The 72,089-nt window shown below is 31.8% G+C and overlaps 4 protein-coding genes and 1 long non-coding RNA gene across 7 annotated transcripts; 4 read left to right on the forward strand and 1 right to left on the reverse strand.

The window, feature by feature from the left end:
* Positions 1-1,352: 1,352 nt before the first annotated feature.
* Positions 1,353-4,612, forward strand: LOC123882922. 2 transcript variants are annotated; one of them, XM_045931576.1, is made up of 4 exons: positions 1,353-2,954; positions 3,040-3,243; positions 4,035-4,098; positions 4,208-4,612. In XM_045931576.1, the coding sequence occupies exons 1-3, from the start codon at positions 2,286-2,288 to the stop codon at positions 4,050-4,052; spliced, it is 891 nt and encodes a 296-aa protein (XP_045787532.1). In that variant the 5' UTR covers positions 1,353-2,285; the 3' UTR covers positions 4,053-4,098; positions 4,208-4,612. The 2 variants fall into 2 exon arrangements, with proteins under 2 accessions (XP_045787532.1, XP_045787531.1); XM_045931575.1 differs by lacking the exons at positions 4,035-4,098; positions 4,208-4,612 and adding an exon at positions 3,376-3,594.
* On the forward strand, positions 4,307-6,002 carry LOC123884333 (probable xyloglucan endotransglucosylase/hydrolase protein 26). The gene is made up of 3 exons (XM_045933417.1): positions 4,307-4,485; positions 4,843-4,975; positions 5,646-6,002. Exons 1-3 carry the CDS (start codon positions 4,307-4,309, stop codon positions 6,000-6,002), a joined length of 669 nt encoding a protein of 222 aa, XP_045789373.1.
* A 9,506-nt stretch (positions 6,003-15,508) lies between these two features.
* LOC123887159 lies at positions 15,509-18,811 on the reverse strand. 2 transcript variants are annotated; one of them, XR_006801378.1, is made up of 5 exons: positions 18,659-18,811; positions 18,363-18,455; positions 17,968-18,012; positions 16,889-17,001; positions 15,509-15,593 (listed from the first exon to the last, which is right to left on the reverse strand). It is a non-coding gene; the product is annotated as an uncharacterized LOC123887159 (long non-coding RNA). The 2 variants fall into 2 exon arrangements; XR_006801377.1 differs by having other exon boundaries at positions 17,968-18,025.
* Positions 18,812-19,124: 313 nt separating this feature from the next.
* Positions 19,125-19,454, forward strand: LOC123884334 (probable xyloglucan endotransglucosylase/hydrolase protein 26). The gene has a single exon (XM_045933418.1). It carries the CDS (start codon positions 19,125-19,127, stop codon positions 19,452-19,454), a length of 330 nt encoding a protein of 109 aa, XP_045789374.1.
* Positions 19,455-38,887: 19,433 nt separating this feature from the next.
* LOC123885098 (protein FAR1-RELATED SEQUENCE 5-like) lies at positions 38,888-42,411 on the forward strand. The gene is made up of 6 exons (XM_045934331.1): positions 38,888-38,967; positions 39,072-39,234; positions 39,399-39,466; positions 39,552-41,864; positions 41,959-42,022; positions 42,111-42,411. The coding sequence occupies exons 3-5, from the start codon at positions 39,410-39,412 to the stop codon at positions 41,977-41,979; spliced, it is 2,391 nt and encodes a 796-aa protein (XP_045790287.1). The 5' UTR covers positions 38,888-38,967; positions 39,072-39,234; positions 39,399-39,409; the 3' UTR covers positions 41,980-42,022; positions 42,111-42,411.
* The last annotated feature ends 29,678 nt before the right edge of the window (positions 42,412-72,089 follow it).

A 72,089-nucleotide genomic window follows, 5' to 3' on the forward strand; every position in this document is an offset into this window, starting at 1 on the left:
AGTATTTATTAATTATTTCGTCAAATTTACATAGGCATAGATACAACAAAACAAACAAACATATATATGTTTTTAATTTTTTAGTATACTTTAAAAATTATATAAATAAGTGGATATTCTTCTTTCTTTGCATTAACATACTTCCAATTTTTTAGTATATTTCCAATTTATTTTTATAATTAGTATACTTCCAATTTTAATTCACAAAGAATCTAATAATCATCTTCACATACTTTAATGTTGCATGAATTTTATTATAAAAGGAATCAAGCTGCAGATGAAAGCGACACATCACGTTGCTTCCGCACTATAATTTACCCCAAAAAGGTAATATTTAATTCTAAATCATTGAATTTAATTCATGTTTGATAATCTTATGATTGACAACTATGCATATATGTTATAATGTTTATATATTTTACTTTAATGAACTCAACCCAATGAATATTGAACGGATTGGGTAACCGATTAGGCCAAATCCGGTCCAACCCAACCCAACCCGCATACACCCTTAATCAATCATGCCTACTTCAATACTCTGAGTTTATGTTTTATTAAAATATAATTTTTTACACAATTTAATAAAATATAAAAACGGATCACAAAATATATGACTTGAATCTAATATTTCAAACTAAATAAAAAACTGAAAGACGGACACAGGAGTAGACCTCGTGTATTAAATAATACTACTAGTAAATGAATTATTAAAAGAGGGAAATTTTATTTTTTAATTTTAATGGGTTAGAGGGAGAAGTTTGGTTTTGAAATATTGTAAACCGTGAGTATCGTTCCCTTACTTTCCCCTTTCGCTCTTCTTCTTCTTCATCGATTCCTCTTCTTCTTCTTTCACCATTTTTTACAATAGCAACCTGACCGCCGCCGCTACCGCGTACCTGAATCGCGACCTGACCGCCGCTGCCGCGTACCGCACAGACACGGTCACTCACCTCCCTAAGGTAAACTTGTCGTTTGTTGATTTTTGATGATGAATGATGAGTGATTGTTTGTAGTTTGTACATTGGCTGATGATTGGGTAGGGTTTTTCTAAATCTATAAAAAAAATTTAGGTTTTTAGACATTTTTTATTTGGGAAATTTTGATTTGTTTCTTTGATTGATTGAATAAATATACTCAATCCTTCTTATACATAATAGAAAATTTTGATTGATGATGTTGTCATGTTGAGTTAAAAAAACAAAATAATACAATTGTTAGTTTTTATTAGTTTTGTTAAATTGGTTAAACTCTAATCTGTTTGCTAAGGGTTTGTTTCTAAATTCTAATTTTATTGTTGTTTCTATTTTTTGATTGTTACTTTGTTATTGTTTCTATCATAATACTTATTGTTATTGTTTGTTGATTTGCATCAGAAAATTGAAATGAAATTTGGTAAAATTGACTTTTTTAACTTCAATTTGATTTCGGATGTTGCTCTGTACTGTTGGCCTTTCGATACTTTCCGAGGCTCTTTCTAAGACTAAACTGTCTTCCGTATCTTTGAAATCAAAAACCTGTTGATTCCTAGCCTGCCAAATTTCACAAGTTACTGCAGCAACATAACTCATATCCTCTGCATTAAGGTGGGCTAGGCTGTGAACCAACCAACCTATGAAATCCCACTGATAGCTTCCAAAATTGACTCCTAATTTCGAACCAAACCAAATTTTAGATGTGTGGTGGCAGTCCATAAAAACGTGATTAATAGTCTCTTCCTTTTGGAGACACCTAGGACAGAGAATTAGACATTGAACTCCACGCTTACTAAGTGCGCTTCTAACGGGGATAGCTTGTTGGATGATTCTCCAAATCAGTGCTTTGTGTCTAGGGATAGTGGCCATGCTCCAAAGTTTCTTCCACTCATTGTGGTAGGGGTCAGAATGCGCAGAACTAGGTAGGACAGTGTTCTTCAAAATCATTCCTTTCATTCTGAAACAAACACAGCATGGTAAAAGGACGAACCCTTCTTCGTTTTGTTATGTTGAATATGTTTTGAGTTTATTGAACTAAATGTTAGGTTATTAATTTTTTGTTGTGGGGTTTATTGATTTGTGAGATTTTTTATCTCAATTTAAGATTTAAGATTGAACTATACTATAGAAGGTGTTGTATAGTTGAATTGGTGTGCTTGTGTGTGTGTTTCATAGGATCAAATTGCTTCATTTGCCACTAAATCTTCCAAGAGAAATGCTATGTGCAAACGCTATCTACAGACTAGTGCATGATCTTTGCAGTCCCCCATGGTTTTAACATTGTTGCTTCGTCTTTAATAGTATTTTTCCCTTATGCAGGAAATGATAAAAGGGTGTAATAAATTACCGACATTGTCCAACCTCTTGAAGAAGCTAGACCAAGAATTTAAAGAAAAACTTTGGACTATAATTAGGGATAATGGTAGGGGTAGCTCATTACTTAGGCTACTAAAACTTGTCCCAGACGACAACGTGGAGTTTCCAACTCCTTTGTTGATGCAGTTCATGAGATTTTATAGTGTAGACCACGAATCCAACCCCACATATTATAGTTTTAACGTTTGTGGTGGTCAACGAATGAATGTCACCTTGCAAGACGTTTTATATTTGACCAGCTTACCGATCATTGGCCGGGCGGTTGTCCCCAATGATAGTAGGGACAACAATGCTTTTCACCGAGTTTTCTCGGCTCATGAAGATCGGAAGCTAATTACCCTAGTCGAGTTACAATCATTATGTACCGATTTGAGTAGAAATGAGGAGGAGAGGATCAAAGTTGTACTACTAATGATTGTAACATGTTTAATAACCCCTGATGGCAATGGCCATAATTGCAATACTTCATACGTGAAGTTTATTGAAAATTTAGATGAGGTGGATTCATTTGCTTGGGGTGCAGCATTGTTGGCATACTTATACCAAGGCATGAAGAAACATATTTTGAAGCAGAAGAACTTAGATGGCTTCCTATGGCTTATACTTGTAAGTTCAATTTTTTTCTCTTTTATCTTTTTTTCTTCTTATTTTTTGCTTTTGATAACTTTTTAACCAATTGTTTTTTTTGTAGGGATTCTTCTTTTATCATTTTAAAGAACTATTTGACATTTTCGATATAGATGGGGACCAAGTGATGACGCCTGCGGTGGGTGTGCCAATGATTTTTCCTTTGATAGAGAAATTGTCTCCAATCGGAAAAAACCACCACTCGAAGATTGATAACGCCCTAGATGTAAAAATTGACCGTGTACGTGTACTGCTGGAAAACGTGGAGGTACTGTTTTTTATCTTGTTATAAAATACTTGTTATATGCTTGCACATTTCATAACTAACCAGAATTCTACAATGTACATGTTATTTAGCAAGACTGTTCGATTGTAATTCTATTGTAATTTTTTGTTACAGGTCGAAGGTATCACATGGGACCCATACACCTGAGAAATGCTGCCTGATCACTTGCATGATCAGATCCAATTCTGTACAATTGTTGCCCCGGTTTTTTGCTACAATAATGTGGAATATCATCTTTCACATCGTGTAGCAAAACAATTTCCGGTTCTTAATGAAATTGATTTGACAGATATTGGATCTGATCTGACTGTGATTAATTTCAAGGTAAATGTCGGCCGACACTCGATCAATTTCCAAGACCACTACAAAAAGGAGATCCAACAATGGAATAAGCGTTAGTTAGCACAAAGCTACCAACTTGGGGAATCATCCACTGATCAGCGGACAACCTCTCCCTAGCTGGCAGACCCTTCCCTGCCACACACCGCTCCCGAGGGATCGGAGACTACTAGGGAAGACACAACCTCTCCCCAGCTGGCAGAACCTTCCTCGCCACACACTGCTCCCGAGGGATCGGAGACTACTATGGAAGACACAACCTCTCCCTAGCTGGCAGAACCTTCCCCGCTAGAAACTAGCTTTGAGACTCAAACTAACACTGCTAATAGATTTGTTCATTCCGAAAGTCACACGAAAGCTATGTTACCAAAAAAGACAAGAATCTAATAATCATCATCACATACTTTAATGTTGCATGAATTTTATTATAAAAGGAATCAAGCTGCAGATGAAAACGACATATCACGTTGCTTCCGCACTAAAATTTACCCCAAAAAGGTAATATTTAATTCTAAACCATTGAATTTAATTCATGTTTGATAATTTTATGATTGACAACTATGCATATATGTTATATGTTATAATGTTTATATATTTTACTTAATAGGATGAAATAGATGTGTGTTCAAAGTTTCTGAAGCAACATGAAAACAATATCGACTTTCATATCCCTGCATGGATTACAACTGTTGGCAAAAGAGGTACTATGGTTACTTTTAAGTTGGACAATGGTAGATGGCTATTGTGTGGAGGCATGTCAGTAGCAAAGGCTAATAATTTTAGGAAACCAACCGATGTTTACCTTGTATATGAGGAAGATAACAAGTTTCAAATGTGGCTCAATGAAAGATTTGAAACTAAATCAGAGCCCAATAAGCACAAACTGTACTTATAGTTTATTGAATTTTTTTACCATTTTTTTTTTAAATTTCAGAATTAACTCAACACTTATTATGATTAGAAATCTATAGCTTAAATACTTAATAAAACAAATTCAATATAATTAAATTCAACTACAATATAAGTGGCAGAACTGACTGTTATCAAAATAAAATAATTCTCAAGTTAATGATATTACATTGATGCATATAATATATAGACATATAGATCACCACCTCCTTTGATAATTTTGTGTCAACTAAAACTATAAAGAGAAGCAGCTAGATAATGCACTTTGAGCAGAAGCAATAAAGAAGCTAGATACTTTTTGTTATGTTAACCGAACTGATAAATTTTTTGCAGGATGAAACCATTTTTAATGGTTATCCATTCCATGCTACTTATATTAAAACCATATAGTACGTATCTTTGTATTGTAGCTTCAAAATCTCCAGCTGGAAGCTATGCCTATGCCAGAGTCATTTCACTTCAATCGGTCAGACCAAAAGAAATTGTTCAATCACATTGTGTTAAAAAAGAAATTGTATTTTTTTCTTATATTTTTGTTTTCGTAAATTGGAATCTCTTCTTAATTATAAAGATCAATCTCTTAAAATTTATTGGACTCAAATGGGGTTGGTTAACTTGATCTTTTTAAAAGTTTGAATGTTACAGTATACCAAGTTAGAGATTTCTCATGCCTTTAAAGAAATTGTGTGTAAATTTTCTTTGAAAATGTTAACGAGTATCCACAAGATATTCTTTAAATATTCACAAATTTTTTTAAGAATTAATATTAATATGTTTAACTAGTGCTACTTTCTAAAAATACTGTTTAGCATTTTTCACATTTTAATACCGTGGGAGTAATTTGCATGGTCATTTATCTTATAAGTGATTCATCGTGTACAAGTGTTCTACCGAATATGAATATTACGAAATTCATTGTTGAATTGAAAGTTTATATCGTATAGATCATCCATAAATTTTTATTAAATTTTTTTAAAAATCATTTGATATGTTATTGAGACTCATCAAGATTTACGTTATTTGAAATGATCCATATTAGAATTTACTGTCTATTGATTTTTTATGTTATCAAAGCAATTTCTGACACTCTCATTCACAAGTCTCATCATTCTTTCACTTTTTTTTTTCTCTATGAGGGAATTGCATACCCAAACAAGCAAGGAATGAGGGTTTATACAAGTTTATGGAATGCTGATGATTGGGCCACAAGAGGTGGACTTATTAAGACAAATTGGACTAATGCACCATTTATTGCCAAATTTAATCATTTTAGGGCAAGAGCATGCAAATGGCATGGAGCAGTGAGTATTGACCAATGTGCTTCCAATATAGCTTCAAATTGGTGGACTTCTCCAATATACAAACAATTGAGTTATGCTCAATTGGGTCAGATGAATTGGGTTAGAGATAATTATATGATCTATAATTATTGTAGTGATACCAAAAGATTTAATGGACAATTGCCTCCTGAATGTTTTAAGGCACAATACTAAGAATGAGAAGATTAATGTATGTTTGAATTTACGGTGAAAATAGCACAATCACAATAAGTCAGCCGCTACGATTTTTATGGAAGTTATACTATGGAGCTTTAAAAAATTACGATGTTATCGTAATTTTGTGAAACTTATTGTTCATTCAAACATAATGGAATGGCAAGCTAGCCCTGAAATTGTATGTGTTTTTGTCTTTTTGGTTTTTTGTCCCATTTATTTGATGTTACAAAATTTGTGATTTAATTTTATTCTTGTTCTTCAAGAAGTTAATAATAAGATATGTTTGTTTGTCTATTGCAATAATATTCATATATTTTATTGTTGTCCCTAGTGTGTTGATGTGATCTTATTTGATGGAGAGAATTAGCTTATGCTTATGGCATTATAGCTGTAAATTGGTGGACTTCTTCAATATACAAACAATTGAGTTATGCTCAATTGGGTTAGATTAGATGAGTTGGGTTAAAAAAGAAATCTTATTTTTTTCTTAGAGTTTTTTCGTAAATATAGGAATCCACATATTGTAATTACAGAGATTAATTTAAAATTTTATGGAACTCAAATGGATCAACTTGATACAAAGTTTTAATGTTAGTATTAATATTTTTCACTTTCGCGAGGATTTGAACCGACATTTACTTCTTAATTTTTTTTTGTTTATAATGAGCTGGTAATCGAACTTATAATCTATAACATACTATCAAATTCTCTCACTACTAGACCAAACCTAGTAGCTTACTCCTTAACTCTTTTCACTATTAGCTCAAACCATTCGATATTTATTTTGTCCCAAAATAAATTACATATATTTAATACAATATGTGTCAAAAAAAAATTTAATCCAATACTTATTTTATCCTAAAATAAATTACCTATTTCTTTTATGCGCACTATTCAAATAATCAACTTTAACGATATATTCTTAAAAAAAAATATTAACTTTAACCATTTATTCTTTTACTAATATATAAATACAAATATTATTATATAAGACGTTGTTGGATTTATCTCGATGAGTAATTTTAAAATATATAATTTTTGGGGTTTGCTAATTTTCCATACTAATATATGTTAATTCTATTTAAAAATAATTTAAATAAATAGATTTGAGTGTAATAGTACCCTTCAAACAAATTTTTATTTCACTAAATTTACTTATGTAACTAATTTTTATTAGTTTTTTTTTTACAATTAATTTTTATTAGTCATTACATAAACTATCCACTATATCTAAATAAATCGAAGATGTAGACGATCATAATTGGATTCAAATTAAGATGCTGTGATTTTTATTGATTTGCCGATTTTTAACCCGAATACGACGGATGCTCGGCTCTAATTTTTAGTAACCAATTTTTCCCAGTTTGTTGGCTTGATTGGTAAAAGATTTTTTATGGTTGCGGCCATTAAGTCTTGTGTGGTGAGAGATCACACTTTATTCTCTTGAGTGTCGATTACACTTAAGATGATCAATTCCCTCTATCAATCTTGTCGTGTCAGGTACTAGTAATTAGAGTAGTAGTATGTATCTTTGTATTGTAGCTTCAAAATCTGCGGTTGGAAGTTATGCCTATGCCAGAGTCATTTCACTTCAATCGGTCAGACCAAAAGAAATTGTCCAATCACATTGTGTTAAAAAAAGAAATTGTATTTTTTTCTTATATTTTTGTTTTCCTAAATTGGAATCTCTTCTTATAATTATAAAGATGAATCTCTTAAATTTTATTGGACTCAAATGGGGTTGGTTAACTTGATCTTTTTAAAAGTTTGAATGTTACAGTATACCAAGTTAGAGATTTCTCATACCATTAAAGAAATTGTGTGTAATTTTTCTTTGAAAATGTTAACTGAGTATCCATAAGATATTCTTTAAGTATTCACAATTTTTTTAAAAAAATTAATATTAATATATTTAATTACTGTCACTTCCCAAAAACACGGTATAGCATTTTTCACATTTTAATACTGTGGGAGTAATTTGCATTGTCATTTATTTGGCAGCATAAAAATTTGCTTTGTCTATTGCATTTTTTATGTTATCAAAGCAATTTCTGACACTCTCATTCACAAGTCTCATCCTTCTTTCACTTTTTTTTCCCCTCTAAAATACAACTAGTCTAGTCTAGTAGTCTATAATGGTGAATTGGTGACCTAGTGAAGTTTCAGTATTCACGGTTGATACCTACACCATATCAAAGCTATTTTAAATTATATTATATTAAAATTATAAAAATTATATATTTTGAAAATACTTATGAGACAAATCAAATATCTCATATGCTAATATTTGCATTTATATATTAATAGAAAAATATGGTCAAAAAGATAATATAAATAGTACACAGTGTTAAAAATAGGTCATTTATTTTTGAACGGAGGGAGTAATTCTTTGGGTTAAATAAGTTTTTGGACAGTATAGTTTTTCAGAATTTTGTTTTTAGTTCCTGAAGATTTTTTTCGCACTTTTTAATCTCTAAAGTTTTTTTCGTCAGTGTTTTTAATCCCTACTTTTCATTCAACTCGTGCATATCATTCGAAATTTAATTTTTTTTTCATGCGGTCGTGTTTAGTACATTATATGAATCTCTCTTACAAAAGTTTAAAATTTTTTTTAACAAGTGATGAATTAAATATGAATTTTTTAGTTTTTTGGGTTAAATATATTTTTGGTCCGTATAATTTTCCAGAATTTTGTTTTTAGTCCCTGAAGATTTTTTTTGCACTTTTTAGTACCTAAATTTTTTTCCGTCTGTGGTTTTAATCCCAACTTTTCATTCAACTCGTGCATATCATTCTAAATTTTAAATTTTTTTTTGCGGTCGTGTTTAGTACATTATATGAATCTCTCTTACAAAAGTTAATTTTTTTTACCAAGAGATGAATTAAATATGGATTTTTTAGTTTGTTTTACATAAAAATTCATAAATAGTTAATCTTACGTTAAAAATTCTAAATTTTTATCGGAGATATTTTTATAATATTATAAATATGAATACAAAAAATTATTAAAAATGTGAAAATATACGAGAGTTTGATTAAAAGTAATTAGAAATTTAATCCTTAGACTCATATTTTGTTTCTTTAGTTAAACAGTTTATCTTAAATTTGAGGTGAGTTACCAGCAATATATGTTAAATTTTTTTTTTACTAATCTACTCTCTTTGTCCCTAATTATAAGCACTCTTTCAAAGAAAAAAATTGTCCCTAAATATAAGTCTCTTTTCAATTCCCTAGATATATTTATCATTACTTTTCCAAACATAACTTTACTTTGCATTGAAATACGTAAAGCTAACTAAAAATACATCTTTTCACAAAGGACAATATAATAATTGTAATACTCAAAAAGTAAATATTTATTAGACTACAAACTTTTCTTAATAATCTTGAAAAATTACAAAGGAGACTTATATTAAGGGATGTATGGAGTATAAATTAGTAAACTAGTATAGGGTCTGTTTGGTAGGAGAGAAAAATATAAGAGAGAAATAAAAACACTAAAACGTCCAAGTGCATACATTAGTTTTCGTGTTTTTATTTCTCTCTCCTATCAAACAGAGCCTTAATATTAAAAATTAGGCTAAATTGTAGTTTTGATCCTCTATGTTTTAGAAAGTTGTGATTTTGGCCCCCTATGTTTCAAAATAATAGTTTTGGCCCTTTATATTTACCCCATTTTGCAAAACGTCAATTTTGACCAAGTCAATGCTGATGTGGCAAGTCACTTAAGTGACCCAACTGCCACATCAGCATTTTTGTCAATTATAATTTTAAGAAGAAAAAAAAAAGGAAAGGGAGAGTCACGTCTTTATGGTGATTTACTTCGAGTGTTCCATGGTGATTTCATATTCATTGAAAAGGAGGGAGATTCATCTGGCATGTATTAGTTATATTCATTGTGATAAACTAATTGAGTGGTGGATTTTATTAATTCCAGATCTCCTGTATTTTAAATTTCAAAAACAATACTAATTTTTCCCTCTTTTAGTAGACCCAACTGAAGAGGGAGAATGTATCTATTAGTTGGTTGAAATAGTTAAGTTGGTTTGATAGTTGGAGTTAAAGACAAAAAGGTGAGACATTAGTGACAAGGTGTAAATAACCGGATGCATAACATAATAAAGAGAGGACATGGTCTTTGGTTTTGGTCTTTTTGAACTTGAATTTGGGAGGAAGATCCAAAGTTTTAGCACCAGGAGGAGATGGTATTCATTCACAATATGTTTGGATTGGCAGTGAATTTTACATGGAGAAGTAGAACATGTGACTCTTCTTTTTTTTTTTCAAATTACAAGTGACAAAAATAAAAAGACGGCAGTTGAGTCACTTAATGACTTGTCACATTAGCATTTATTTAGTTAAAATTGACCTTTTGTAAAATGAGGTAAATATAGAGGACCAAAACTGCTATCTTGAAACATATGAGACCAAAATCACAACTTTCTTAAACATATGGGGTCAAAAGTGCAATTTAATTAAACAAAAAAAATTATATTAAGCTACTAGTATAAAAATTATATTAATGCTTGTTATAATTATAATTAATAATGCTTGTAACGTTGTACCGAGATTCAATCTTAGTTGGTCTTGTCCTCTTGTATTTACAATTTATTTATATGAATGCTTTGAAAAAGTTGAAAGAAATATGAGAAGTGACACATCCTTCAAAAGTTCACAAAATATTAGGGTGCATCATCTGATTTTACACTATACTCCCTATTCCCTCTCTCTTCTCTACTTTCTTCTACACCCCTCTAACCCGAAAACTTGTCCATAAAACCCCCAAACCTCAGTCTTTATTACCATCACCTATCTCTACACCTTTATTCATCTCTTCCTCTCTTTTTTCCTTCTTCTTCCTAGTTCCTACTACCATGCCACCATATTCTTTGCCGGAGATCTTGTTAATGGAGTTGAAGCTACTGCTTTATAGAACCATGATTTATTTTTATGTTCATCATCGGCTGTAATTTCTTTGATTAATTTTAGGTAACAAATTTCTATCTTAAACTTTCATTATTATTTTTAATTTAATATATATGTCAGTTATCAAGTAGTAATTGTTTTCAAATACTCTTTTTGTTCCCAAAATAATTGTCACAATTTAATGATGTGCATTATTCTTATAAGTTATTTTGATCATATTTTTTTACTAATGTATAAAGATGTTGTGGCAAGTGTGAGTGATCAAGTTTCATATTGCATAGAAAAGTGGAGGTTGAACACTTTATAAGTGAAGTGAGAGAACCCATAAACCTAACACCTTAAGGTTTTGGGTAAGAGTATGGTGTCCAACTCACTTATAGAGTTGTTCTTGAACCCAATATGGATAATCTCCGACTGCCCGCTCGTGATGACCCAACAAAAGATAACTTATACATTTGAAATCTAACTTTATTATATATGTATAAGACATTCCAAACATCTAAGTTTATTTATAACATTACTGCATTTTATTCACTTTTTGGTTGTTACAGTATTTAAGTTTCAAATTAATAGCTTATTTATGAAATTTATGGATTCAATGACTAAATTTGAGGTGAAACTCTTTTATAGATATAAATTATTGTTTTTACTTTCATATATTTCTGTAACGAATTTTTTCCTTTCAATTTAGATAAAAAAGAACAGAAATGCATGCAAAAGAAGAGATGTTTCATATAGTGGTATAAAAAGATGAAAAAATATGATCATGCATGGCTGGTACACCCAGATGGAGAAACAACTTTGGTTCATTTGAATCTCTACAAGTTTGACTCATATCTGTCTTCAGGAATAATCGTATCAAAGAATTTGAACATTGAAAAACCAACTGAAGTCATTATGGAATATGTAGAAACTGATAACAGATTTAAAATAACAATTATAAAAAATGAAAAAGATGATATCTTGAAGACAATACTAATTGCTGCTGTTGCAGAAAATTCCAAAACTCAAGCAAGAACACAATTAACCTTTAACTCTGCTATAAGTGATTCACATTTGTTGGATTTCAATTTTGATGGTGCTTACAAATGAGACAAGAAAGTTACAAAAGCAAATGCAAGCAGAAATTAGTGCAGGTAGAGTTCAATATGTCAACTACCAAACCACTAATAACATTTGGTTGGCCAAGAATTAGAAATTATTATAAATGGAATGGAAATCAAAGTCTTACATTTCACTACTATGGTCAAGATACTTTTCTTATGATCGTTTGTGAGTTTGAACAAAATGAGTCTCCATCTTCTTTTCCTCAATATCATAGTTTGAGTACAAATCTTGATTATTATCATTCTTTCCTACTTGTGATAAAGGAATCCCATCTGAATTCCTCTAAATTGGTTAGTTCATAAATTTTATTCTTTTAAGTACTTTTTGCATTTAATAGTCATGGTTTGTCAGTACATATATACTAACAATTCAATTTTGTCAATCTTTAGGTTCTACCTCATGATTTTGGATATCACTTATCATTATCAGTTTATAGAGAATTCATCCTATGCGGTGCTCATCATGAAAATGTCACATGCAAATTCACAAACAATGGTGAAAATGGTGTTGAGTTTACCTTTACAAAAGGATGGAACAAATGGTGTAAACTCAATAACATTGTTGAAGGAAATATATTAGATTTTAACTGTGATGCATTTATGTATACAAATATTATTATCGTCAATAATATGTAATTTATTATGGCATATATATATATATATATATTTTCGGAATTTCTAAGATGTTATGAATATATTTATGAAAAATATTTAGTATTTATTAATACCATTATTGTTGAGTTAATTAATTTTCTAATATGTTAGTACATTTAGATATATAAAACTCTCTAAACCTTAACTACTACTTTAAATTTTTATAGGGTTAAGGACTAATTTAATAAAAAAATTATATAATAAATAAACCAAAAAATAAACCAATTTTTGTGTGCTACTTTTAAGCTAATTCGACTTTTTTCATTTAGTTAAAATGATAAAATAAATATTACAATGTAAAATATATCCTTAAAAATTTATTAATTATATGTTTAATTAAAATTTAACTAATATATATTATCGGTGTAAAATTATTTTATAAAAAGTTCAATAAAATGGCGGTACATCATATGTAGTAATTAAAAAAAATGTGTCTGACAATTATATGTACTACATAAATTTTAAGAAATACCAACACTACAAAACAAGTAAAGAATCTTAAAATATTATTTTATATTATTAATCTTAAAAGCCTTAGCATATAGAAAAACATTCACAAATATCTTAAATTTGACATCTTTATTATGTAACGAAAATATGATTCCCATATTCGTGGGACTAATAAACATTTTGGGAACTACATCTCCATGTCTTTTCAAGAAGGATTTAATTTAAATGCACCGACGGTCTAAAATAATTTTACACCGTCGATAAATATCAACCATGTTTTCCACCACATCACCCCACTTTCTTGATATGACGTGGCAAAATTTCTGTCATGAAAGATTTATTAGTATGTTTCAATATTTTTCCAATTAATATTGATAAAAGGTTTTTTTTTTTGGCAACCATCATATTAGTGTGAAGTTTCTATCGAAATTTGCCAATAGCTAATTTCTGTCATGAAACTTGAGTGACTATCTTATTAGTGACCTTATTTTACAACCATCATATTATTGTGAAATATCTACCGGATTTGCCAAAAAAAAATTCATCCACGATTCAAAACTTCGTGTATGAAAAAATGTAGTTGTGAGGGAAGATCCCATTAAAGGTTGCAACTAAGTTTTTTAACAAAGATTAATCATCAAAAAAATCATTGAATATTTTGCACCGATAAAATAATTACCTAAAAAAATTTACTTTCGTTTGTAAAAAAAAATAAAATTACTTTCGAGTATAAATACCACAAACAAAATAAGTTAATCATTCCTTCAAAAAAATTAAATTAATCATTGATCTGTTTATGTAGTACATTTAGACAAGAATACAAATTTGGAGTGGCCGGGATTCGAACTCCGAATTCAACAATTCTCCACATTTAAATGTGCGAGACTCTAGCCACTAGACTACTTAACCAAAAAAATATAACAAATCTAAACAACATACAATCTATAGTTGGTCAATAATAAAAGTTTGACCATATAATTTTAAGAGACGAGATTCTTCCTTTAAAAGCAGTTGTAAAATAATCATTTACACCACTTTGATTAAAAATATTTTTTTCTCTTCCCCATTTTTTGTTTAAAAAATATATTCATTCATCTTGGTGTCATCTTAATTAACAAGTAATATATGGTTTTGCACTTAAATTTCAAGATCTGCAGCTCAAACAAAGAAACCGTTCCTTTTTGGAACCATTGAATCGCACATCAAATTCGTGCCAGGTGATTATGCAGGAACAGTTACAGCCTACTATGTAAGTTCAACTACAAAGGAAATCCAATTAACTCATTTTTTTTTTCTTTCTTCCAATAAAATTGTAAATTTCCATTAGAAAAATGGCTCGCTTGTTTTACCTTTTTTTTAAAAAAAAAAAAAAAAAGATTTTTATAGTGGGTTATATTTTTTGCCAACAAACTCCTTAGTATATCCTATGTGTAACGACATAGGATGTACATTCCCTGATCTATTTTTGTTTCTCTAAAAAAATATTGGTTACATTCATCATTCTAATTTTGTATATATTATTTATCTCAGGTGGTATATTGATAGCATACCAATTAGGGTGTTTAGAAACTATGAAAACTAGTAACCAACGCACGGGTTTGGCGGAACACCAAATATATTTCAAGCATGGATGCTGTTAATCAAATGGGTTAAGCATCGCCATATATATGTCAATTATGGATGTTGTTAATCAAGCGGGTTAAGCATAAGCACAACGAAATTAGGATAAAGTATTCAAAAGACAATAGAAATCAAGTTGGATACAAACATAAACAACATAGAACTAAAAACAAACACATTTCATCGTAAAAAGGATAGTTTGAACTCGAAACAGAGAATAGCCCACAACATAAAATGGTCACCATAATAAACCTAATCAAGTGAAGCATCACACTGAATTTTATAGCGGAGTCTTCAAAACCCGTGACATGTATAAAATTTAATTTTTGCATAAGAGCACACTCAATTTAATTTTCTCATGGGGAAACAAACTTAAAAACCAAATCATAGTAAATATAAAAGTGAACCACCATATAATGGACAAATATCAATGTAGTTGACAATTTTTCCAATATTATAAACCTTATATTAAGATTTATAATTTTGCTCATTATTTCAAGTGTTGGGTGTTATCACTATGTATTATACAAAGCTGAAAAAACTAATATGACATGTTATATTGGATTGATATGCACCACCACCCAATTATATTCACACCAAGCATGCTCCATTTTTCTCCTTTAAATGGCCATGAAATAACCAAATCAACAAATGTAATTTCTGATAGTCATTCTTTCTTTGTGACATTTCTAAATAAGACATCATTCACAATGCTTCATCACAAAAGACTATGAGATAATTTCTACTTACAATTCAATCAAATTGTGATGATCCAAAAGACTATGGTACAGTTGAAGTTGTTCGAAATCCTTAGCATATAAGCTTTGATAACCTTTATAACAAAGAAAATGGATAATCATGATGATTTAGATATAGTGATACAACTTAGCGTTATTAACAAATCCAAATTAGAGTTTACCTTTGTAAAATGCATCATGTGATTACTATCAAGGTACTTATTATGGACACATGAATTGTTAGATTTAAAACCAAAAAATGAAATGATTAGGGAATTTAGATTCAGGAAAAAAAAAACCTTTAATATATAGGAAGAAGGTTATTATTTGAGAATATATAGGTTACTAAGTACTATATGTTACTATTTGAAAGAAGGTTACTATTTGTAATTTGGGACAAATGAGTGCTATTTGGGAAGGACATGATAGCAAGTTCCAAGAATACACGCAATCAATAGAATTGATAAAGAAGTCATGCCAATAGAATTCATAACAATGAAATCATTGCATCATGTGAATGACACATAAACATCTAACATATGAAAGTTGAGAAAGTAAAGGAACAAAAGACAACATGTTGTCTACAAATTTTAGGGAATGAACATAGTGAAAAAAAATTAGTATAAATTGCTAAACATAAATTCAAATTAAAAAATGCTACATAAAAAAAATAGACTAATTACTTAAAAGAAAATGTGAAATATAATTTATTAATCATAAGTTACAATGATGGTAAAATTAGTGTGTGAATGTAGTTTTAGGAGGAGTTGGTTTACATAGGGTTGATGAATTCATCTATGAAGACACTTATTCATTGACATACATGCATGATGCCACTTGTCTCTTCACTTCTTTACACATGTCACATGAAGCAAGAAATAGAGATAATAGGTATAATCATGATATGATAGCTAGTAATAGGGATAATCATGATAGGAATAGCTAGTAATAAATATAATGATGATAGAGAAGCAATGATGGCATCATGTGATCATGAAAGGAAGGTTGCATGTGATGTTAGAAAGATGTGGTAGATTAGTCATAAGTTATTAATTTATTAATGATAAGTTACAATGATGGTAAAATTAGTGTGTGAATGTAGTTTTAGGAGGAGCTGATTTACATAGGGTTAATGAATTCATCTATGAAGACACTTATTCATTGGCATACATGCATGATGCCACTTGTCTCTTCACTTCTTTACACATGTCACATGAAGCAAGAAATAGAGATAATAAGTATAATCATTATATGATAGCTAGTAATAGGGATAATCATGATAGGAATAGCTAGTAATAGATATAATGATGATAGAGAAGCAATGATGGCATCATATGATCATGAAAGGAAGGTTGCATGTGATGTTAGAAAGATGTGGTAGATTAGTCACCTAATTATTGAATGAAGGATATCAAGATGAGATATTGAGAACATGTAAACTTGCTCACATTATTTGCAGCTTCTCAACTCCAAAGAAGCCTAAAGTAGCTAGTGTTTGGTTCACTTCATATTCATTATTTCAAAATTCATTAGTAAAACATACAAATGAAAATATGATTGGTACATTGATTAGGTTAATATATATATGATTATAAACAAATTATTTCATCTTGCCATTTAAGAAAGTAAATAAAAAATTGGAATCAACACAATGAAGCTAAGTGAAAATATCAAAGTAAATTAAAACATTTCATATAATTGAAAACACTTTTGACAATAGGAATCAAGATTATTCTTTTAAAATCAGTTTTTATGCACAAACATAGCAACAACACCTTAACTTTCGCAGTTTAATTAAAATACCAAACGATATCCGTTTTGAGTAAATAACCACTCGTTGGAAAGATTAGGATGTCAAGATTACAGATATAATTTTTGTTTTAAGTGTTAACCATCCAATTGGTACAGTTTAACAAAAGATTGGGTATTGGTACAGAAACAGATTTTTCTGCACAAACATAGCTACAACACCTTAACTTTCGCAACTTAATTAAAATACCAAACGATATCCGTTTTGAGTAAACGATCACTCGTTTGAAAGCTTAGGATGTCAAGATTACAAATATAATTTTTGTTTTGAGGTTTAACCATCCAATTGGTCCAGTTTAACAAAAGATTGGGTATTGGTACAAAAATAGGACTGAAACTATACTCAAACTTGTATGTAGCTTTTCTCCTACTATACTTATGGGAATTTAACATTTCCGGTGACTAAATTGTAGGAAAGTTTGTCTTCTTTGTAGTGGATTAAAAATATTTAGCATATGACATATATTCAGAGAGTTATACTAAATTTACCACATGTATGTCTACACAAATTTCACATAAATATTTCTTCTTTTACATGAACTTGCAACCTAAACATATATTGTCCATTTTAACTTATAAAATCTCTTTTGTCCATCTTCTAGGTTCTTAGGGTTTGGTATAAAAGAGAAAGAATAAAAAGAGAAGGTTGGTTTCTATTACCTTAGTTTTTCCAACACCCAAAAACTTGAATCTATTGAGAATTTCCTACATGCAAGAACTGAAGTTGAACAATATAAATTTGAGAGATTGAAATTGGTTCATAAAACAAACACCAAACATACTTGATTCCAGAAAAGGAAATTAGCACATTCTCAATCAAATTGATTTCTTTTACCTTAGTTTTTCCAACATCCAAAAACTTGAATCTAGGAGAATTTCATACATTTCATATATGCAAAACTGAAGTTGAAAAATAAAAATTTGAGAGACTGAAATTTGTTCATAAATCAGATTGATCAAATGAACTTAAACAAATCAATCAAGAAAAACATATCAATCAATAAGAAATTGCATACCCAAAAAATTTATAAAAAAAAAAAAGAATAAAAATTGACCTTGTTGACTATGATCCATCAATCTTTCTTGTGATTGTGTTTAGCCAGATCCTCAAAGGTTAAAGTCTTTGATGTTGAACCCATCTTCTTTTACTGCAAAATCATAATAATCATTATTGTTATTATTAAAATTAATCAAACAACCCATTCCCAAACCAAAACACAATCTTCAATCAATAGAACAAACACCAAACATAACAACTAAAATAAAACAAACAAAACAGAAAATTGATAGGGGAAGAACAGACAACAAAAAAAACGAAAAAAAATAAAGAAAGAAGCAAAACAGATCGAACCAGATGAAAGAAGCTCCGGCGGCGACGGTGGCCGGCGATGGCTCGCCGGAATCTGGGGATGGGTGGTGGTGTTCTTGTTGTTCTTCATGATGTTCATGAAGATGGTGAGAAAATAGAGAGAGATCGTAGGGAGAAAAGAGAGAAGAGAGAGAAAGAAATATGAGAAATAAAGAAAGTATGAGAAAATGAAATATATATTAGTGATTTGCCAAATATATATGTGTCAAGAAGTGATTGGCTAGAAAATAGGATTAGGTGTCAATGTGAAGATTGAACCCTAAAATGAAATGAAAACCTAAATATGAAAACCTAGACATGGCAAGATGTGGTTGGCCAGTATAAAAAAATGTAAAACATTGATTGGACAAGGATTTAGGGTTAGAAAGTAGGGTTTGCAAAACCACTTATCCTTTATTATATTAAGATAAGATAAGATGAGGGAATTGCATACCCAAACAAGCAAGGAATGAGGGTTTATACAAGTTTACGGAATGCTGATGATTGGGCCACAAGAGGTGGACTTATTAAGACAAATTGGACTAATGCACCATTTATTGCCAAATTTAATCATTTTAGGGCAAGAGCATGCAAATGGCATGGAGCAGTGAGTATTGATCAATGTGCTTCAAATATAGCTTCAAATTGGTGGACTTCTCCAATTTACAAACAATTGAGTTATGCTCAATTGGGTCAGATGAATTGGGTTAGAGATAATTATATGATCTATAATTATTGTAGTGATATCAAAAGATTTAATGGACAATTGCCTCCTGAATGTTTTAAGGCACAATACTAAGAATGAGAAGATTAATGTATGTTTGAATTTACGGTGAAAATAGCACAATCACGGTAAATCAGCCGCTACGATTTTTATGGAAGTTATATTATGGAGCTTTAAAAAATTACGTTGTTATCGTAATTTTGTGAAACTTATTGTTCATTCAAACATAATGGCAAGCTAGCCCTGAAATTGTATGTGTTTTTGTCTTTTTGGTTTTTTGTCCCATTTGTTTGTCTATTGCAATAATATTCATATATTTTATTGTTGTCCCTATTGTGTTGATGTGATCTTATTTGATGGAGAGAATTAGCTTATGGCATTATAGCTGTAAATTGGTGGACTTCTTCAATATACAAACAATTGAGTTATGCTCAATTGGGTTAGATTAGATGAGTTGGGTTAAAAAAGAAATCTTATTTTTTTCTTAGATTTTTTTCGTAAATATAGGAATCCACATATTGTAATTACAGAGATTAATTTAAAATTTTATGGAACTCAAATGGATCAACTTGATACAAAGTTTTAATGTTAGTATTAATATTTTTCACTTTCGCGAGGACTTGAACCGATATTTACTTCTTAACTTTTTTATTTATTTATAATGAGCTGAGAATCGAATATATAATCTATAACATACTACCAAATCCCCTCACTATACTAGACCAAACCTAGTAGTTTACTCCTTTACTCTTTTCACTATTAGCTCAAACCATTCGATATTTATTTTATCCCAAAATAAATTACATATATTTAATACAATATGTCAAAAAAAAAAAAAAATACAATACTTATTTTATCCCAAAATAAATTACCCATTTCTTTTATGCGCACTATTCAAATAATCAACTTTAACGATATATTCTTCAAAAAAAAAAATTAACTTTAACCATATATTCATTTACTGATATATAAATACAAATATTATTATATAAGACGTTGTTGGATTTATCTCGATGAGTAATTTTAAAATATACAATTTTTGGGGTTGCTAATTTTCCATACTAATATATGTTAATTCTATTTAAAAATAATTTAAATAAATAGATTTGAGTGTAATAGTACCCTTCAAACAAATTTTTATTTCACTAAATTTACTTATGTAACTAATTTTTATTAGTTTTTTTTTACAATTAATTTTTATTAGGTATTACATAAACTATCCACTATATCCAAATAAATCGAAGATGTAGACTATCGTAATTGGATTCAAATTAAGATGTTGCAATTTTTATTGATTTGCCGATTTTTAACTAGAATACGACGGATGCTCAGCTCTAATTTTTAGTAACCGATTTTTCTCTGTTGGTTGGCTTGATTGGTAAATGATTTTTTATGGTTGCGGCCATTAAGTCTTGTGTGGTGAGAGATCACACTTTATTTTCTCGAATGTCGATTACACTTGAGAGGATTCATTCCCTCTATCAATCTTGTCTTGTCAGGTACTAGTAATTAGAGTAGTACGTATCTTTGTATTGTAGCTTCAAAATCTCCAGCTGGAAGCTATGCCTATGCCAGAGTCATTTCACTTCAATCGGTCAGACCAAAAGAAATTGTTCAATCACATTGTGTTAAAAAGAAATTGTATTTTTTTCTTATATTTTTGTTTTCATAAATTGGAATCTCTTCTTAATTATAAAGATCAATCACTTAAATTTTATTGGACTCGAATGGGGTTGGTTAACTTGATCTTTTTAAAAGTTTGAATGTTACAGTATACCAAGTTAGAGATTTCTCATACCATTAAAGAAATTGTGTGTAAATTTTATTTGAAAATGTTAACGAGTATCCACAAGATATTCTTTAAATTATATTAATGCTTGTTATAATTATAAGAGTCATGCTAAACAGTGCCCCTGGGGCACTAGTTAAGCATACTAAAAAAGGAAACAAATGATAAAGTTAATGATGAGAGAGAATAACTTTTCACATCATTAAAACATTGAATGCACAATTTACGAGATAAAACTTCTATATTTGTATCCTTAACTAGTGCCCCGGGGGCACTGTTTAGCATTTTCCTAATTATTAGGCTTTGTCTAACATGCACCACTTGATTAAGTGGTGCATGATGCCCAAGTCTTCGATATTTTTATAATGAATACAAATTTTACAAAATTTACTGTTGGATGGAAAGTTTATATCGTTTAGATCATCCATAAATTTTTTTAATTTTTTTGAAAATCATTTCATATGTTATTGAGACTCATCAAGATTAACAGTATTTAATAAAAATCCAACCGTTAATTTTGATATGACTCAATAACATATCAAATGATTTTCAATCTTTTTAAAAATATTTATGGATGATCTATATAATATAAACTTTCAATCCAACAATGAATTTTGTAAAATTCGTATTCATTATAGTATTTTCGGTGACTTTTTGGTACAAAAAGTTTCGGTTTTTAAAACTGTACAACGTTAATAAAACTGTATACGTTGAATCTTTTTAAAACTGAAACTTTTTAAAACTGTTTTGTACATTTAATCTTGTGCACCATTCAGTTTACCTTATAATTAATAATGCTTGTAACGTTGTACAGAGATTCAATCTTAGTTGGTCTTGTCCTCTTGTATTTACAATTTATTTATTTATATGAATGCTTTGAAAAAGTTGAAAGAAATATGAGAAGTGACACATCCTTCAAAAGTTCACAAAATATTAGGGTGCATCATCTGATTATACACTATACTCCCTATTCCATCTCTCTTCTCTACTTTCTTCTGCACACATTTCTGCACCCCCTCTAACCCAAAAACTTGTCCATAAAACCCCCAAACCTCAGTCTTTATTAGCATCACCTATCACTACACCTTTATCCATCTCTTCCTCTCTTTTCTCCTTCTTCTTCCTAGTTCCTACTACCATGCCACCATATTCTTTGCCATAGATCTTGTTAATAAAGTTGAAACTACTGCTTTATAGAACCATGATTTTTTTTTATGTTCATCATCGGCTGTAATTTCTTTGATTAATTTTAGGTAACAAATTTCTATCTTAACTCTGACACAATAGTATTGGTATAAGTGAGGGAACGACTAATAATTATGCTCTTAGCAAAAGTAGTAACTTTTCATAATATACTATAAATAACACTATTTTGTTCCCTATACAATTTATATTCAACTTGAGTATTATAGTATTTATTAATTATTTCGTCAAATTTACATAGGCATAGATACAACAAAACAAACAAACATATATATGTTTTTAATTTTTTAGTATACTTTAAAAATTATATAAATAAGTGAATATTCCTCTCTCTTTGCATTAACATACTTCCAATTTTTTAGTATAATTCCAATTTTTTTTTATAATTAGTATACTTCCAATTTTAATTCACAAAGAATCTAATAATCATCTTCACATACTTTAATGTTGCATGAATTTTATTTTATTATAAAAGGAATCAAGCTGAAGATGAAAGCGACACATCACGTTGCTTCCGCACTAAAATTTACCCCAAAAAGGTAATATTTAATTCTAAATCATTGAATTTAATTCATGTTTGATAATTTTATGATTGACAACTATGCATATATGTTATAATGTTTATATATTTTACTTTAATGAACCCAACCCAATGAATATTGAACGGGTTGGGTAACCGATTAGGCCAAATCCGGTCCAACCCAACCCGCATACACCCTTAATCAATCATGCCTACTTCAATGCTCTGAGTTTATGTTTTATTAAAATATAATTTTTTACACAATTTAATAAAATATAAAAACGGATCACAAAATATATGACTTGAATCTAATATTTCAAACTAAATAAAAAACTGAAAGACGGACACAGGAGTAGACCTCGTGTATTAAATAATACTACTAGTAAATGAATTATTAAAAGAGGGAAATTTTATTTTTTAATTTTAATGGGTTAGAGGGAGAAGTTTGGTTTTGAAATATTGTAAACCGTGAGTATCGTTCCCTTACTTTCCCCTTTCGCTCTTCTTCTTCTTCATCGATTCCTCTTCTTCTTCTTTCACCATTTTTTACAATAGCAACCTGACCGCCGCCGCTGCCGCGTAGCTGAATCGCGACCTGATCGCCGCTGCCGCGTACCGCACAGACACGGTCACTCACCTCCCTAAGGTAAACTTGTCGTTTGTTGATTTTTGATGATGAATGATGAGTGATTGTTTGTAGTTTGTACATTGGCTGATGATTGGGTAGGATTTTTCTAAATCTATAATTTTTTTTTAGGTTTTTAGACATTTTTTATTTGGGAAATTTTGATTTGTTTCTTTGATTGATTGAATAAATATACTCAATCCTTCTTATACATAATAGAAAATTTTGATTGATGATGTTGTCATGTTGAGTTAAGAAAACAAAATAATACAATTGTTAGTTTTTATTAGTTTTGTTAAATTGGTTAAACTCTAATCTGTTTGCTAAGGGTTTGTTTCTAAATTCTAATTTTATTGTTGTTTCTATTTTTTGATTGTTACTTTGTTATTGTTTCTATCATAATACTTATTGTTATTGTTTGTTGATTTGCATCAGAAAATTGAAATGAAATTTGGTAAAATTGACTTTTTTAACTTCAATTTGATTTCGGATGTTGCTCTGTACTGTTGGCCTTTCGATAGTTTCCGATACTTTCCGAGGCTCTTTTTAAGACTAAACTGTCTTCCGTATCTTTGAAATCAAAAACCTGTTGATTCCTAGCCTGCCAAATTTCACAAGTTACTGCAGCAACATAACTCATATCCTCTGCATTAAGGTGGGCTAGGCTGTGAACCAACCAACCTATGAAATCCCACTGATAGCTTCCAAAATTGACTCCTAATTTCGAACCAAACCAAATTTTAGATGTGTGGTGGCAGTCCATAAAAACGTGATTAATAGTCTCTTCCTTTTGGAGACACCTAGGACAGAGAATTAGACATTGAACTCCACGCTTACTAAGTGCGCTTCTAACGGGGATAGCTTGTTGGATGATTCTCCAAATCAGTGCTTTGTGTCTAGGGATAGTGGCCATGCTCCAAAGTTTCTTCCACTCATTGAGGTAGGGGTCAGAATGCGCAGAACTAGGTAGGGCAGTGTTCTTCAAAATCATTCCTTTCATTCTGAAACAAACACAGCATGGTAAAAGGACGAACCCTTCTTCGTTTTGTTATGTTGAATATGTTTTGAGTTTATTGAACTAAATGTTAGGTTATTAATTTTTTGTTGTGGGGTTTATTGATTTGTGAGATTTTTTATCTCAATTTAAGATTTAAGATTGAACTATACTATAGAAGGTGTTGTATAGTTGAATTGGTGTGCTTGTGTGTGTGTTTCATAGGATCAAATTGCTTCATTTGCCACTAAATCTTCCAAGAGAAATGCTATGTGCAAACGCTATCTACAGACTAGTGCATGATCTTTGCAGTCCCCCATGGTTTTAACATTGTTGCTTCGTCTCTAATAGTATTTTTCCCTTATGCAGGAAATGATAAAAGGGTGTAATAAATTACCGACATTGTCCAACCTCTTGAAGAAGCTAGACCAAGAATTTAAAGAAAAACTTTGGACTATAATTAGGGATAATGGTAGGGGTAGCTCATTACTTAGGCTACTAAAACTTGTCCCAGACGACAACGTGGAGTTTCCAACTCCTTTGTTGATGCAGTTCATGAGATTTTATAGTGTAGACCACGAATCCAACCCCACATATTATAGTTTTAACGTTCGTGGTGGTCAACGAATGAATGTCACCTTGCAAGACGTTTTATATTTGACCAGCTTACCGATCATTGGCCGGGCGGTTGTCCCCAATGATAGTAGGGACAACAATGCTTTCCACCGAGTTTTCTCGGCTCATGAAGATCGGAAGCTAATTACCCTAGACGAGTTACAATCATTATGTACAGATTTGAGTAGAAATGAGGAGGAGAGGATCAAAGTTGTACTACTAATGATTGTAACATGTTTAATAACCCCTGATGGCAATGGGCATAATTGCAATACTTCATACGTGAAGTTTATTGAAAATTTAGATGAGGTGGATTCATTTGCTTGGGGTGCAGCATTGTTGGCATACTTATACCAAGGCATGAAGAAACATATTTTGAAGCAGAAGAACTTAGATGGCTTCCTATGGCTTATACTTGTAAGTTCAATTTTTTTCTCTTTTATCTTTTTTTCTTCTTATTTTTTGCTTTTGATAACTTTTTAACCAATTGTTTTTTTTGTAGGGATTCTTCTTTTATCATTTTAAAGAACTATTTGATATTTTCGATATAGATGGGGACCAAGTGATGACGCCTGCGGTGGGTGTGCCAATGATTTTTCCTTTGATAGAGAAATTGTCTCCAATCGGAAAAAACCACCACTCGAAGATTGATAACGCCCTAGATGTAAAAATTGACCGTGTACGTGTACTGCTGGAAAACGTGGAGGTGCTGTTTTTTATCTTGTTATAAAATACTTGTTATATGCTTGCACATTTCATAACTAACCAGAATTCTACAATGTCCATGTTATTTAGCAAGACTGATCGATTGTAATTCTATTGTAATTTTTTGTTACAGGTCGAAGGTATCACATGGGACCCATACACCTGAGAAATGCTGCCTGATCACTTGCATGATCAGATCCAATTATGTACAATTGTTGCCCCGGTGTTTTGCTACAACAATGTGGAATATCATCTTCCACATCGTGTAGCAAAACAATTTCCGGTTCTTAATGAAATTGATTTGACAGATATTGGATCTGATCTGACTGTGATTAATTTCAAGGTAAATGCCGGCCGACACTCGATCAATTTCCAAGACCACTACAAAAAGGAGATCCAACAATGGAATAAGCGTCAGTTAGCACAAAACTACCAACTTGGGGAATCATCCACTGATCAGTGGACAACCTCTCCCCAGCTGGCAGACCCTTCCCTGCCACACACCGCTCCCGAGGGATCGGAGACTACTAGGGAAGACACAACCTCTTCCCAGCTGGCAGAACCTTCCCCGCCACACACTGCTCCCGAGGGATCGGAGACTACTATGGAAGACACAACCTCTCCCCAGCTGGCAGAACCTTCCCCGCTAGAAACTAGCTTTGAGACTCAAACTAACACTGCTGCCGAAGAGGTGGAGTACGAAAATGTACCAAGAAGGTCGAAGCGGGTACCGATACCGATTAATAGATTTGTTCATTCCGAAAGTCACACGAAAGCTATGTTACCAAAAAAGACAAGAATCTAATAATCATCATCACATACTTTAATGTTGCATGAATTTTATTATAAAAGGAATCAAGCTGCAGATGAAAACGACACATCACGTTGCTTCCGCTCTAAAATTTACCCCAAAAAGGTAATATTTAATTCTAAACCATTGAATTTAATTCATGTTTGATAATTTTATGATTGACAACTATGCATATATGTTATATGTTATAATGTTTATATATTTTACTTAATAGGATGAAATAGATGTGTGTTCAAAGTTTCTGAAGCAACATGAAAACAATATTGACTTTCATATCCCTGCATGGATTACAACTGTTGGCAAAAGAGGTACTATGGTTACTTTTAAGTTGGACAATGGTAGATGGCTATTGTGTGAAGGCATGTCAGTAGCAAAGGCTAATAATTTTAGGAAACCAACCGATGTTTACCTTGTATATGAGGAAGATAACAAGTTTCAAATGTGGCTCAATGAAAGATTTGAAACTAAATCAGAGCCCATTAAGCACAAACTGTACTTATAGTTTATTGAATTTTTTTACCATTTTTTTTTTAAATTTCAGAATTAACTCAACACTTATTATGATTAGAAATCTATAGCTTAAATACTTAATAAAACAAATTCAATATAATTAAATTCAACTACAATATAAGTGGCAGAACTGACTGTTATCAAAATAAAATAATTCTCAAGTTAATGATATTACATTGATGCATATAATATATAGACATATAGATCACCACCTCCTTTGATAATTTTGTGTCAACTAAAACTATAAAGAGAAGCAGCTAGATAATGCACTTTGAGCAGAAGCAATAAAGAAGCTAGATACTTTTTGTTATGTTAACCGAACTGATAAATTTTTTGCAGGATGAAACCATTTTTAATGGTTATCCATTCCATGCTACTTATATTAAAACCATATAGTACGTATCTTTGTATTGTAGCTTCAAAATCTCCAGCTGGAAGCTATGCCTATTCCAAAGTCATTTCACTTCAATCGGTCAGACCAAAAGAAATTGTTCAATCACATTGTGTTAAAAAAGAAATTGTATTTTTTTCTTATATTTTTGTTTTCGTAAATTGGAATCTCTTCTTAATTATAAAGATCAATCTCTTAAAATTTATTGGACTCAAATGGGGTTGGTTAACTTGATCTTTTTAAAAGTTTGAATGTTACAGTATACCAAGTTAGAGATTTCTCATGCCATTAAAGAAATTGTGTGTAAATTTTCTTTGAAAATGTTAACGAGTATCCACAAGATATTCTTTAAATATTCACAAATTTTTTTAAGAATTAATATTAATATGTTTAACTAGTGCTACTTTCCAAAAATACTGTTTAGCATTTTTCACATTTTAATACCGTGGGAGTAATTTGCATGGTCATTTATCTTATAAGTGATTCATCGTGTACAAGTGTTCTACCGAATATGAATATTACGAAATTCATTGTTGAATTGAAAGTTTATATCGTATAGATCATCCATAAATTTTTATTAAATTTTTTTAAAAATCATTTGATATGTTATTGAGACCCATCAAGATTTACGTTATTTAAAATGATCCATATTAGAATTTACCTAAAAATTTGCTTTGTCTATTGATTTTTTATGTTATCAAAGCAATTTCTGACACTCTCATTCACAAGTCTCATCATTCTTTCACTTTTTTTTCTCTCTAAAATACAACTAGTCTAGTCTAGTAGTCTATAATGGTGAATTGGTGACCTAGTGAAGCTTCAGTATTCACGGTTGATACCTACTCCATATCAAAGCTAATCTACTATATAAGAAAATAAGATACTAATAAAATTCCCAATTTGCCCTTTTTTCATTTTTTGACACATAATCAATTCAGGGTTATTTTTTGTCTTTATCAAAAAAAGTTTGTAGAAAAATGCTAAAAACATTTCTCAATAGGATTCGAACCCTTAACCTTTTAGTTACACTACTTATTACATTTACCAATAAGCCATATGAATTAATTTGTTGTATTTTTGGAACCAACATATAATCAATATGAGTTAAATGACCAATTGTAACCAAAAAACTCCACTTTATTTGTTATTTCTTCCACGATTTTTTTCTTTTTATCTAAAAATCCAATGGGTTATTTTTTTGTCTTTATCAAATTAAATTACATCACCTTATTTTTATTTAATTTTTAATCTAAATTACCTCTTCTCCCACATTTTTTTTCTTTTAATCTACAAATCCATTTTTTTAATTACGTAAAAAAATAAAATATTAATGCTATATTTGTCTACACTTTTTTTTTTTAATCTTACTTAAAACAAAAATAGTTGTCCTTTTATTTTATGTGTCCGTTTTTTTATTTTCTGAAAAGTTTTATATGGAAATTTTTCATCAATAAGGCAGGAATATTAATTACCCAAAAAGAATAAAATATTAATGTTATATTTGTCTACATATATGTTTTTGAATTTTTTTTTAATATCAACTTCATTTATGGACTTCAAGCCAATATTCAATTAAGTTAATTTTTAATTCAACTAAATATATTTAAGAACAAAACTTATAAACAGTTCCAGAGAAACTGTTTTTTTTTGTACAACCATAGAAATGGTTTTTACTCTGACCAATTGAAACACGACACATGGATTAATTTATTCCATATCACTAATTTCAATTTTAATAAAATTCACGTTGTCAATTCGAATTTCGTCGAGCAAGTGGAAGAGAAGAGTAAAGCGATGGAGATCACCACTACTCTTTCCTTCAATTCATCTGTTCCTTTTTCACCTTCCCAACTTATGGCTTAACAATATATATATATATATATATATATATATATATATATCTTCATCAATGGGAGGACTCAAACGATTTCAGTTTGTTGGCCTTTCATCAAAGTCTCTCCATGGTTGGGGGTTATTGGCATGTTTATACTGTTGTTGTTGTTGTTGATTTCACTTTCAATGATACAATCAATGTTGATAACAATGGTGGAAATTAAAAACCCAGTTTCACTTTTAGATTTTTAGATAATGGTGAACTGACGGAGTTTAATAAATTATTAATGACGAATAAATTAATTCAGGTGTCGCGTTTTAATTGGCGAACAGTATCAACAGTACCTATGAAACTGTTTCTAAGTTTTGTCCTATATTTAATTAATTTAATATGAGAATATGGTGAGAGAAAAATGGAACCATTTCTAAGTTTTGTCCTATATTTAATTAATTTAATATCAGAATATGGTGGGAGAAAAATTGAAAAACTTCTGAAAAAATGTTGAGACTAAAACAATAAGAATTCTCAGTCATCTCGAGGGGATTGGTCTCTGTAGGGTTGTGCGGATGATACTTTTGGTTTAAATAAAAAGAATTAAATACAAAGTTAAAAAATAAATGACATTTTTTTAGAAGTTTTTTTTGAAGATATTTTGTTGTTGATATAAGGACTAATTAATTTTTTGAGAAATAAATTACCTTTTATTTTACCGGAACAAAAAATCCACTTGTCATCAATACATTGGTCATTCTTTTGAAATAGATTGACCAATACATTATGCATAATTTATATTTAGTCTCACGGAACTTGTGTTTTACTAATATATTATGTTGTCTATTTTTTTTTAATAATTTATAGGTTATATTCATATTAATATGGGAACATTATTTTTTTGGTTATATCTACGGGCCTTATAAGGTTTCCTGTTCTTTAATAATTTATATAGCACATATATTTATACTCATATATTAATACGAGAACCTTTTTTGTTTTTAATTTCTACAAGATTTATATTTTTAATCATAATTTAATAAAATTGTTTAATTTTTTATAATTTTACGGGTTATAGTAGATCATATATTAATACAGGAACCTAATTATTTTTTTGATTTTTACGAGACCTATGTTTTTTATTAATATATTAATAAGATTGTCAATTCTTTCATAATTTTTACACGGCATAATATTTATACTCACATACTAAAACAAGAATATAATCTTTTGTGTGATTTATGTAGGGCTATATGCTTTTACTCTTATTAATAAAGTTTCCAGTTTTTTACTATTTTTTGTGAGATCTATATTTATACTCATATTTTAATACAATGACCTAATGTTTTGTGTAATTTTTGTGGGACCTATGTTTTTTACTCATATTAATAAGCTTGCATGTTCTTTTATAATATATGCGGAACCTATATTTATACTCATATATTAACATGAAAACTTATTTTTTATGTTGTCTATTTTTTTTTTTTACAATTTTACGGGTTATACTCATATTTAATATTTAATACGGTGACTTAATTATTTTGATAATTTTTGTGAGACCTATATTTTCACTAACATATTAATAAGGTTGCCTATTTTCTAATAATTTTTACGGGACTATATTTATACTCATATATTGAATACACAGACATAAGTTTTTGGTTATTTTTACAAGACGATGTTTTTACTAATATATTAAGAATTTAATTTATATGCACCGTCAGTGTAAAGTTATTTTGCACATGCGTCCAATAATATACCGACACATCATGTATGGTAATTAAAAACACATGATGTGTCACATTCATTAAATTATGTGGCAACGCGTCATTGGATGTATGTGCAAAAAATCTTTACACCGTCAGTGCACAACAATTAAACTCATATATTAATAAGGTAGCCTATTTTTTTTCATGAATTCTCCATTATCTATATATATTTATTTTGAACAAAATTTATATTATACTAATACGGATATATGAGATTTTTTTGTGATGGTTTTACCATTGTTCTTTTTCTATTTTTTTTTACCAAATATTATATCCTTTTTGATTTTTTTTTTTTTTTTTATCTTTTGAATTACTTTCCAGTAAATTATTATTTCATGTTACCAAGTGAGGAGCGGCAACGCCGCGACTCCCGTGCGGACGCACGGGTGTCCAGCTAGTTGTTTATCGTAGTTCTTTCTTCCCAAAATAAATGAGTTAGTTTATCAGTGTCACGGCTGTTAATGTACAACTTTAATCGTTAATGTTTTAAATTATATTTTATTAAAATTATAAAAATTATATATTTTAAAAATAATTATCGAGATAAATCAAACAACATCTCATATACTAATAATTGCATTCATATATTAATAGAAAAATATGGTCAAATAAATCATATAAATAGTACACAATGTCAAAAATAGGTCATTTATTTTTTGACGGAGGGAGTAATTCTTTGGGTTAAATAAGTCTTTGGACCGTATCGTTTTTCATAATTTTGTTTTTAGTTCCTGAAATTTTTTTCCGCACTTTTTAATCTCTAAAGTTTTTTTCATCAGTGTTTTTAATCCCTACTTTTCATTCAACTCATCCATATCATTCGAAATTTAAAGTTTTTTCATGCGGTCGTGTTTAGTACATTATATGAATCTCTCTTACAAAAGTTTAAATTTTTTTTAACAAGAGATGAATTAAATATGCATTTTTTAGTTTCTTTAGGTTAAATATGTTTTTTGTCCGTATAATTTTCCAGAATTATGTTTTTAGTCCCTAAAGATTTTTTTCACACTTTTTAGTATCTAAATTTTTTTTCCGTAATTAGTGGTTTTAATCTCAACTTTTCATTCAACTCGTGCATATCATTCTAAATTTTTTTTTTTTTGCGGTCGTGTTTAGTACATTATATGAATCTCTCTTACAAAAGTTTAAATTTTTTTACCAAGAGATAAATTAAATATGGATTTTTTAGTTTGTTGTACATAAAAATTCATAAGTAGTTCTTATGTTAAAAATTCTAAATTTTTATGGAAGATGTTTTTATAATATTATAAACATGAATACAAAAAATTATTAAAAAATGTGAAAGTATACAAGAGTTTGATTAAAAGTAGGGACTAAAAAGTAAAAACATTGATTGAAAAAACTTCGTGGACTAAAAAGTGCTAAATTTTTTTTCAGGGATAAAAATAAAATTCTATGAAATTATAGGGACAAAAACATATTTAACCCTAATTCTTTTTACTATTTTCTATTCCCTTCGATCATCTTTTCTTTTGTTTTTTTTGGTTAAATTGTTTAGTAATTAGAAATTTAATCCTTAGAGTCCGTTTGACATGCAACATAAAAGATAAGATAGGACAATTGTATTATATTCTGTCTTATATTTTGTTTTTTTAGTTAAACAGTTTATCTTAAATTTGAGGTGAGTTACCAGCAGTATATGTTAATTTTTTTTTTACTAATCTACTCCCTTCGACCCTAATTATAAGCACTCTTTCAAAGAAAAAATTGTCCCTAAATATAAGTCTATTTTCAATTCCCTAAACATATTTATTATTACTTTTCCAAACATAATCCTACTTTGCATTGAAATACGTAAAGCTAATTACAAATACATCTTTTCAGAAAGGACAATATAATAATTGTAATACTCAAAAACTACATATTTATTACACTACAAACTTTTCTTAATAATCGTGAAAAATTGCAAAGGGGACTTATATTAAGGGACGTATGGAGTATAAATAAATTAGTAAACTAGTATAGGGTCTGTTTAGTAGGAGAGAAAAATATAAGAGAGAAATAAAAACACGAAAACGTCCAAGTACATACATTAGTTTTCATGTTTTTATTTATCTCTCCTATCAAACAGAGCCTTAATAATAAAAATTAGGCTAAATTGTACTTTTGACCCTTATGTTTTAGAAAGTTGTGATTTTGGCCCCTATGTTTCAAAATAGCAGTTTTTGCCCCTATGTTTATCCTATTTTGCAAAAGGTCAATTTTGACAAAGTCAATGCTGATGTGACAAGTGACCCAACTGCCACATCAACTTTTTGATCAATTTTTTTTAATAGCTTTTTTTTGTTAATTATAATTTTAAGAAAGAAAAAAAAAAGGAAAGGGAGTCACGTCTGTATGGTGATTTACTTCGAGTGTTCCATGGTGATTTCATATTCATTGAAAATGAGGGAGACTCATCTGGCATGTATTAGTTATATGGTTTAATTAGTTTATTGACCCCTTAAAGACATTTTAGATTTTACAATGGTCCCTTAAAGAAAAAAAAGCTCAGATTGGTCCCTTAAAGAAAAAAAGGCCCAGATTGGTCCCTTAAAGACATATATGTTTGTCATATTGGTCCTTTCCGTTAAATTTTAACTCCAAATATAATAAAAAATTCTAATGGTTAAAATTCAAAAAATTAAAAAGGTTTTTGGTAGACCACCTACACTTAATGACATCCACAATTCAGTCAATTAAAACTAACGTTTTTTGTAAAAAATTGACAGAAAGGACTAATTGAGAAACGAATGTGTCTTTAAGGGATCAATCCAGACATTTTTTTCTTTAAGGGATCATTGTGAAACCTAAAATATCTTTAAGGGACCAAAAGACTAATTAAACCTAGTCATATTCATTGTCTTTTTTTTTTAAAAGCCAAAATGATATATATTAACACTAACAGCCTCCCTAGCACAAGGCGTACCAAGGTAGACTATAAAAATACAAAAGAGTTAGAGAGATACAATCAAAGTAAAATCATACAAGGCCCAAACACAACAATGAACTAGACCACCAGCTATGGTAGCATATTCATTATCATAAACTAATGGATTTTATTAATTCCAGATCTACCGTATTTTGAGTTTGAAAATCAATACTAATTTTTCCCTCTTTTAGTAGACCCAACTGAAGGGGGAGAATGTATCTATTGGTTGGTTGAAATAGTTAAGTTAGTATGATAGTTAGACTTAAAACGAAAAGGTGAGACATTAGTGACAAGGTGTAAATAACCGAATGCATAACATAATAAAGAGAGGACATGGTCTTTGGTTTTGGTCTTTTTGAACTTGAATTTGGGAGGAAGATCCAAGGTTTTAGCACCAGGAGGAGATGGTATTCATTCACAATATGTTTGGATTGGTAGTGAATTTCACATGGATGACACTGTGATTTTGCAACCGAGAAGTAGAACTTGTGACTCTTCCTTTTTTTCTTTTTTTCAAATTATAAGTGACAAAAATAAAAAGGCGGCCGTTGAGTCACTTAATGACTTACCACATTAGAATTGACTTGGTCAAAATTGACTTTTTACAAAATGAGATAAATATAGAGGATCAAAACTGCTATTTTGAAACATAGGGGACCAAAATCACAACTTTCTAAAACATAGGGGGCCAAAAATGCAATTTAATTAACCAAAAAAAATTATATTAAGCTACTAGTATAAAAATTATATTAATGCTTGTTATAATTATAATTAGTCTTTGTCTAACATGCACCACTTGATTAAGTGGTGCATGATGCCCAAGTCTTCGAAATTTTTATAACGAATACAAATTTTACAAAATCTACCGTTGGATGGAAAGTTTATATCGTTTAGATCATTCATAAAGTTTTTTAATTTTTTTGAAAATCATTTGATATGTTATTGAAACTCATCAAGATTAACGGTATTTAATAAAAATCCATAAACCGTTAATTTTGATATGACTCAATAACATATCAAATGATTTTCAATCTTTTTAAAAATATTTATGGATGATCTATATAATATAAACTTTCAATCCAACAATAAATTTTATAAAATTTATATTCATTATAGTATTTTCGGTGACTTGTGCACCCTCCAGTTTACCTTATAATTTTCGGATGTGTCAATCTTAGTTGGTCTTGTCCTCTTGTATTTACAATTTATTTATTTATATGAATGCTTTGAAAAAGTTGAAAGAAATATGAGAAGTGACACATCCTTCAAAAGTTCACAAAATATTAGGGTGCATCATCTATACACTATACTCCCTATTCCCTCTCTCTTCTCTACTTTCTTCTGCACCCCTCTAACCCGAAAACTTGTCCATAAAACCCTCAAACCTCAGTCTTTATTACCATCACCTATCACTACACCTTTATCCATCTCTTCCTCTCTTTTCTCCTTCTTCTTCCTAGTTCCTACTATCATGCCACCATATCATTTGCCGGAGATCTTGTTAATGGAGTTCAAGCTACTGCTTTATAGAACCATGATTTATTTTTATGTTCGACATCGGCTGTAATTTCTTTGATTAATTTTAGGTAACAAATTTCTATCTTAAACTTTCATTATTATTTTTAATTTAATATATATGTCAGTTATCATGTAGTAATTGTTTTCAAATACTCTTTTTGTTCCCAAAATAATTGTTACAATTTAATGATGTGCATTATTTTTACAAGTTATTTTGATCATATTTTTTTATTAATGTATAAAGGTGCAAAGTTTATCAATCAAAATCAAGATTTTGGAAGCCAAGTTGGAGGTTGCTCGATCTCCGAAGAAGCATGCTAACACATCATCTGCCATTTTATTCGATGCTTTGGAAGAGGTGTCTGACGCAGTGGAGGGACTATCGCTGGACCATTAACCAAGGCTGTTGGTTGCATTTGTGTGATGTTTAGTATGTGTTTCGGATGCTGCATTGGAGGGTGACTAACAAGTTGATGCTGTTTCTAGTTTTTCAGCTGTAATGTGAACTGTGTATTAGCTGCTACTGTTTTTATCTGTTAAATTGATTGATTCTACAATGGTGTGTTTTGATGCTCATGTTGGATACTTGCTGCACTGGATTTGTTTTTTGTTGATCTCATGCATGTGTTCCATGCAGTAACTTGTTTTTACTGAATAATTTACTGAATTTTCTTGCTTTGTTTGTTATGATGGTGATATCTTTATTTTTGGTTTGTTACTTGATTATTGATATTTGAATTAATGAATAAGAGAAATAGATTATGCCTATTCCAATTTCAATGTATTGAATTTTATATGGTTGGAGCATTTTCTATAAATTTGTGAGATTTGAAACACTTTGCAAATTCAATTGGTAGTAAAAAAAAAAATTTAGAAAATGCAGACCATGTCAAAAAAAAACTAGAGAGCAGAAATTTTTTGGAAGTGGTAACATCATACGGTGATACATCGAATTTGATTTTAACGTAGGCGCTAGCGCCTGTCATTAGAAGCTACATTTGTATGTTTGACCTTAGCATGCTATATATTTAAATCTTCAGTTATTACTATTGATCAAGCAACTCCCTCTCTCTATTCTCCTATGTACTCTTCCTGCTAAAGAATGGTTGATAACTCTCCAGAGAAAGCATCTGACATGGACATATTTATGTAGCTAAGAAATATGCATCATCCCAACACTACCAATTGGGCTACACTCTGTCTTAAAATGAATGTCGTAAAATTTTGAGAAGTTGATTGCATAAATTCCAACACTATATTACTATATTTACTTCTCTAACCAATGTCTCGGACTCGGAGATATCATTTAACATTTTCCTTTATATAATCAATTTTCACCATATTTTATTAGCATATTTTATTTCAAAGTGTATTTTTAAAATATATAATTTTTTATTATAAATAACTAAAAATGTTAATAATTAAAATTGTATATAACAAACATGAATCAATCAACTATATCATTTATTTTGGAACATAAAATAAAATTCTGTCTAAAACTTATCATGTTCAGTGTTCAAAGTAAAGTTGATGAAATGTCATATCCTCTAGTGTACTTACAAAATAGAATAATATTTTTTCTTATATTTTAGGACGGCAAGAGGAAGTCTTATTTCAATGTCGGTTTTTGCTACTCCCAACTGTTTCTAGAGACCCACAAAAGTGATTCATCTATCCAAGACTTTCATAATTACTTGCCTTGAGATTAGACTACACTCTGACGTGACATCAATTTTCTTCTTTACACAATTCCAACACACAAACAAAAACCGTAATAATAAAATGAATCATGATAAATGGTGTTCCAGGAATAATGGTTAAGGATACAAAAATAAAACTAAAAGCAACAAATTTTAATAAAAAAATTTATTTTTTAATACTTCAATGTATTGAATGAATTATTTCCAAAAATATTTTATCATTTTTATATCTTTATCCAGGACATCATTTACCATTTTCTTATTCTTAATAAAATAACAAACAAAAACAAAAAAGTTACCACCGAATCGGCTCCCAACACAACACCATTCATATAGGGTTTGGACTTTGGAAGCAAAACATACCTGCTAGAAGATTGTGGTGCGGTGGCTACGAAGCTAGCTATGGGGAGAGTGGCCGGCGACGATGGTCGTTGCTGGCTATGGAGCGGTGAAGATATAGGCGAAGATGATTTGGGAATTTTGGGAATTTCGGTTTGAGGGAGAGAGGAAAGCAGAAAAGTTTTGAAAAAGGGAAGTGGAAAAGTTAATGGCTTAAACATCATTTTTTTCTCTATAATTTCCAAAAAAAAATTGATTTTAGTGCCGGTATCTTTTTTTGTTGCAAATTAATCTCATCTCTGTATGTGCAAATCATTTTGATTTTAGTCCCTAAAGCTAAAATCTGCGGAAAAATTTGCAGGAAAATTCGTTGGTTTCCTGCGGATTTTAGTTTTAAGGGACTAAAACCAAAAGATTTGAACATACAAGGACTAATTTGCAACAAAAAAAGATACAGGCATTAAAACTTTAAAAAACATAAACTTATTTGAGAAAAGGGTTAGTGAAAGTTACTTGAAAATATGAGATAAATACAAAAAAAATTAAAATTAAAATATGACATGCTTAATGTTCTGGTGAACAAATAAAGGGGTAGTAACTGTGTCAATTGTATAAATGATTAGTGCAATTCTCAAGATACATATTATACTCTGATATACTTCTTACACTAAGTAACTAAATCTTTTAGATGTATATATATGCTCTGATATATGAATTACTCTGATATATAAATGCTCTGAATATATGCTATAATCCTTCTAAAACATATCAAGCGGTGTGATTGTTCAATATTGCCTACAACACTCATATATATATATATATGGAGAGGGAACAAATTACACCGGTGTAACATTTGAGTAATGTTACACTGCTCAATAACGCTTTAACGAATACAAATTTTATAAAATCCACCGTTTGATTGAAAGTTTATATCGTATAGATCATCTATGTTAAGTTTTATAAAAATCTAAAATCGTTTGATATGTTATTGCGATAAATCAAGATGAACGGTATTCAATAAAAATGCATAAACCATTAATCTTGATTGGTCTCAATAACATACCAAACGATTTTAGAATTTTGTAAAATTTAACATGGATGATCTGGTATATATAGTCATATCAGTATCAGTATTATCGTATCAGTATTAAGATGAATCTCTTAAAATTTATTGGACTCAAATAGGGTTGGTTAACTTGATCTTTTTAAAAGTTTGAATGTTACAGTATACCAAGTTAGAGATTTCTCATGCCATTAAAGAAAGGCCAATTCTAGCATAGGAGACCTTGGCATGTCTCCTACCAGTGGGAGACCAAAATACCTGCTATAGAAGGTGGAACCGGTAATACCAATATATTTTTTATTATTTTACTATTTAGTTTTACACAGAATAAATTTTTGGTAAATTGATTTATTTATTCATTAAAAACAATAATTTATTAATAGATATTAGAAGGGAAATTATTCATTTTTTACTGAGACTTATCATCGATAGAACGATTGTTCTCTGAACCTTGATGAGAAACCATTGTCGCCGACGAATTCAATTTGAAGAGCAGATCGGATCTCTAATCAGCGAAGAAGAGCAAGCCCACCTGCAGAATTAATCGTAAGTATATTGTTAGTTGCTTGCAGAAGTATGATTTTTACTTTAGGGAACAAAATTATGCAATAGACGATTAGGTGTATCTGTATGTGTATGTTAAACAATTGGAAGATGTTTATGTCATCTGGTTGGGTTAAATCTTCATATTTATGTTTTGAAACGTTTAGGATTGGAGACAATGGAAGGAGAATTAAGCTGTGAAAATCCGGAGGTTACCAACTTGGATCTCGAAACGGTAAGTTGTAGTGATAGGGTTATTTTCCAGTATGAATGTCAATTAAATCATTGTGGTTTTTCGCTAAAATTATACTATAACACAGGACGATGTAAGTGACGGTAGTTACATGTCAAGTCCTGAACATGATAGCAATTCAAATGAATATGGAAGTGAACATGATGCTGGAAGTTATACTGCTGAAGAAGACACTGTTGTTATAAGAGACATGGCAGATATAAAGAAAATATCTTTAGAAAATTTTCATTTAACTGATATATCAAAATACGAATTTGCGAGCTTGGATGTGGCCTACAAGTTTTATTGTTGGTTTGCTAAAATGTCTGGGTTTTCTGTTCGCAAAGGCCATGTGATTAGAAATCGGGAGCGACATGTTTTGCAGCAAACATTTTTATGTTCCCGCGAAGGATTTAGACATTCGCAGGGTTTAAATCCGGAAGATCGACAACGTCAACAAAAGAACACAACAAGATGTGGGTGTATGGCAAAATGTAGAGTGCACATAGACATCAGATCCAGAAAATGGTATGTCACCGTATTTGAATTTGAACACAACCATGAGCTGTTGAATGGAACAATGTGTGGTTTTTTACCAGCATATAGGAAAATGGCTCAAGGTGATATAGATGAGATTGAGCGCAACCGAACGGCAGGGATAAGACCATATCAGGTGTATGGTTCGATGGCTAATGCATCTGGCGGTTTCCACAAAGTGGGGTTTGTTAAAAAGGATTTGTACAACCAAGTTGGGAAACAGCGCAAAGAAGTGTATTCTGATACGTGCCGTGCAGTGAGGTATCTCAGAGATCTCAGCACCAAAGACCCACTAATGTTTGTCACACATTCCATTGACTTAGAAAGAAGGCTTGAGCGGCTATTTTGGTGTGATGGGGAAAGTCGAAAGAACTACGAAATATTTGGTGATGTTGTGGCCTTCGATGCCACTTACCGGAAAAACAAGTACAATTGCCCGTTTGTTGTGTTTTCCGGGGTTAATCACCATAATCAGACCATAGTGTTTGCAACAGGTATTGTAACCCGAGAAACTGAAGAGACATATGTGTGGCTGCTAGAACAATTCCTGACTGCAATGAATGGCAAGCATCCGTTGTCAGTAATTACTGACGGGGACCTTGCAATGAGAAATGCTATTAGGAGGGTATTCCCCACTTCCCACCACAGATTGTGCGCATGGCATTTGTTAAGGAATGCATCGTCCAACATTGGGATTCCGGAATGTATGTCTCATCTCAAAAGATGTATGTTGGGTGACATGGAAGTTGAGAAATTTGAAAACCTTTGGTCTGAGATGGTTGAAAAATTTAGGTTGCAAGACAATAATTGGGTGAAGGATATGTACGAGAAAAGGAAAATGTGGGCGACCGCTCATATCAGAGGTAGTTTCTTTGCGGGTATAAGAACTACTTCTCGATGTGAAGCACTCCACAGCCACATTGGACAGTTTCTACACTCTCGGATCAATATGACTGATTTTGTTCAGCAATTTCACAGGTGCCTCACTTTTTTCCGTTTTAGAGAGATCGAGGCTGATTTCCAATCCAATTATGGCGAGCCAGTATTACAAACGAGCATGAGGTCCATTGAGAAATCTGCTGCTAAACAGTTTACAAAGGAGATATTTTTGTTGTTCCGCTCTATACTCAAGAACGCAGTGCTCCTACGTATTACAGGAAGTGTAGAACTGTCTATGGGGTATATTTTCAATGTTTCAAAATATTGCGGTGATGGCAGTGAATGGTACGTAACCTTTTGTGAAGAACCAATCGATTTTAAATGTTCTTGTTTGAGGATGGAATCTCTTGGATTGCCATGCGATCATATTTTAGCCACGATGCTGTATCTGGACTTTGATCAGCTTCCTGAGTGTTTAGTTTTGCCCCGGTGGTCAAAATATGCCAAAGATTCAATTCGTGATACTTATGCTAGTGGTTCCTTGTACTGGGATGCACAACCGGCTGCTAGATTTTCTGCCATTGTGCAGATGTGCAAAGTTGTTGCGGAGTTGGTGTTTAATGATTTAGAGGAGTATAATCACATTGTTGACATACTGGGTGGTGAAATAAGGCGGTTGAAACTTAAAAGAAACGACCAAAGTGGCGACCGAAGTGGTGAATTATCTCCAGTACTGCAGACGGGTATCGAAGAAGTGGATATTTTGAACCCTGATGTTGTTCGAACCAAAGGGTGTGGTGCAATGCCCAACGGGACGCCAAGCAATCATAGAAGTCATCGTAGCTGTGGAGTTTGTCGCGTGGTAGGTCATAACAAGCGTAGCTGTCCTCACGTCCATACGACCCCTCTTGGTGGAGATACACAATATTCGGCATCTGAATCAAGACACTACTATGACGATTCCTATGAGTTCGTTGGTCAATCTGTAAGTGAAATGTTATATTAAGTAAAATAATTTATGTTCTTTATTGTATACATGTTGAGTGAATATTGAAATCTTTTTTAAACATTGTTCGTAGGGTTATGAAAGGCAATACTGAGCGTGTTGATGGTTATGGAATGTGGTAATAAAAGTTGTATCATGTAAGTGTCTTACGAGTTACCGTTTTATTTTATTTTTTGTTGAACTGCGTAAACTTGTAATAATATAATGCATCCTCATTTGATCCAGGACTTGTCACTGGTCCGGCGATTCTGCAGTGTTGTTCTTTATGGTCGTTGTCTTATACAGTTATGATGTTGCCAAATGAACATTTCAGTATCTTTTTGTTTTTAATTAGTTATGTGTTCTGATGTAATATTTAAAGTATCTGATCGTATTTGGTGTGTTGTTCTAGTAGTTTTAATTTTGGTTGAATGGACAATTGTTTTTGTTCTGTGAAATTTTAAGGGCCTCGATGGTCTTTTGTTAATGTGAACGTTGATGGGTTGGTTATTATGTGTAAACTGTGTTGTCGAAATTTTGCATAAAACCACACATTTAACATTTGATAGTGCCCATGACAATTATGTAATCGAAACAAAAGGAAAAATTTTGTTCGATGGAAATAAATGCTGATGACAATGGTTTGGTAATACTCTTATATGGGTGATCTATTTATTTGGGTCATGAAGCAGCCCACGAGGATCCAGTTGAAAGAAATACCCAAAAGAACAATCAAACCTCCTAATAGATTGGAAGTATATGACTTCACCTGAGACTTGAGTCATGTACCCCTAAATATAGGAGTATTCATGAAATTTATGGCGTGCCCTGTGGGATCACTAGGAATAATTTGTTAGTGTTGTTTGTTTGTTAGCTTTGCCAGTTATGGCCTATATATGTAATGATGCTCACCATGATTGAGAGATCAATGAAATAAAATCCTTTTTCGTATGTTACTCGCCTTTTCCGTTTGATTGAAATTTTTTTTATCTTCTATCTCTTACAAGAAGTGCATTTCATTTGCAAAAACTTTGCGTGCCCAAAAATAAATTTCTTTCGAGGTGTCCATGTTGGTTCGGATTTGATGGTGTTGGGCCTAATTCTTTGAGGGCTCTGTATAGGCTGAGAGACTTTCATAGGGCCTTGTAGATGTAGATGTGTTTGGACGGGAAAAATAGTATAAAGTGAGGAAATTAACAACACTTTCGCATTTGCTGCGTGACTCACTCATGCATTATTAAACTTTCTGAAGTAGCAAAGTTTTTTCACAAGAAAGGGGGGGTTTGAATTGTGAACCTTTAAAAATTGTCCTTTTAAAAATTAGATATCAAAACATACGTTAGAATGATCTCAGAATAAATAATATAAGTTAGGAGAATGATCTTAGAACGATCTCTGAGCTGCAAACAAAAAACAATAAGTGATTTGTGTGTGTTAGTGTTTGCACAAAATTAATATGAGTTTAAGGGAGAGAAAAGACACAATAATTTTATCCTGGTTCACCCCTTAATAGTATGGGCTACTCCAGTCCCCACGCTCCTGTGAGATTGTCCACTAAGAGATTCTACCGATCTCAAGATACACTTCTTCTTTGATCTAATCCAAGATCACAATCTTCCAAGCTTCACTTGCTTGATCTACCTAAGTCTTTCCTAGACTTTATGAGGTGTCACTCAAACAATAGTTACGTATTGACTTGAGCCAATCTTTACAATTTGATAATGGTTTGGATCTTAAAGCTTTCTCACTCAAACTAAGTTGAAAAGCTGGTTATAATAAAATCTCTCTTTGTTCACTCAAAATGGATACTGATCCTAGTATGATATTACAATATATGGAGTGAAAGAGATCTTCAAAGAAGAGCTTGAAAACTTGTATCACAAAGACAAGTAAATTGATTGTTGTAGCTTAAACTCTTGCTCTTCAATGTTGCCAAAGCCTTCCTTTTATAGATGAACCTTGAGTCTTCAGTTCCTTGGTCCCAAAGGAAGTTCTCCAACGGCTAGTTGATTCAAAATAGACAGCTCATGCTGAGTTGTTGAGTGGATAAGCTCAAACTGATCTTTCTCAGAACGTTCTCCCTGCTGTTCTTCATATTTTCACTTAAAAGGGCCAAAATGACAGCTTGCAATGGGCTGTAGATAGTTGTTCATTGCTTCCTCACCAAGTATATCCGTTATAGATCATTTAGGCACGTTTTGGCCAGCTGTAGATGAGCTTGCAACTTCAAAAGCAAAGGACAGTCATTCTCAGCATCATTCTGAGATCGTTCTCCAATCTGGGCGATTTTTGCACTTGATCTTCAAATGGAGAATGATGCAGACCTGTGGCCAGCTGTAGTGTGAAGGGAATGCAGCTGTGATGTCCTTGCATAACTATTCACTTGTCCTTTCCATGTACTTCCTTTTCTTGATTAAAAATTAATCTCTTGGAGAATGTTCATTAAATAATGACATTGAAGGTACATGACAACTATGAGTTGAATGTGTGTTGTCTCATCCTTATTGGTCTATGTAATTCTTGTCCAAACACTCTTGATACACCTGATTAGATGATGCCTTGAGAATTTATCATGTTGCACATGCTTGATCATTAACTTTGTCCAAAGAGGAAAGTCACTTTTCTTCCAATTATTCCTTGCCTTAATTGTTCATGAACTGTTGTGATCTTGTGAGTTAAAACCAAGATAAAGTGCTTCTTTGTCTTGTATATGGTTGACTTAATGAAATAAGTGCTTTTGCATTTATTCTTGTTCATGAGGAGAATGTTGCAATTAAACCAGAGATCATTCTCAGACTGATCCTGAAGCTTCTCTTTTTGCCAAAACATAATGAATATCATTGAGATTAGAAGCTTAATTGTTCCTGACTAATTAAAACACTCAAGAGCACTTGTTAGATAACAATGAGATCAGAATTACATTTAAAATATAATTAAGATGTTTGTTATCTTTAAAACATCAAATTGGGATTTTGCATTTTGCCTCAACAATCTCCCCCTTTTTGATGATGACAAACTTCTTGAATTATGTTTTAGAAATGGGATTCTGATATAATCAATTTAGTAAACATAAATAAAATGTTTAGTGTTTTAATTTTCAAGCTCCCCCTCAATTCAAGCATCCAATTTTCATAATTGCTTAAGCATAAAGAATTGAGCAAAAATACATAATATGAATCAAAATAGATTTCATTAATCATCAAGCTCACAAAGTGAGAATCCAACATGATTTCTAGTTCATGATTAACACATAATGATTCAAGCAAAAGATAAAACATAAATCCTAGTTTAGAAAATAAAAACATAGTAGGAGAAGTTCTTATAGCAACAAAAGGAACTTCCCAAAATATCTAATCCTCTAAACAGGTAAATTAAAACATGATTAAGCATTCAAAAAGACAAGTTCAATCTCCCCCTCATTTTCTCAAATCATTCTCCCCCTTTGTCATCATTGAAAAGGGTAGAAAAAAGAGGGTTGCAGCAGAAGTTATTCAGGAATGGTGGGGCTGGAATCATCAGAGGATGTGGAGTTTTCAGGTTGTGGGAATGGCTCAACAGGTGGTGGTGGATTGGGAGGTGGTGGAACAATCTGAAGAGGAGTACAAACACACTCATTCAACCAGTTTCTCATGATCTGAAACTCAAGCATAATATACATTAACATGTCATTTTGCATTGACATGCCTCTCATCAGCTGAGTTAAATCCTTTCTCATCTGAGACATTCTCTTTTCAAGCTTGGTACGTTTGGGAGGCCTGGGATCAGTGGAAGTACCAGCCTCATGTTGAAAATTTTCCTCAAAGCCAGCAGGCACAGACCAATTTGCAGTAGCAGCAGCAGCAGCAGCAGTTGCAGAAGAGCAGAAAGAGTCTAAAGTTGCAAAAGAACTTGGTAGAGATGGTAGTGTTCCAGCAGTAAAAATGGGAACAGGTATCTGAGATGGATCAGGACTATTTGATGTCATCAAGTTCCTTACAAAATCAGTGCTAAACATGGATTGCAAGCTTCCATGAGATGATGACATAAGTGGTGAAAACACAGAGGTGTTAAATGGAGTAGTTATAGAGTGAAACCCTTGAAGAATCTTTCCAGCTTGTTGAGATGAAGTTTCTACTTCTTGAGAGAAGGTTGGTCCTAAATTCAATGAGGTATTCAAATGGAATGGCTGTGTATCAGAAATGGTGTTGTGAATATTCACATTTTCATCAGTTGGGAGAACGTTCTCTGATTGTTCTCCAGATGCTTTAGCAAGCATATCCAAGTTGTTATCAGGATCAATTCTCTTCCTTTTGTTTCCAGTATCAGTAGAGGTGTTGCCAGGAGTGATTTCCTTTTTCATGTGACTCAGATTTTTTGTTCCAAAAGTAAACCATTGATTATCAAAGAGTTGTTTAGACTCATCCACATGGTTATCTCTAAAAATCCTAGTGAGTAACATTCCATAAGGTAAAGCTATCTTTTTGATTCCAGAATTTGCAATTGTTATCATGTGTTGAAGAATCAAATAAGGTAAATCTAGTGGAATACCTTTAGATAGATGATACATGACTAGTAGATCATTATCAGTTACCTTATCTTTACTTCCTGTCCTAGGAAAAATGGAATGTTGACACATGTTGTGGAAGATTTTGAATTCCTTCTTCAGCATAGATGATGGTGGTTGCTCCTTGTAAGCTCCTTCAGCAGTGAACATCTCAACAATTAGATCATCTTTGCTTATGTTCTGAGCAGCATACCAGTCTTTTCCATACAAGGTTTCTCCATTTCTCTTCACTTCAAGTAACTTACTAATTGAGTCTGCTGTAACATGGATTTCGACTCCCTTGATGTTGGAGATGATCAAATCTTTGTCAGGATGTATCTTGGCATTGAAATAGAATGCTTGTACCAACAGAGGCATTGTGGTATCTTTCATCTGGAAAAATTTTGTCCATCCTTGTGGTTCCACAAACTTTAGCAAGTCTACTCCTCCCTTAGCAATTTCTTCAAAATCATAAACTCTTCCAGCAGCAACAGGTTTGGTTTTCCAATATTGATCAAACTTAGCTTCTTCTTCTTGATGAATGAGTGGAACTTCAAGCAGCTCTCCTTGAGGTCTTTTCCTTTTAGGTAAGTTCTTTTTCTTAGGGGCTTTGACAGCAGTAGCAGAAACTTTCTTGACAGAAACAGGTGAGTGTTTTGCTGGAACTGATTTTGATGAGGTGAGAGGTTCAAGTATAATTTTTTCAAGTTCTGAATCTGAGATGGTTTTGTCAGAATCTGAATCATGAATGGTGTGAACAGTGTTGTCAACAACAGGTTTCTTTCCTGTACCAATTCCAGACATAATACGAGATGATCTTCTGATTTTTGAAGAATCATAGGATTTGGCTTTCTTAGATTTGAAAATGATTGGTGGAGTTTCAGCTTGACTTGGTACAACAATGGTAGGTTTAGGAGTGGTGGTACCATCAATTTTAGGGTTAGGTTTCTGGGTAAGTTGAATGGTTTCTTCTTCTGAGGGATCGTTCTCAGAAGGTACATCAGTTGGTTCTGCAGGAGGTTCATTAATTGATTGTGCAGGAGGTTCAATTAATTTCGGTGGGAAAATTTGAGAAAGAGGTTGAAGATCTAAGGGTTCATTTGGATCATAAAAATTTGATTGATCAAAGGTTTGAGGGTTTGAGGAATCAGAGGTATCTGATGAGGATGAAGAGTTTGATGAAGATGAGGGTAATGGTGGAAATGGAGCTCTTCTTCCTGGATTCTTTGTTCGTGCCATTTTTTGAAAAAACAAACAAGAAATAATTGGATGAAGATGATGTGATGAAATGATGAGTTTAGGTGAGTATAAAAAGAGGTGGAAGCTTGGGAAGGAGGAAGAGTGTTTAGTAGACTAGGTGTACTTGATTGAAGAGATGAATAGTTGGTTGTACTTGATTTTAGAAAAGAAAAAGGAGAGAGAGAGAGAGATCAATCGTGTTAAGCCAATGAGGAGAAGGTAAACATATCTTCTTTAATGCTTATCATTAATTAAAGAAGGCTAAAACCAAGGAAGAGACCGTTTGAAAAAGAATTCAAATATTTCCTTATGCCCAGATTTGAGAACGTTCTCAGATCGTTTGAAAATTTTAATTTTTCACACTTTGTTTGGATTTTTGATGATTTTCAATTTTTCTTTGATAAAATTGAAACGTTCCTCAACTAATGGCTTAGTAAAAATATCAGCTAACTGATTTTCAGTATCAATAAAAACTAATTCAACATCATTTTTGTTGACATGATCACGAATAAAGTGATGTTTGATTTCAATATGTTTTGATCTAGAATGTTGAATGGGGTTTTTTGATAAATTAATAGCACTAGTGTTATCACATAAGATTTTGATTTTTGTGTACCTTAATGAGAAGTCTTCAAGTTGATTTTTGATCCATATTACCTGAGAACAACAAGTTGCTGCAGATACATACTCTGCTTCAGTTGTTGAAAGTGCTATGGTGTTTTGTTTTCTGCAACACCAACTTACAAGAGCTTCTCCAAGAAATTGACATGCTCCACTGGTGCTTTTTCTCTCAACTTTGTCACCAGCATAATCAGCATCACAAAATGCTTTTAACTCAAAATGTGATTTATTTTGGTACCAAAGACCAACATCTGGTGTACCAACTAGATATCTGAAGATCCTTTTTACTGCAGTTAGGTGAGATTCCTTTGGTGATGTTTGAAATCTAGCACATAGACCTACTGAGAAGACAATGTCTGGTCTACTTGCAGTTAAGTATAGGAGTGATCCAATCATTCCCCTATATTCCTTTTCAGATACATCTTTTCCTTTTTCATCTTTGTCCAAGCTTGTTGATGGATGCATTGGTGTTGACATTATCTTGGCCTCATTCATCTTGTATTTCTTGAGAAGATCCTTTATATATTTTTCTTGACTGATGAAAATTCCATTTTCATGTTGCTTGACTTGCAAGCCAAGAAAGAAACTAAGTTCTCCCATCATGCTCATTTCAAATTCACTTTGCATAAGTTCAGAAAATTCTTCACATAACTTTTCATTAGTAGCACCAAATATAATATCATCAACATATACTTGTACAATAAGTAAATCATGTTTATCAATTTTTCTAAAAAGTGTAGTGTCAATTTTTCCTCTAGAAAAACCATTTTCAAGTAAAAATGAGCTTAATCTTTCATACCAAGCTCTTGGGGCTTGTTTTAGTCCATAAAGAGCTTTGGTTAATTTAAAAACATGATTAGGTTTATGTTGATTAATAAACCCAGGAGGTTGATGTACATAGACTTCTTCATTTAAAAATCCATTTAGAAAAGCACTTTTCACATCCATTTGAAAAAGTTTAAAACATTTATGTGAAGCATATGCAAGTAAAATTCTAATGGCTTCTAATCTAGCCACTGGAGCAAAAGTCTCATCATAATCAATACCTTCTTGTTGATTATATCCTTGAGCTACAAGTCTTGCTTTATTTCTTATTACCTTACCATTTTCATCAAGTTTGTTTCTGAAGACCCACCTTGTTCCAATGATTGAGTGATTTTGTGGAAGTGGTACTAGATTCCAAACTTCATTCTTTTCAAATTGCAGGAGTTCTTCTTTCATGGCTTCAGTCCAAGATTCATCAGTGATAGCTTCATTTATTGATCTTGGTTCTATCTGAGAGATCATTGCCAGATTATTCTCCTTGTTTAGTAAAGCCCTTCTAGTTCTTACACCATCTTCAGTATTCCCTATAATTTGTTCTGGTGGATGATAACCAACAGTTCTCCAAGTCTTTGGAGGTCCTTGAGCTGTAGGTTCTTGATTCTCATCATTACTTTGTTCATTCCTTACTTCTTCTTCATCATTAAAGGTGTTGGTATATGATATATCTTCATATTCATCAAACTTGACATGCATGCTTTCTTCTAGAGCTTGTGTTTTCAAATTGTATATTCTATAAGCTTTTGAGGTTAGAGAGTAACCTAAGAATATTCCCTTATCTGATTTGGAATCAAACTTACCTAAGTTGTCTCTGATATTCAAAATGTAACAATAACATCCAAAAATATGAAAGTAGGAAATATTTGGTTTAATTCCTTTCCAAAGTTCATAGGGTGTCTTATTCAAAATTTTTCTTATGGTAACCCTGTTCAAGATGTAGCAAGAAGTATTGATGGCTTCAGCCCAAAAATATTTTTCAACATTTGATTCATTTATCATAGTTCTTGCCATCTCTTGTAAAGTTCTATTTTTCCTTTCAACAACTCCATTTTGTTGAGGAGTTCTTGGACAAGAAAAATTATGAGATATACCATTATTGTTTAGGAATGATTCAAAGTGAGAGTTTTCAAATTCTCCTCCATGATCACTTCTTATAGAGACAATATTGGTACCTTTCTCATTTTGAACTTGTAAACAGAATGTTTTAAAAGCTTCAAAAGATTCATCTTTATGTTTTAAAAATAACACCCAAGTGAACCTTGAAAAGTCATCAACTATGACAAAACCATAATTTTTGCCACCAAGACTAGTAGTTTTGACAGGTCCAAATAAATCTATGTGAAGTAGTTCAAGAGGTCTTTTTGTTGAAACAAAATCTTTTGGTTTAAAACTACTTTTAACTTGTTTACCCTTTGCACAAGACTCACACACTTTATCTAGGTCAAAACTAATATTAGGTAAGCCTCTAACTAGATCAAGTTTAGAGAGTTTTGACATGGTCTTCATACTTATATGTCCAGCCCTTTTATGCCAAATCCATTTGTCTTTTTCAAGAGAAACAAAGCAGGATTCAGTAGGCAGTTCATCTAAGTATATGACATATACATTCTTTATTCTTGATCCATAGAAAAGAGTTTTGTCAGATTGTTTTATTTCACATGTATGAGATCTAAAAATAACTTCAAGACCATTGTCACATAATTGACTAATGCTAATTAAGTTATGTTTAAGTCCTTCTACATAGTGAACATTTTCAATTTTTGCAGAATTATTCTTACCAATAGTACCTTTACCTTTTATACTTGCTTTTTCATTGTTTCCAAAGGTAACTGTTCCTCCTTCCTTCTTGTCAAATGAAAGAAAGCTTTGTCTATCTCCTGTCATATGTCTTGAGCAACCACTGTCCAAGTACCAAGGCTTTTTCTTCATTGCTAGATGACATTCCTGTATTTGAATTTAATAAATTCTTAGGTACCCATAATTTTTTGGGTCCTTGAAGGTTAGTACTCTTATAAGGCATCTTCTTATATTGATAAGATGATCTCTTATAAGGAGGTTTTGAATAAAAATTTCTTTTTAGATTGTTCTGAGAATGTTCTGATCTATAAAGAGATTTCTTTTTAAAACAAAATGGTTCAAGATGTCCATCCTTGTGACAGAATGAGCATTTATATTTTTGAAATCCTTTTTCTTTATGAGGAACAAAAACATTTTCAATTAGTTTCTTATTTTGAAAAGGTTTGTATCCCAATCCAGTTCTATTATATGAATTACCTTGTGATCCCAATATATTTTCAAAAGTTTCTGTGGTGCTGACAAACTTTGTTAAATCTTTTTCAAGTTTAGACACTTTTTGTTTTAAAGTGATATTCTCTTTTTGAATCATAGAACATTCTTTCATTTTATTATTGTCTCTAAGTTCTTTAATTTGCTTAGAAAGTCCATCATGTGCAAGTTGCATATTTTTGATTATCTGTTTCATTATATCATTATCAGATTTATATTCATCTCTTTCTTTAGTTAACTTAGTGACTTCATCTCTAAGTTGACCATTTTTAGAATTTAGAATTTGAGAGTCATATAAAAGATTATCAAAGAGATGTTCAGTTTTTTGACAAGATGAACAAGGATCTAGAGTTACCTCTTCAATGTTTGCATTTGTCATGAGACATACATTAGCTTCTTGTTCTTCTTCTGCTTCTTGTACTTCATCTAACTCATCCCAGGTTGCCATCATGGATTTGTAAGGAGAGTTCTTTTGTTTAGGACATTCATTCTTGTAGTGTCCAAATTGGTTGCATCCATAGCATTGTATTTTGCTGATGTCTACTTCTGGTTTAGATCCATTTCTTCTTGGTGGAAAGTTCTTCTTAATCTGATTTCTTCTCATCATTAGCTTTTGTATCCTTCTGGATAAAAATGCTAACTCTTCTTCATCATCTTCTTGAAGAAACTTGTTGTCTTCCTCCACTGCTTCTTTGTTCTTAGAACGTTCTTTAGTCTGTGAATCTAATGCAATCATCTTGTTTTTCATAGGTTTGTCTTCCTGGAGAATGGACTCATGAGCTTTTAAAGATCCAATGAGATCTTCTAATTTAACCTCAGTGAGATCTTTTGACTCTGTGATTGCTGTTACTATGTGTCTCCAACTCTTTGGTAAACATCTAAGCACTTTTCTCACTCTTTCATGTATAGAGAATTTCTTCCCTAATGAGTTAAGTTCATTTATGATAATTGTGAATCTTCCATACATCTGATCAATTGATTCATCTTCCTTCATTTCAAATAGTTCAAATTTTCTAACACCAATGTCAATTCTTGTTTCCTTGACACGACTTGTTCCTTCATGGTGAGTTTGGAGTGTTGTCCACATTTCTTTGGCCGTTTTGCATTCCATGATCCTGTCATATTCTTCCCTACACAAAGCACTTTTAATAAATAATTGAGCTTTAGTATTTAGAAGTACCCTATCTGCTTCTTGAGTTGTCATTTCATCTTTTGTCTTTGGAGTAGTAGAGTCTTTTACTAATGGAGTATAGTCACCAACTTCAATCACTGTCCACATGTGCGTATCTTGTGATCTAAGAAATAGTTCCATCTTGTCTTTCCAATAGTAGTAGTCATCTCCTTCAAATAGTGGTGGCCTATGTGAAGATCCTCCTTCTGATATAAACTTTGCGCTTTTATTCATTACTTCCTTCCTGAATCTTTTCCTCTAGCACTTGTTAGATGCTCAACCTTAGAGGCAGAGCTCTGATGCCAATTGAAGTAGCAAAGTTTTTTCACAAGAAAGGGGGGGTTTGAATTGTGAACCTTTAAAAATTGTCCTTTTAAAAATTAGATATCAAAACATACGTTAGAATGATCTCAGAATAAATAATATAAGTTAGGAGAATGATCTTAGAACGATCTCTGAGCTGCAAACAAAAAACAATAAGTGATTTGTGTGTGTTAGTGTTTGCACAAAATTAATATGAGTTTAAGGGAGAGAAAAGACACAATAATTTTATCCTGGTTCACCCCTTAATAGTATGGGCTACTCCAGTCCCCACGCTCCTGTGAGATTGTCCACTAAGAGATTCTACCGATCTCAAGATACACTTCTTCTTTGATCTAATCCAAGATCACAATCTTCCAAGCTTCACTTGCTTGATCTACCTAAGTCTTTCCTAGACTTTATGAGGTGTCACTCAAACAATAGTTACGTATTGACTTGAGCCAATCTTTACAATTTGATAATGGTTTGGATCTTAAAGCTTTCTCACTCAAACTAAGTTGAAAAGCTGGTTATAATAAAATCTCTCTTTGTTCACTCAAAATGGATACTGATCCTAGTATGATATTACAATATATGGAGTGAAAGAGATCTTCAAAGAAGAGCTTGAAAACTTGTATCACAAAGACAAGTAAATTGATTGTTGTAGCTTAAACTCTTGCTCTTCAATGTTGCCAAAGCCTTCCTTTTATAGATGAACCTTGAGTCTTCAGTTCCTTGGTCCCAAAGGAAGTTCTCCAACGGCTAGTTGATTCAAAATAGACAGCTCATGCTGAGTTGTTGAGTGGATAAGCTCAAACTGATCTTTCTCAGAACGTTCTCCCTGCTGTTCTTCATATTTTCACTTAAAAGGGCCAAAATGACAGCTTGCAATGGGCTGTAGATAGTTGTTCATTGCTTCCTCACCAAGTATATCCGTTATAGATCATTTAGGCACGTTTTGGCCAGCTGTAGATGAGCTTGCAACTTCAAAAGCAAAGGACAGTCATTCTCAGCATCATTCTGAGATCGTTCTCCAATCTGGGCGATTTTTGCACTTGATCTTCAAATGGAGAATGATGCAGACCTGTGGCCAGCTGTAGTGTGAAGGGAATGCAGCTGTGATGTCCTTGCATAACTATTCACTTGTCCTTTCCATGTACTTCCTTTTCTTGATTAAAAATTAATCTCTTGGAGAATGTTCATTAAATAATGACATTGAAGGTACATGACAACTATGAGTTGAATGTGTGTTGTCTCATCCTTATTGGTCTATGTAATTCTTGTCCAAACACTCTTGATACACCTGATTAGATGATGCCTTGAGAATTTATCATGTTGCACATGCTTGATCATTAACTTTGTCCAAAGAGGAAAGTCACTTTTCTTCCAATTATTCCTTGCCTTAATTGTTCATGAACTGTTGTGATCTTGTGAGTTAAAACCAAGATAAAGTGCTTCTTTGTCTTGTATATGGTTGACTTAATGAAATAAGTGCTTTTGCATTTATTCTTGTTCATGAGGAGAATGTTGCAATTAAACCAGAGATCATTCTCAGACTGATCCTGAAGCTTCTCTTTTTGCCAAAACATAATGAATATCATTGAGATTAGAAGCTTAATTGTTCCTGACTAATTAAAACACTCAAGAGCACTTGTTAGATAACAATGAGATCAGAATTACATTTAAAATATAATTAAGATGTTTGTTATCTTTAAAACATCAAATTGGGATTTTGCATTTTGCCTCAACACTTTCTCTAGGCTATAAGTAAATGGTAGCTCAAATGGCCATTTAATCCCTTATTGGTGGTTGAAACTACTAATCAAAATTTCTTAGTTTCTAATTTTTAAGTTAAAGAAAAATACTAAGCAAACCACTGAATTGACCTCAGTTTTTATTTTTCTAAGTCATTCTTAAATAAGTTCATGTTTTGTACACAAAAAAAAAAAAATCAATTGACTTTAATATTTTAAATTAGTTTTTGTCTCTATCAAATTTTTTCTAATTTGGTCATTCTAATTGTCAAATCAGTTTTTATCTTCATTCACCTTCTATTACCAATTATCCTTGATATTCTTTAACTTATCGTCAAATTAGACTATGTCTTTTTCATTCTTATCATCAAATAGTCGTTGTTTTAAATTGACCGTTGACTACGTGTCACTTAAAACGAGGGACCAAATTGAGAAGCAAGGGTTGGTGGCCTATTTGAGTGTCAATTACATATACAAACACCAATTTAATTGTTTTTTCCATGAAATTTACCTCATTGTGACTGTTTATTGTAGTCATCATATCATCCCAATAACCATGAATTGCTAATACATGTGTAGAGTTTCCACTCTCATGATGAGTTCTGAAATATTAACCGATTTTTTTTAATACGTAAGAGTGGGATATCGAATCTCTTACTACTTATTTAAGAACCCCATAAATCTCTTTTCCCCTACACCAATTTAAAAATTAAAATTCAATCCAACTAGATAAACAAATTGAACACTATAGAATTGTTGGCACCTCAAAAACTTGTCCGCAAAATACTAGGAAAAAAACATCTCTAAAAAAACCATTTTGTATAACTTTGAAAATGTTTTTCTTTGCCTTGAAAAACATATCCAAGAAGAAGATTAATCACAGACAAACTAAATGAAAAGGAATATAATTGTTAATATGAAGGTATTAGCATTAGGAGAAGCTATCACATTAAGAACAAGTTCGACTGATGCAATCTAAAAGTTTGGATATGCATAAACATAATGTCACATATATGCATAATCCATGAATAAGTAGTATTCATAAATGATACAAAATTAAGGCAGTTTTGCTGATCAAAATATAACCTTAGTACCTAGATAAACATAGAAAATAATAGATCATTTAAAATTACTTTTTTTTTCCTAATCTGATAACTTAAAAACAGGTTTTTTTTCCAGCAATCACCTACATGAGGATCACGTTTAGCCTTCATTGAATGCCCTTCCAAAATAAACAACATAATCATCAAAACATTACAAAAGGCATTAAACAGTTGTGCATTCGCAAGCAAACTTCCATTTAAACTTGATTATGGTGTGTTATCTGTATGCATATTCCAATAGTCAGCTGCTTTCATCTCCAACACTCGACGGAGACCATTGTGGGGACCCGTTAACAACCTCAACGCGATTTTCATCCTCACAGTCCGATCGTCAAGCTGTAATGTTTACAAACAAAGAATTATTACAATAAATAGATGTCTCGTATTTAGATTCAATTAACAAAAAAAAAAAAGAATAAATATTACCACTCCTGTCATCTGCTCGTTGAACGATTGTTCCATGTTCAACCATTCCGCCACCCACAACCCAGAATTTTCGCTTCAAAAGTTGTAATATAGTGTAACTTTAGTAAATTATACAAAATATATCATCTACGAGATATTAATCAGTTTACAAAATAAAAACCATATACCTATTGCCAACATTTGGTATCCCCCTAGGCTCAACAATCTCCCATTTTTCAAAGTCCGGCAATAAACAAAATGATGTGTCCGCTTTGTATATGAGCAAAAGCAGACTTGAAAGAACAATCGCCTACGAAATTTGTAAACACATAATTTTAATAATGAATATAGTATACAAACACCGTAAAAAGTTGCTTAATAACTTAAGGTAATTGAATCAACTTACAATTTTCCTAATTTGTTGGCGCCTGCCTTCAATTTTGTCATCAACCAAGAATGAATCAAGATGGAATATCTTACTTTTTTCAAGATGAATTACCATCATAAACCAATGGCCACATGAATCCTCCATAGGAATATATATATATCTATAGCAAGGTTCATCGATGTTAGAACTACAAAAATCTACTTATGCAATATTTACCTATGTAGTATTAATTCTAGAACTCAATAATTATCTGGTTTATAAAAAAATGTAGATAGTTACCAGCTTGAGGTTTTGCATAGAAGGCAAGTATGGTTCTCGATACTTTGCTTGTAATTCTTCAGGACCATAACCCATTAAAGCGTCTCTCTATCGATAGAAACAACATGGCAGTATTATTAACATACATTAAGAATGTTTGATACTGAAAAAATTATTTGTTAATGGATGAAATAAGTTTTACTATACCGCAAATGCTGGAGGTAAACACCAGAAATTTGGGGACACGGCATTAGCTTGATTCCATGTAAGCTTCCTGACCATCATGTTTATGATCTACAAATACATTATACCGACATATACGTTAGACTATGTCCTATTGTTATTGAAATAAATCGCAAATATAAGATGCCGATAAAATAACTATATTATTTACCGGCATTCCCACATATCCTCCGGGGACAAAATGTTGGAAATCAGATCTCTTTCCAACAAAATCATGGCCAATTGAGACCACATCTTCATCCCTATAATTTTTTATAAAAACATGAATAACTTATTATATATAGGGTTCATGTTAAATTTTTGAAGATTCAAATTGAAATGTATTCAAGTTTTCTTGTTGATGAACCACATACGTCTTGTCATTATCATCTTTAAATATGTAAGCAATCAACTTCGCCTGGTGCTCCTTAAGTCTCATTTCACCGGTGGGACGAAACTTGCATTTCAAAAGCTATAAGTTTAACAAGAATTTATTAGTCACATAACATACATAAAACAAAGTTTATGCAAGAAAATTCAGACTTTACATTTGCAAATAGTCATGTGCAAAAGAATAAGTTTTACATGTTGGACATACTTTTGGCAATGTAGCCTTATTTGGGTTGAACTTGTAATTCCTAGGAGGTTTTTTGGCAGATTCAGTGTTTGGCTTTGGCGGAGGCATGTTGCGTTTTGCATTGAACCCTGGCCTAGGTGTGTCACACCGTCTTCGTTTTCCATGATTTGGCGACGGAGAAGGGAAATTCAGTTTCTTGTTACACATTATTGGATCATTCCTATCATCCTGCACAATATATTAATGAATTTAGACACAGCTTGGTCCATAAATTTCATAAAATTAAATATGCAAGATTTTAACCTTGGATTGTCTATAGCTGCAGCTACCGGTTACGAATCTAGAGCCAGTGAATTCATCAACACCTCTTGCACCAGCATCAGAATCAAATACCAAAGTTGTTGGACCCTTATATATGTTTTTTGGGTGGTTACAATGCATATCATGTTCATATGGTCTCACAACATTGCTGAGATTATCAGACTCGTGCTTTTCATCATTGTATGATATAAACACTGTTGAAATATCATTCATGAAGGGCTGTTTTCCTAAATCAGGGATCCTTAATTTAGTTGTAACATTAACATCCTTTTCCCTGGTGTTGAGCGTTGTAAACTTCGCAGTCAAGTTTGCATTTTCATGGTCAATCTTTGTGGTTTGTGTTTCAAACATGCTACTATCAGTTTCATTTGGTGTTTTTATTTCTAATTTCAATAGGCCTATCATGAGTTCAAGCATTTTATTGTTTGTAGAGTCCATTTCAGCAACTTTCGATTTAAGCTCCTATATAAAACATAAGAAATATATGTTTAAATAAAAATCAAAACAAGATCAGGCATCAGTTTTCATTTTATGGTTAAGTATAGATGACAACCTTGAGTTCATTCACTACTTTGTTTAGAAGGACGTCGTGACTACATGACTCGGAATATGAACCAACCTCACTATTTTCTTTGGTGTCTGACAAAATCTAGGAACAAATCATAACAAACCATATTTTACTAACGTTGTTTGTAGCATTAAATGATCTAGTGTTTTTTTTAAAAAAAGAATAAGGTTACAGACAAAACATGAGTAAATACCACATAAGGGGTGTTTGCAAATACTCCTTCCATTGCGTTTGGTAGTTCACTTTCAAGTTCATTAAAGTTTGTCCTGTAGATTTAAACAAACAGAACAATAGTTAATGGATGTGAGTATTAATGGATCGAAATTTATTGCTCACAAATCAGAATAAGTTTTTTGAACAATTATAACAAAATAGCAAAGGTCACATACCCAATTTCTTGGCTAAAAGCGTCGTCGAAATCCATGGTGATAGCTTTGGTACATTCAAGAGATGAAGGATGAAGCGTGAATGGCCTCTGCGTTTTATTTTTGGTTTTTGAGCTGTATTTGGTTGAGAGAAGAAGACCAATAAGGTGTGTTATGGAAGTAGATGTATAGGTACAAAGGCACACACACTTATAGGACTAGAGGGCATCATCACACTGAGGTAAGTAAAAATCTCACACATAACTTTAAAAAAATAACTGAGATTGCTAACAATGGTAACCTCTACTCTATTGTGTTTAATTAGTAGTCTCACCGGACCCAGATATAAGCAAAAGTGTAATTCTAATATGTATTTATTAAAATAGGTTTAATTAGTAAAATGATCCCTTAAAGACATTTTTGGTTTCAGATTGGTCCCTTAAAGAAAAAAATGTTCAAATAGGTCCTTAAAGATAAAAAAGTCCGAATAGGTCCCTTAAAGACATCTTTGTTAATCAGTTTGGTCCCTAAAAAGTGGTCTAAACAGGACCAAACTGATTAACGGAGATGTCTTTAAGGGACCTATTCGGACTTTTTTTTCTTTAAGGGATCTATTCGGACTATAATTTAAATTACATACATGTTATATCGAATACATATTAAAAAAATGTTATTTTGGTTGTATTTGTGTCCGGAAAAAATTATTTACTATTTCCGTCGAAACAACAAACATAAAGATCAAAGAGAAGTAAGACACAATATAGACTATATAAATCCACAACATGTTTATTTTGACTGCGGATATAAAAAGTAAAAATGAACTTTAAAAAAGTAAGAGTTATTTTATAATTATTCCTTGGCTAATAATCATGAGATATATATGATATATCGCATTTAGGGATCGTAAAAGTTATCTGATAACATAAGGAAAAAAAAATCATTGTATTGTTTGTAGTAGTTATCTATTTGCATTTTAAAAAAATATCAATATTATAGTTAATGAAAATAAGTACTCCCTCTCTGTCCAGAAATAAAATAAAAAATGTGGTCAACAAAAGTAAATGTATTCAGTCCAAATACTCGACATCCATTACAATTTTTTTGATTTTTTTTTTATAATTTGGGACCAATTGACTATTAATCCTGGAAAAAAAAAAAGAAAAAAATTATTAGTATTAATCTTGTGATGAGATGACCTTGATTTGGCCAAGCTAATCACAATAAATGCATGACTAATGGAGGTCGTTTCAAAATAGCCTTGGTGCAGAAGCAATGATATGACAATAAAATATTTGGATTTATTGCACCTACTTTCAACCATACGAGGGTATTTCCCCAAACCATTTAACACCTCTTTGTCTTGTTTATTTTAATTTTTTTTTTTTCCAGGATAAATAGTTTTATAGGGTAACTTTTTTTTTTGTTACGAATTAATTCTCCCTTCTCGGCCTTATTTTTAAGCAAAAACTGTTATTTACGTAGCTTGCAAAACCAATGTATGTAGCATGTTGTTGATTATAAAAACGGCCAAACTCTGGACTACCATGTTCCTTTTCTTATTAACCATACGGTTATTAAAAAAATTGATAATTTTTGTGTTTTCTATTTAAGCATTGGTTAGTAATTTTACGGCGTAAGTTACATTAACACTTAAACTAAAAAATTGACGCTCTTAACATATTTAGTCATTTTATTTATTTCATGCTTCGATATGATCCGGCGTGTTTGCATATTCTCACTAGCGTGTGTTTGGTTCTGCGGCGGAGAGAATTGATTTTGGCAGAATTGATTATGTAAAATTGATTCTGGCCAAAATTGATTTTAAGCTAAAGTGGTTTATGTTTGGATATATTAATGAAAAAGTGAGTTGAACAAAAAATTTGAGTGTAAAAATCAATTCTAGAATCAGAAGCTACGATTTCTAGCTTCAAGTAGAATCAATTCTGTAGGCAGAATCAATTCTACTTTTGAGAAACCAAACAAGTCAGAATCAATTCTACACGTCCAGAATCAATTCTGGATGCTCCAGAATTGAAACCAAACATACACTAAGTAACTTGTGTTTTTCATTTAAACAAAAATTTGAACTATTCGTTAAATTGTTAGTTATTAGTTTGTAACTTCTTTTTTGGTTAAGTTTTGAGTTAAATTATTGTCAAATTTTAACATCGTGATATATTATGCAATATCCACACGCAAATAAAATGATACACGTCTAAAATTTAAACAACATTTTAACGAAAATTACAAACTTTGACGGTGTAAAAAAATTTTACGACACTAATGCGTAATTTTTTTTTTTTTTTTGCTAATAATAATGACCAAATGGGGTATTACTATTTTTCTAAGAGAAAATACAAATATGCACAGGTGGTATTGTGCAGAGAACTACTGATTTGACATGCAGGTTATATAAGGGTAAACCACTATAAAAATATTTTTCCAGATCCTTTGTTGGCTTTGTGACCGGTTTTGGATAAAGCAGTTGCATTAAAATATGCTAAAATCGCTAACTCACCTTCCCTTAATTCCTTTCCAAGAACCTGCATAATAAATATAATAAGCTGACAGCGGCCTTGGTTAGCGAAATTAAAATCTCTTCCAATATAATAATCAAAGTAGCTTCTACCTACTGCTGCAATTCACCCGCCTATGCTGTCATTGCTGCATAGCTTGCATCAAACACTTCTACCCAAAACAATTTTAAATTGATATAACACAACACCAACACAACTTGCAAACATTAAAAAATTGCTAACATAAACACTCCAATCTGTTTTGCCGCGGGAGACATTGTTTTTGAATTTCAAACTAGTGGGTAAGTCACCAAAATAAATAGTGAGCCTCCTCTTTGAGGTTGTGGTGTCTTGTGCTCTGTTTTTTGTTTGTTCATTTGCAATGTCTTCTTCAAGCTTTAGCTGCACAAATTTCGGTCGAGCATGCATCTTACAGTACATGAAAAAATTGTGTAAATGTAACAAATTTGCAGATCTTAGGATATCAACTACAGATCGAAACCCTCACAAATTGTTTTTTGCATGCAAAGACCATGTTTGTGGGTTCGTCGATTGGGCACACCCAATTAATTGTCCTTGCCATGATAAAGAATCATCTCATAATGCTGCGGATATTGAAGATGTATCAGATGTTGCAGACGTGGTGAAGGCTCTAGAGGACAGAATCACATCGGTAGAGAATGATGTCAAGAAAACAAGCAGAGTGATGGATGAAATCAAAAACATTGCAACCAGTTCAAAGTTGATGTTCACTTCAATGTTACTAATGGTGTTTTTAACCTTTTTTATAGTGTTGGTTAAGTAACAAGTTTATGTAATTTTTATAATTTGTCCGATGCTTTAGTTGTAAACTGCTATGAATTAAGTTTACTATCAAGTGAACATAGCACTAGAACTTGATCCTTCCATTTTAATTTTAAATGAAACTGGTATTATGTTATGTTTTTAGTCAATCTAAAATGCAATGTCAACTGATAAACTACATACAGTTAAACTAGTCAACAGCATATCAAATTACATTATAAAATTTAAAAATTTAATATGCTATTTTTTTAAAAAAAGACGAAAAAAAAAAACAAACACAACCTATTATATCCTACTAGGGACAAATTGATAATATTAGTTAAGACAACACCACATGTGACACCCCCACAATACATACAAGTCTACATAATAATTTAAAAACATGATTATAATTAAACACACATAAGTACTAAAACATCCGTAAAATATAACTAATAATACGACTAGTAATGCCGTTGTTTTACTTAGATTCGGGCATAATGATATCAATTTCTTCATTCAAAGTTCGAATGACATTTCTCATTGAAATCTTCTCAGCCTCCAACACTTGAATTTTCTGCTCCAATATCTTGACGTTGTAGTAGTTGAAATCGCGTATCTGATGACCGGTGGTTTCAAGCAAGCGTCGCATGGCAACTACGGCCGCATCCTCTTTTGCATCGTTTGATTGTCTTGCAAATCGGCCATAACACACAAAAGTCTCCCCACTTGGACTTATTCCCTCTAACGTAACCTTATAACGAACGTAAGGGACACCTTGTCGAACATGCACTTCCTCCTTAGTGTAAACTGGTGATTTAATCCCGATGGTGATGCACATGTACTTCAACTCCTCTTGCATGCTATGTTGTATGATCCATTTATTATTTTTGTTACACTCTGCAAAAAATGTAACCTCCATATCTATAAAAAAAAAAAAAAAAAAATCCAAAAAAAATATTAAAACAATTTTACAAAGAAAAAAAATATGTAAATCTAAAGTAATAAGACACTCACGTAATTTTTCCCAAGCTAATTTTTCTTCATCTAAGTTGGCATTTTGAGCATGTGTTACACCTTGCTCACATTTGAAAACTCCACTGCAAGATCCCTTGTTCTTTGTATTTGTGTTGGAAATTTTGTGTGCATGCAGTAACCCGTTTTTAAATTCCATGTTGCTCAAACCGTTTGAACTGCAAAACTTATCCCATGCAACGATGACCTCCTCATGAGAATAACATGACTGGCAATTGTTGTCGTCGCAAGCACTCACCGTTTCCAAACATTTGGGGCATGAATCGTAAACTCCCATAATATTTTCTTTGAAAACTACATAGAAACTCATGTTGTGGTGGTCTGTAACTTCCTCTTTCTTCTTGTTTTTCATTCGGTAATGGTGAATGAAAGAATTGTTGCAGTGTAGTAATATATAAGATGATTTATGTTTGGTTGGTGGTGGTTGCAGAAATAAACGTTGGATTGAATGCATGTGAAGTGGTGGTTGATAAGTCTAAGTGGAAATAAATAACCAAGGCATGCAATTTTAGATTTATGTCACTGACACCTAGTAGAATTAATCCATGGAGGCTACGGTTTGTTTGGGAATTTTGTAAGTCTGCAACTCGTTTTATTCACCTAGGATATGCCATAAAAGGTTGTGTGAGACCCACATAAAAAATGTTCCCCCCAGGTATACAACGTCCAACTGTCAAAAAATATAATTCACAACGGGAGTTTTTTCCCTCACATTTGGGCTTTCAAAATCATATCCCGAATTGTTTACAGTATTTCTAGTCGAGTACAAAAAAAAAAACCCGATAACACAATATAATGGGCGTAACAATTTATTAAAAAAAAAATCCATTTGGGATTGGTATATTGCAGTTGAGTTGGTCCCTTGTAATATGGTTATCTCATTGTCTCTGGTTAGATTCCTCGTAGTGGCAATTGCGATTGCTAGGTACATATAGACATAGCATTTAAAAAAAACTACAGCTTCACATGGGCCCCCGATAATGGTCGGTGGGTTTAACGCCGCTGGATTAGTTGGTCCTAGGACCGAAAACCATTTGAACTTTTTAAACAAAAAAAGTTATAACAATCCAAATTAAAAAAAATAACAAATAAAGTTATAACTAAGTATATAAATTTTATGCAAAATTACACCACAAGTCCTTTATCTTATTTATTTGTAACACTTTGGTCTTTTATCTTTTTTTTTTTTGTAACAGTTTGCTCCTTTATCTTTCATTTGTAACACTTTAGTCCTTTATTTTTTTTTTTGTTAACACTTTAGTCCCTTTTTTTGTAACAGTTTGGTCCTTTATCTTTTTTTAGTTGTAACAGTTTGGTCCTTTATTTTTTTATAATTAAATAAGATAAGTACCAAAGTGTTACAAAAAAAAAAATATAAAGGACCAAATTGTTACAAAAAAATAAAGATAAAGGACCAAACTGTTACAAAAAAATAAGATAAAGGACCTGTAATGTAATTTTGGCTAATTTTCCGACTTATGAATTACTCAAACATGATACGCTAGATACGTGGTATATTCAACCTGGCATCATATATTAGCAAAAGTAACTTGTTTATATTCATTAAAAAATTGATGTACTTAGTGTTATCTGCAGTTGTTTTATTGAAATGCCTCTGCGGGCTAGGCCGGACCGTTAAACCCGACCTCATAAATCCGCATATTAAACGGGGCGAACATGCCCGTCGGCAAATATAAACGAGTTATAATATTAAGCCTAAGCCTGGTCCACATAAGCCCGCGGGTTAAACGTTTAATAGGGATGACAATTCGTGTAACGTGTACGGGTATGGGTATCTAGATACCCATAGGATATGGGGACGATTGAAGAGTTGTTACCCACACGGGAAAGATGATGGGTAAGAGTTTTTTTCTAATCCGCGAATATGGGGAATGGTACTATAGTACCCTACCAATGCGATACCCATTTTCATCACTAACGGTTAACCCGCAGACTGTTAACCAAAAAAAATTACTTTTTTACAAAAAAATAAACTAAATTGGTAAAATATTGATCTAATGAATGCTTAAAGAAATATATTAGGCTTTAATCCATGTTTTATCCCTATATTTTAAAAAAAAATGATGTTTTTTTTCCCATATATTAAAAAACAAACTTTTTAGTCCCCCAATTTTAACTTTTTTTTAGGTTTTCATCCCATCCCATTTTAGGGCAAATTTTTTTGATGTGGCAACTTTCATCAACATCAAACTTGATATAAAACCAATCTAGAATTAAACTTCAAACTTAAAACTATTTCTGGGTTTCATTGAAACACATCGAAAATTATAGGTAGTTTAAAAAGTACGACTAACTTCTACTGAATCACAAAATCATCTTTAATGTTTAATAATAGTTTCTAAATTAATTATATGTTTTTATTAAAAAAAATTGATATGCCGAAATTTTATTTTAATAAAATAATTCGTGTATAAAAATAATTTAATAATAATATATAAATAAAATCAAGGAAAATAAAAACAAAAAACAAAAAGAAAAAGCTATTACAAGAAGGAAAAAAATATGCTAATGACAACTTATTGTTTTTTTTTTTTTTCCTTTCCTTATTTCTTGAGTTTTTATTTTCATCAATACACTATTAATTATTAAAAATTACTTAATATATTAAACATTTGTAATTATTTTAATATGTAATTATTTTAATTTGTTGTGCCTAATTAGTAGAGCTGTCTAAATGGGCTAGCCCGAATGGACCGGCCCGCCAAAGCCCGATTAAAAATATGGGCTAGACCGAATGGGCCGCGGGCGGCCCGCAAGCCCGAAAAAATTAAAATTAATATATATATATATATATATATATATATATATATATATATATATATATATATATATATATATATATATATATATATATATATATAATTTGTTTTCGATGATTTTAAATTAGTTTGTAATATAAATTATAAAACACCGCTCGTTACTTAAGTAGCAGATGAGTAACAATGCGGCACCCAAGAAACTCGTACGTAGCGGAAGGATAAAAATAGGGCGCGCGAGAAAGTCGTACGTAGCGGAAGGGTAAAAATAGGGCGCGCGAGAATATATATATATATATATATATATATATATATATATATATATATATATATATATATATATATATATATATATATATATATATATAGCGGATGAGTAAAAAATATGACGCGCGAAATTATTAATGCTATTTACATGGTTGAGTTTGAGCACTAAAAGTAAAAAATAAAATTTAAAAATAAACCGGGCCGGCCCGAATGCTCGACTACCAGTACCGGGCCGGCCTCGGGCACTAATTTTGATAGCCCGATTTTTATCGGGGTTTTTTAGGGCGGCCCGATAAAGACTGCAGCCCGACCGGGCCGACCCGAAATTGTCCGGGCCGCCCATTTTGACAGCTCTACTAATTAGTAATGCTTAGGTGTGGATTCACCTAAAAATTTAATCTTAAGTTAATAACATGTGACAGAAAACATCCGTTAATAATAAGGACTAAAATCCTTAACAGAAAACAATAAGGGGATACAAAAGTCTATATACAATATATAGAGGGATTTAAAACAACATATTTAACCAATTTTTAATTACTTTTTAAATAGTATACATTAGTCCGTAAATTCTAATATGGATCACTTCATCAAGTGGTCCATCGTGGACCAGTCATGAATAACATTATAACGAATACGGATTTTACAAAATCTACCGTTGGGTTTAAAATTTATATCGTATAGATCATCCGTAGAAAAATTTAGAAAAATTTAAAATCATTTGATATGTTATTGAGACACATCAAAATTAACGGTTTATTAATTCAATCCAACAGTGAATTTCTCAAAATTTAAATTCGGTATATCAATTGTCCACGATAGACCACTTGTGAAGGTGGTCCACTGTTGCATTAGCATACATTATTCATATATGGAATTCCGGGGGAAAAAAAAATATACTCCCTTCCATCCTTATTTTGTAAGTAATCATTTACTTTTAAGATATATTGAAAGTTTGATGTATCTGGTGTACATACATCAATTTTTAGATGTATATAAAAATTGAACATAATTTTAATCTGGTGTACATATCATTTAAACCGCATATTTATTTGTTTTAATAATATAATTAAGTTATTTGGTGTATATAATTATATTCAAAAATAAGTATTCGGACGTACCGGTACTTTAATTTTTCTAAAAGAGATGTATCCCGTACAACCCGTTAAGGGTGCTCGCGGTTCGGGTTGGATCGGTTTTGATGAAAAAACTCATCCGATCCAAAAATAAATTCACGTGTGGTTTGGTCCGATCAAATAAATATGCGGTTTAATTTGGGTTGGTTTTCGGACATCCAAATTATAAATTGTAAATTTAGTATTAAATATAAATATTCAAAAAAACGATGCAAAAAATAGTTTCACATTTTTGAAAAAAAAAATTTAAGTTTTATGTGAATTATAACATATAATATATTGAAAATTAATATTTTGGAATGAAAATTACCAATTATATTCGAAACATATAAAATGTAAAAAAAAAAAAAAGATTAAATTAAACTAACACATAGTATTATCAAAATTTAAAATCGAAGAAATTAAACTAACATATAGTATTAACAAAATTTAAAATGAAATAAAAAATTAATGCAATATATATATTTATACTAATAAAAATATAAATAGATATTAAATTATAAGTATGCGGTTTGGTTCGGTATAGATCGGTTAAAAGATATCAATTCGAAATCTGATTCGATGCAGCGGTTTTCACATGCAGGGATCCAAACATATCCAAAAAACTTCGGTTTTTTGCGGTTTTCGATTTTTTTGGATCGATTTTCCGTTTTTATTTTGATTGGTTTGGATTTGAGCACCCCTACAACCCATAGCGAATAACGGTAGCGTACCCGCACCGCGACCCCATAGTATCTCACCTTAGCTAATAGCTATGGTGTACCACAGTGTTCATCATATAAGAACCCACATATAGTAAGACGTGGCTAATATTCTGACGTGTTGTAATGGTGTGGTGGCAAGGCTTGACGTGGTGAATGGTAAATGGACCTCCTGATTCAAGATTTCTTGTTCACCTCCCACAACGTAATCACAAGGGTAAAGTAACGTTTTCACCTGTTTTTGGGTTCATCCTCTTTAGGGTTTACGGTTAAACATACACACATACAGACAACGACAAGTAAAGGGGGAACGAAATCGATGACGACAACGAAAACGAGCAATCGACGATGACAAGGTACATATGTGACAAAATATAAGCCGGCACGTTCGATCAATTTCAGCGGAGATCAATTTGTGTCGCTGCGTTTGAGGTAAACTTTTTCCCTGTCTGTTGTCGATTGTTTCTTAGTATGCTGTTTGTTGAGTGCGTGTGCAGTAAATAAACTCCATTCGATGGCATTGTGGGGACCATTATGCATGTGGGTTAGATTTGTATTTAGTATATTCCCCCTGTTCCTTGGAGTTGTTGTTGTTGTTATCTGCTTTTTTCCATTTGCTTTTTGTGTATATTGGTTTCTTTTTGTGGTAGGGTTGCAATCCATATGTATGTGGCATGTGTAGTTAACTTATATGCATTATTTTACAGGGATGAGTTTCAAAATAACTTTCCATTATGGGGGTCAATTTGTTAGGGACTCCATGATGTATTACAAAGGGGGTAAAAAACATCAAGTACCTGTAATGAATGTTGATGGGTGGAGTTTTAGTGTAGCTAAGGATATATTGAAAGATGAATGTCATGTTGAAGGTAGATATAAGTTATGGTGGTATAAGCCTGATTTTGATACTTACAAAATAATTGTTAATGACAAGGGTGCGTATCAGGTTTCGAAATATGCCACTAAAATGAACACCGATGTGCAGTTATTTGTGGAGCATTCTAGTAAAGGCACAACAGGTAACAATGCAAGTTATGTTGAAGTGGGGAATTCATGTGAGGTAGCAGGAGGTGATGCAAATTATGTTGAAGGGGGTGGGGGAGATGAAGGTGAACATGACAGTGGTGAAGATATGGCTAATGGTATATCATTTGACGACAGTGAGGATGAGAGGGCTCTTGGATTGGACGACGGCTTTAATGTAGTCATAGAGCCCCCAAATCCTCCACAAAATGCTGATGTCACTGGTGCAAAAAAATCCAATAAAAAACCAGTTTCAAAAAAGAAATCCCAGGGGAAAACCAAAGTGGTTAATACTGGTTCTTCAACACTTGGGGATCGTCAGTTTGACATGGATGACGATTATGATAGTGACAACCTTAGTAGTAGTGATCCTGATGATTCAGATTGTGAGAAGTTACCAAAATATGATAAGTTTAAAAAGGAGGAGTTAACTGCCAGTTACGAGTTTAAAAAGGGGTTGGAGTTTGCATCAATCGACGAATTTAAGTTAGCTATTACAATTGTGAAGAATGACAAAATTAGGGTAAGGTTGGTTTGCAAGTACAATTGTGGGTTTTTGGCTCTTGTAAGTAAAGTTGGGAATAAGGAAACTTATAGAATGAAGCAATATGTGGGTCCTCACAAGTGTCCCGCGTCTTCGAACAATACAACAGCTAGTTCCAAATGGATTTCTAAAACTGTGGAAAAAATGCTGGCAAGAAAAGACACTATCAAGTTGAGTGACATAATATCTGAGATAAAAAGGATCTATTCTGTTGAGATAACCTTGAGCAGGGCACGAAAAGCAAGACAAATTGCAATGGAAATTGTTGACAGTAGTGTAGCAAAACAGTACAATCTGCTGTGGAGGTACTCTGAAGAGTTGAGGAATAAAAATAAAGGAAACACTTGCAAGATCAATGTTAACAGGATTGGACCCACACTACAACCTAGGTTTGGCAGTTTTTATTTTTGCTTCGATGCCATTAAGAAGGGGTTTGTATCAGCTTGCAGACCATTCATAGGAGTTGATGGATGCCATCTGAAGACCAAATATGGTGGCACTTTACTTATTGCTGTTGGAAGGGACCCAAATGACCAATATTTTCCTTTGGCATTTGGTGTTTGCGAAACTGAAACAACAGAATCATGGAGGTGGTTTATGACACTCTTGTTGGATGACATAGGTCAAGATAATAAATGGGTTTTCATTTCAGACCACAAAAATGTAAGTACTATATATACTTGTTATTGTTCTACAAGGTACTAATTTTTAAATTTTTATTTGATTTTATTATATCTTCAATTTTGTGTAGGGATTGATCGAAGTCTTCGAGGAGATGTTTGAAGGGGTTCAGCACAGGCTTTGTCTCAGGCATTTATATGCTGATTTCAAACAAAATTTTGGGGGAGGCATACGCTATAGAGACTTAATTATGAGAGCTGCAAAGGCAACATATGTACAGGCCTGGGAGGCTAAGATGCAAGAACTGAAGAGCATTAACATAGATGCTTGGGAATGGCTGGTAAAAATTCCTACAAAATTGTGGTGTAAGCATGCATTTCCTTTCTATGCTAAGTGTGATGTACTTATCAATAATATGTCTGAGGCTTTTAATGCTACAATTTTATCTGATAGAGATAAACCAATTTTAACCATGTGTGAATCGATAAGAAAATACTTGATGAATAGAAATGCAACTTTAAGACAAAAGGTTGATATGTGGGAACATAATATTTGTCCTAACCCAAAGTTGAGGTTACAAAAGGAGGTTGAACATAGTGGTAATTGGGTACCAAACTGTACTGGTGATAACACATTTCAGGTAGAGCATATCAACAACGGATGCAGCTATATTGTTGACACGGACAAGAGAACTTGTTCTTGTAATTTCTGGGAATTAGTTGGTATCCCTTGTAGACATGCAGTATCTGCACTAGGGCTTATATCAGAAAATCCTGAGGATTTTTTACATGACTTTTACTCAAGAGAAGCATATAAAAGATGCTACAGTTTTTATGTGAGTCCTATTAATGGCCAAGACATGTGGCCTGATGTTGAAGTTGAAGAAATGCTTCCTCCAGCATACAATAGAAGGCCTCGACGACCTAAAAAAAGGCAGAGAAGGGACCCCCATCCCGATCCTAGCAAACGGAGGACAAAAACAACTTATACTTGCACAACATGTGGTGGTGAAAAACATAATGCATTGTCTTGCAAAAGTCTTGAGGTTAACCTAGAGGCTCAAAAGAGAAAGGTAACTTATATTAATATCTGGCTATTTTAGTAATGCTCAATTTTTTAACCCAGTTGTGTCTAATATATTGTCCCAATTTATGCAGAGAAAGCCAAAGAAAAATGCAATTGTTGAACCTGCCCAAGATCCGAATACAAGTGCAGCACCTCCTGAGGTTCCTAATGTTGATGATGATGTTGAGTTTGAAATGCTTGCTGCAGATCTTGCAGCAGCTTTTGAACCAACTCAAACTCAACCAACTGTGAATGCTGTTACTAATGATGCTGTTCCTAATGCAAGTGTTATGACCAAGTGTAATACAGTTGCTCTTACAGATGCTGATCCAGATGGTGATATAATTTCTTCTGCAGATGATTTCATTTTGTCGCAACCTGTTGAAAGTGATGTGCCTGCCTCTCAAGTTAGTTCTTCAAGAAACCATAGATTGCATATACCAGTTGAGTGTTTTTATTAAGTTGCCACTGATTTAACTAAATTATTTTGTCATCGCTTTTCATTAAACAGAAAAAGAAAACAACAAAAGTCGTACATCACTCTTCTACCGATGAATTTGGTGCTTCTTCAAACCCTGAAGTTCTTAAACCAGTTAAGTATTTTAATTAGCTTGCTATTAATGTCATTGAGTTGTAAGTGATTTTTTTTGGACTGTGAGTATGTGATGGTCATGTCCGCATTTTACAATGTAGTTGACTTGTTACTGCTTGTTATGCAGAAAAAGAAAACAAGAAAGAAGGTTGTAAGACAAATTGATCTTAAAAACTTAAGGAGGAGTGATAGGACAAGGACTTTGAGATGCAAAAATTTTAAGGGACCTGGAAGTGATCCAAC

The sequence above is a fragment of the Trifolium pratense genome, linkage group LG5 (assembly GCF_020283565.1).
Source record: "Trifolium pratense cultivar HEN17-A07 linkage group LG5, ARS_RC_1.1, whole genome shotgun sequence".
Classification (NCBI taxonomy): domain Eukaryota; kingdom Viridiplantae; phylum Streptophyta; class Magnoliopsida; order Fabales; family Fabaceae; genus Trifolium; species Trifolium pratense.

Coding starts and splice junctions, on each gene's coding strand:
- LOC123884333 (XM_045933417.1), top strand. CDS start 4,307: ATGGTTACTTTTAAGTTGGACAATGGTAGATGGCTATTGTGTGGAGGC. Junction 4,486..4,842: donor GAGCCCAATAAGCACAAACT/GTACTTATAGTT, acceptor AATTTTTTGCAG/GATGAAACCATTTTTAATGG. Junction 4,976..5,645: donor GAGTCATTTCACTTCAATCG/GTCAGACCAAAA, acceptor TTTCTCTATGAG/GGAATTGCATACCCAAACAA.
- LOC123885098 (XM_045934331.1), top strand. CDS start 39,410: ATGGAAGGAGAATTAAGCTGTGAAAATCCGGAGGTTACCAACTTGGAT. Junction 39,467..39,551: donor CCAACTTGGATCTCGAAACG/GTAAGTTGTAGT, acceptor ACTATAACACAG/GACGATGTAAGTGACGGTAG. Junction 41,865..41,958: donor ATGAGTTCGTTGGTCAATCT/GTAAGTGAAATG, acceptor CATTGTTCGTAG/GGTTATGAAAGGCAATACTG.
- LOC123882922 (XM_045931575.1), top strand. CDS start 2,286: ATGCAGGAAATGATAAAAGGGTGTAATAAATTACCGACATTGTCCAAC. Junction 2,955..3,039: donor GCTTCCTATGGCTTATACTT/GTAAGTTCAATT, acceptor TTTTTTTTGTAG/GGATTCTTCTTTTATCATTT. Junction 3,244..3,375: donor TACTGCTGGAAAACGTGGAG/GTACTGTTTTTT, acceptor TTTTTGTTACAG/GTCGAAGGTATCACATGGGA.
- LOC123884334 (XM_045933418.1), top strand. CDS start 19,125: ATGAGGGTTTATACAAGTTTACGGAATGCTGATGATTGGGCCACAAGA.